The sequence below is a fragment of the Varroa jacobsoni genome, unplaced genomic scaffold (assembly GCF_002532875.2).
Source record: "Varroa jacobsoni isolate VJ856 unplaced genomic scaffold, vjacob_1.0 contig01633, whole genome shotgun sequence".
In the NCBI taxonomy this organism is placed as follows: Eukaryota; Metazoa; Arthropoda; class Arachnida; order Mesostigmata; family Varroidae; genus Varroa; species Varroa jacobsoni.
Window position 1 is genome coordinate 10,035 of NW_019214666.1, and position 67,042 is coordinate 77,076.

The following is a 67,042-nucleotide window of genomic DNA, read 5'->3' on the forward strand; positions in this document are numbered from 1 at the left end:
GAAACACCGGGCCTGTCTGGAAATGGAAAAATAACTTTATTTTGTACAGTAGCATTTTGAAATTTTCTCTCCTCCACTAAACTTGAACTTGATTTAATGCCTCCACGGTTTCGGCATATGGCCAGTTGATGGTTTTCCCTTCGAATGGCATCCCTCTCTGTACGCTTAGAACACTATTCGGGTCGTATCAGCCAGACGAATGATTTCTTGCGACTATCTTGAACTCGGATGACCCGATCTGTTCGATAGTATCTAATGCAATTTTATAGTTAGATAGAGGGTTGAGTAGGACAGTATATCGCAGTTCATCCGAAAAATTTCGTGGGTCGATAGCCATTATTCACCTAATGTCCTTTCAATGTTTTTGATGTTAAGAAGCTTTTTTTAGCAGGGTTTTCTATGTTTCGATCGTTTACCATGGCTAGGTTGTTTGCCAACAGCATTTAATGACCAACTTTAGATAAGCCAAAAACTATACTGATACATGTATGGATAGATATTGTTACAATAAATGTATATCCGGTTTCGGCCGGTTGGTTTTTCCAATCTTCCAGCTGGTCGGTTACTTATAAACGTATTCTTGGGAGACGAGTGGACAACTTCACCAGCGTAAGAAGTTGTTTTGTCCTAACCAACTGCTGCCGCGACTGGTTTTGACAGTTCAGCGCAACACGCATTGGTCGACCATTCTGACTTGCTCGCTCCACCCAGTTCTTCGAACGTGTGACAGCAAAAGAAAAGTTCTGTATTCAATTCAAACTGACTTTATAAACTAACTGGAGCTGTATTACGACTAAGATCAAGAAACATCGTACCCTATGATCTCTGTTAAATATAATGTGCTGTTTTTTTGATTCTACTGTGACCGAGCTCCCTCTTGGTTATCAGAGCCCGTTTGATGTTGGCAAGAAACGCATCCTTTTGTGGCCATACGTTCGAAGCATTTGTTTAAGGGAAGTCTTATCTCAGTTCCTGCTCAAAAACATTCTAATTATCCGCCGCGGGCATTTTCTCTAAATTGTACCCTACAATAACGCGGCTGCGTAGGTGCTACCGCTCCGCCACGTAACTTCCTGCTGGCACTACTGGCCCGTCACCGGATACGCAAGTCCTTCCAACTATTTGGATGGCCGGCTACGGTCAAAATCAGGGGTTCTCGCCTTTCCATGAATCTACCAACAAGCGGCAAGATAGGTCGTTTATTCTCTCGCCTTCGTACCCTCTCGAGATGCCACCAAAAATGTTATGACGACAGGAACCGACTGCCAGCGACTAGCGATTAACTGGGGCTGAAAGGTATTATATGCCCAGTATAGGCTGAAATCGGAAAAACACCTTTTGCAACAATGTGTTTTTCTTAATATATTTACATAAAATTTATTGTCGCTACTGGACTGTGCTGGTTACTTAGTTTGCTCTGTCGTCCCCGCAATGTCGGCGCGTTCCTTCTACTTCTCTGACTAGCTACCCACTACGCAATTGGCTTCATAGCTTTTCGTTCAATTCTAATCTGAAGCCTCTGAGTACGCAGAAGTTTACTTGCAAAACGTCGCCCTTCTAATCTTCTTGCGTAGTTTTCCTTTTACGCGCGTGACAAACACATTAACTTAAAAGCAACCAATAAAATGCATTGCTTCAAAAACAACCCTTTGAGAAGTTGTATGAAAGCTTGCTTTGGAAAATCAATCTGGTGCTAAATGCATTGAATGTGCATTCGCAGATCCTTATTGGCCTCTCGTCTTAACATGTTCGCTGTTTCGAAGGCGATAAGTGGCCTTCACCATTTGTTGCGCGACTATAATCGTCGGGATCTTTTTTCAGATCTTGTCTAATTGCGCTTTTCGGTCCAACATCGCTGATAACGACGGCAACATTGCTTCTCTGCGTCCTCAGGTCTCTAGAAGAGTGCATTTCCGCTCCGCACCTTACGGCGTTCTTAATTTTACCCAACTAACCTCTAGAAATCGGTCGATCGTCCGTTCACCGATTGGCACTTTCACCATAGCAATAGGATCGTCGACTTTCGTCGGAGGGAGATGACAGAGTGCATCACTACGTTTTGTGGATTCCGCCTTTCAACCAAGCTACCATCACCATTTGCGGTTGCAATGCGTCCCTTTGTCGCCCACTCATCGTTCATTTCGGCAGAACCCTTCTTGCCGACCTCGTTGTACGACATGTTGATGGTGCCGGTGTTGCTGTTATCGTTAGTTTAGCACAAATACAAAATATGTCATATAGTTTTTTTAAATATATTGAATTCTATATATACTTCTTTCTACCAGCGGTGCAATAACTTACACCTCTTTCCATCATAATGGATTCTCTCTCTCTGTCTCTCTCTCTCTCTTTCTCTCTCTCTCTCTCTCTCTCTCTCTCTCTCGCTCTGTATGTATATATATATATATATATATATATATTTATTTATTTGTCGCTTGCTCGCTCTCTCGTTAACTCACGTTCTCGCCCTCTATATATATGCGTATATATGCGTGTGTGTATGTGTGTGTACGTGTGTGTGTGTGTGTGTGTATACAGCGTGTGTATTTAGACTACGAACGTCCAGTGCAATATTAATTGCCAACTGGTGATCAGTACAGAGGTGTGATGGCGGTCAACTGCGAAACATTTGTGATTTTTCCACCCTTTTTCGTCAAGAAACTACGCGTCGCCGGTGTGTCCGTTATGTCCGTGTTACGTACTGCTGATGATACTGTTGTGGTTGTTTTTGTTGCTGTTACAGGTTATATATGCTACTGGCGCTTCCGGTTCTGTTTACTCGGTTAACGGGCTGTTATTTTTTTGTTAAGCCATGAAATGGGGCGCTGTTTGTTTGTGTGCATTTCTCGCCTGTTTTCCCCCTTTATGTCTAACACTTGATGGTCATTGTTGGTGACCAGCCATTCTCTCCATCGGTGTTCCCTTAACTGTTTACCGTCCATCACCATTTGTTTCCAATATCGTCAACGCCTGCCGTTGCTATTGTTTATTATGTATTCGTTTAGCTATATATCTTCTGCCGCCCGGTACTGACAACCTTTGCTAATACGATATCTTTCCAGTATGCATATTTATTATCATGTTTGTTTGTGTGTCTATGCGCAAAGTTACAACATGAAGAGCTGCTTTATTCACGCGATTGCTTGTCGCTGCCGCAGAACACGTACCGGCTGATATTGTTCCGTACTGTTTTTTTTTTTTTTCTGAAAGTGAGACGCGTCATCCCTCGCCGTACAGTTAGTCATTGAGAGTCAATAGCTCCAGTTTTGTTATGAGTCCTAATTGATCCTCGTTCAGTCCTATACGGACTGTTCATTCGTTTGTGGTGAATGAGCAAAGCATTGTCAACTGTTGTTGCTTCAATATTAGGACCGTCTACTATTGAACGTCGTAATAAATAACAGGACCCATCGAGTGCTGCTGTTTACGAAGTTCGTTGTTCGCAACGAGCTTTGTCTGCTCCGTCTGCGGCTTACCACAAATGATTATGTTCAAAGAAGGACCACTCCATCACAAAAGTATCCTTTTTGATAGAATGGCGCATAGTGGTTTTGTACCGACGAGTCCGACAATCAGACTGAACAATAAACAGCTATTCGGCGTTGATAATACCGTTTGATTGTACATTGATCGTCCTCAAATATCAAGACTTGATAAAACTTTATCATTTTTGATTGCCTACTTTTGCTTATACGACAATGCGGTCTCTGTTCCCTATGCGCCATGATGTGTAATAAATACATCATCCATCCTGAAATTGCAGTACGTAGCCTTCAACTGCAAACCATCAAGTACTTCTCACCCTGCATCACATTAAAGGATCAAATACTTGTTTACTTCAGAATACTTGTTATCTGAAAAGAGAAAAAGATCAGTCAAACTGTTTTATAATTAAATAATCCGCCAATAATAACATTGCGCCGTGCATATGTCATCTCGTCGTATCGATTGAGGGCGTAATACCATATGATGCAACGGGGCCTATCGACAGGGAAACTCGTTCGGATTTGTATATACAAATTCTTCTGATAAGACAACAATCAGCTTTGCAATCGCCAACGTAGCCTATTTGGCACTGAAGTGCTATTAAGCATATAACAACTGTTTAACGGCTGAAACAGTATGTATAAATGTACGTGTTACATGATAATCAACTGCTAAGGACAAAACCAAACGGGTAGATGCTTCACCGGCAGCTGTACCCAACTGGGTCATCTGTCTATATATGGTATCATCAGGGACAGCTGGTACCCTGAGCCGTTGGCCATATACGAGCTCAATAGTAAAGCAATTAACATTGGGTTCGACGGATAGATCGATTGATAGATAAGTTCCTGCGGTAGTTGTAGTAAAGGAGGTGTAGCGGAATTCGGTTTGTTTAAATATCATACCAAACGTATCACGTTCGAAACGATCACTGATCGGTTCCTGAAGTGTTTGGCTGAGCCATTTTCAATTGTCATACTATTGCGTCTTTACCACGTAAAAGCAAAATGATCTTATAGAGGTACATCTAAGAATGTTACAGTTAGTAGTCTCTGTTTCACTCGCAGAACATAGAACCCTTGTTGTCGACATTAATAGGGTGAATACTATTCATGGCGGACATGATATCATGTAAACTATCTCGCAAAGCAACGTCCTGTGAGTCAATACTGCTGTGAACTTGATAATTGAATACTTGTTATTTTACATGTCTCTGTTGCCTTTGCTTTTGCAGATTTTTTTATACGTGCGTCATAGCCTTGAGTCGCTCTAGTTGTACAGCCTTTGAATCAGAAGCGTTTGACTGGGGCTGAACAGCAGCATCATCCGCATAAGAAACGCCTTATAGCTTCGTGTGTGGTGGTCGTCGTTTTCACCATCGACTGAGCGGGAACAATAGAGAAAGTTGTTGCTAGTGGCGTTTTTTTTGTTTTTCCCAACTGTTGCTACTACAGGTGAACCGGACTAAGGACGCAGGTCCTATACACTAGCGTAACTGCAAAAATAGGACGTCAGAATGTAGATTAGCTTCAATTATCTTGCGAACTATGAATAAATGAATGAATGAAACCCGCATCAAGGTGCCAATAGACGTCCGAGGGCATTGTTTCAACAGTCATTATCAAAACAAAGTCAAACTGCATTTCGTTAAGCTCACCCCAGTACTCCGGAACATTTGTATTAAGAATGTTACACGGTTCAATATGATTCAATGAGCAGGTCTCACTTGAATCTTTGCTGGGCTTCGCTTAGCGTAGCAACACAGATCACTTTGCCAAAGCATTTATAGCAGGGAACACAGATTAGCAGTTTTAACGCAGCGTGTTTGATAAATGCACTGTTACACTTACGAAAATTTAGTTTTAGCTTGTAGCTTAACCTGAATTTTTTTCTCTGCCGTGGACGGTTACCGTAGCTAAGAGGAGCAACAGGAAATCACGAAGGTAGATTGATGCGTCTAATTCCTGCTCATAGAACCTTCTCTGATAAAAGCTTGTATCGCAACTGCCTTAATATTACTGTATTTCACTTGTGTCCCGGCTTCTGATAAGAACTGACAATACCTATACCTTCATTTTAGTTCAATTAGTTTAGTTAGTGTTGTAGTAGCCTGATGGGTTTTCACTGCGAGCACTTCATTGGTCCTTGAAATCATTGTCCTAATGTCCGAGTGTCAGAAACAACATTCTTTGATTAGCAAATCTGGTCGTGAAATCAGACCAGATATAACAACGTGTTCTTACAACATAAGTTATTATTGAACAAGTTATTATTGTTGGTAGCTCTACTGTATTGAATATGAATCAAATGTTAAAAGAGAGAATTAAATGTTTGCTTCATCCATAGCTCGTCGAGCTCGGATACTTTTTGTGCTAGACTATATTGGACAGAAGAAACGTTAGATCGAGAAGCAGTAGCAATTTTGTCTGCTTTATGTTTGCCTCAAGGCAAGACGGTTATATAGAACGAGATTACAAAACAGAACTTTTATATTCGAAATTTGTTAGCATGTGAAACAGTAGCGAAGAGCACTGGACAACTAGAAAAAGAATTATATACAGGTAAGAGGACCAAGATATACCGAAGATGTTTGTTGTTCTTGTTTTAATCCTTATGAGAATATTTCTGCGTTTGTTGTTGGTGTTAGTACAAACGTTTCAGCTGTTGTAGCAGCTGGTGATAAGCTGACACTGTTAACTGGTGGAGTATAATCTGTAGTAGCTGTTACTTGCTCAGCCGAATGCCATCGTCCTCTATATCTTATTTTGCTTAATAATGCGTCTTCAGTAACGTATCAGTCAACAGGTAGTCAATCAATCAATAAGTCAAATATGGATTGTCATCTCTCAACGATACGGGACTCACCGAAATGGCATAACATCTTTCTTTGCACAATGTGTACAAACAGACAGACAAAACCAGTTTGGAAAAGTCGCCTGCGCTGCCACGTTTTTAACAATGTACTATGAATTCCATTGGCGAAACGATGATGTTACTTTAAGCGAGCACTCCCATAGCCTCAAATCTAACCACACACAGATTGAGAATAGAATGAACCCATTTATAGTAAAATAAAACACTTTCTAGTGGTAAATAAACATAAAACAAAGAAGTCACCGTGTCGAAAACGGATAGAGTTGCGCAGATTTCCCAACAAAAAAAAACAACTATACCATTACAGAAGAACAGTTTTCAGGGTATTAAGATAATTAAAACCAGCTTTTTGTTAAGTGGGGAATTTGCGTCCCAGTAAACGAACAATGGTACTGTTATATAAAGAACGCGTCTATAAACGGTACCATTCATAGAGATTGTAGGAGGATAGTAGGCTATTAATACAAAGAAGTCAAATAATAATGAATACCTCTATTAGTATACCATATAACAATCACAATCGTAATTTTAAATTTTGTACAGTTATATATATTATTCGGTTACTCATGAATGAGCCTACGTGTGTCAATATTGTATTTAGCACACACACACACACAAACACATACACACACTCTCAGACACACACGTACACGTACACGCACTCGCACACACACACACACACACACACACACACACACACACACACTCACACCCACACACACACACACACACACACACACATACTCACTCACATACACACTCACACTCAGACCACACACATACTCACAGACACCCACACGTACACACACCACACACACACACACACCCACACACACACACACACACATACTCACAGACACCCACACGTACACACACACACACACACACACACATGCATACATACATACATACAACACGCCTAACTCTTTTCCTCGTCACAGTTCCTGGCAGATCCTGCGTACGAAGGCTCCATTTAGCAGGCAGGATCAATTTGCCGGCTTGGTGTTAGCGACCACCTTTGCTGGCAGAAACTGATAAATTATACTGTTGTAAACGTGTGCGCGTGGGTAGAAAGTAGTGGTACATTGAGTGTGCTACTTCTTTTTCCGCTTATCCTAATTTTTTGCCTATAGAACTAGAGAAACAGCAGCAACACGGCAAAAAAAAAAAAACGGTCATTTAGTGACGTTACTAACTTAAGTACCTGTGACAGCTAAAGGACCGCAAACGTAAATCGAGCGTAGAACCGAAATACGTCTAACCTTTAAAAAGCAATGACGTAAGTGTTCTTACTAAGTACGTAAAGGAGAGCAGATAGCAAATAGTGAGAGCTAGCTAAAATAAATGAATCTTGTTTAGATTCATAAAGGAGCAAAGTGCAAAGTAGCTTTATAAGGAGTCAACTTCAGCGGACAAAAGCAAATAAAAATAGCACTTGATGCTGTTAGTTGATGAACGCATTCTAATTTCAGCCGCTCAAAACTGCTACAGTATAAGGCTAGTAGTCGTATCAAAGCATACTTGAGCTAGACTGTTTAGCTAACTGTTCGAAACTATTTCGCGAGTAATTGTTGAATTACCTTATGATACAGACTAACGTATTATAACTAGGTAGAATGCACAACATCACAAGCAGGTCAGAAAATACGTTCATCGTCAGCCCAACAAAATACCTAAGTTGAGAACGTACTCAAGGCGTTTTCGACTACTACATCAAGTTTTTTTTTTTTTTTTTATAATACGTAATGACGTAACACAATAGCCGTTATTTGTTGTGAAGGGCTTGAAGGCCCAACCCGATTTGATCTGTACATATTTATTTGCATGCAGCCAGTAGAATATCAGAAAATGACGAATTAATTTAAATATAGAATTGAAATCGAATACAGACAAGTCACCGGTACTGGGTAGAGGAAGTCGTCTACATGCCCGTAAAGGAAGACAGGCTATTAAACAATAACAACAATAACAAAAGAAGAAGATCAGAATTAACTGATTATAAACTATTCTAAACAGCTGAACTCAAAAACTTTGATTTGAGCGATGATCTGAGGTTTCCTAGTAACTGTCGCTGCCATTGTAACTTGTCATAGCATCGAGGACTGTCGCCTAACAAGAGCTACTTTTTTCGCCGAGAACTTCGAAAATCACATCAGTGGTATATTGTAGTATATATAGAGCGATATTTCCTCAATTAGTTTGTCTGCTGCTGTTTTCTCATTGCATTTATGATTATCACCGATTACAAATAGGTGGCTCGATTGTGATTTCTACGAAACATGTGTATAAAATACTGGAGTTCTTGTATTTCGATTTGATACGATAGACAATGAGAAGTGAAAGAAGATTGTCAAATTTGCTTCGTTCTAATGGCGTGTTTGTGCTCGTAAGGAAATGAATGATACGCAAAGCTTGTGCTGGTTGTTGAATCACATATTCGGGAAAAAAAAAAAAAAAAAACAGACTTTATAGAGATACACAGTGAAATAACTACACAAGTTATGCCACTTTCCAGCATGTTATATCCTATTTGTATGGATATTCTAGTAGGAGTTGAACAACCGTCAATGGGGATTATAGAAGCGTGCTTGATTTAGGTAAAGTTGCTTTGGCTCTAAAAACGGAAGTTGTCGATCGCAATACGAACGGACTTTTCACAAGGCCTCAGTTGTTTATCGTAGAGTCGCATAAATAAACAAAAACATTGAATATATCGCAGTAAAAGCATTCAAATCGTGCGGTATTAAAGTCACTCGGCCTTTGTGACTTGAATATGAATTTCCTTAGAATACTGACTAAACCGAGATAAGTACACGGAATAATGCGGACAAGGTAAAATCCTGCTTGCGTCTTAGCCCGACTTATAGCGCGGCCGTTTTTGACACAGCGATGATTGATTTCTGTTATTACGAACTAAAGAACCCAGTTGATTGCTATGAGAAGACTTTTTTGCGAGATCGAGGATTGTCAAAACAAAGTTAGTTAGTTAGTTAGTTAGTTTGTTAAAGGCTTTGAGCGTGGCGCTCCTGCACAGTCCTCCACGTCCAGACTTAATAAAGAAAATCGAGTGCTATAGGAGGTTTCTGATACAGATTAAAAATAGTATTCGTAATAGCTCCGTTGTCACTTTTTTTCCGGTCTCCGTTTGTTACGTAACGATCTTTGCTTTGTTTCTGCTTGTTTCCAAGCTATCCTGAATCTCTCAGCAATAATAGTAGGATGATGATGTTGATGTTGCTGCTGCTGATAATCATAAATATATTATTGATAATAATAAATGAATAGCTTCCTTTCTGCCCCCTCCGTTTTTTCTATTTCTCACGTTTGTCGTCAAAGTTATCTCGCGTCCACCACCAGCCACGTCATCATCACCATCATCATCGCCACGGTTGTAACCGTCTACGAAATGGTACTATCAGTCTTACGTTATGTTTCCATCCACAGCCAGATGATATTTCAACTGTCTTGTCGTCAGTTACCCATTTTCTTTTCCTCCTTTTACTACTTGTAACAACATAGTTTGTGTTTGTCGCTTCAGTATATAATATATCTATTCTCTACTGCTATCACAACGATAACATTCAAAATGTATATATAACTGCCGGCGTCGGATTAGCGGTCGGTCGGCCGGTCGGCCATTTCGCCAACAACTTTATCACCGCATCATCGTTTAGACAAACATCGTTCAGTCGCTTTAGTCTCAAGGACCAGCTGACTTTCAACTGCTAGTTATTACTTCATAATAATACTAATGCTACTACTATATAACAGTAGATATATCTATATAGCGCGTGACGCTTTCTAACACATTTCTACCCGTGGTGACCGCTAGCGCTGGGGTGATCGCCTGTCTTCATTTTGATGAGTCTGTATTCGGTCGAATCGAATTCAACTCAAATGATGTTGACTGATTAACCTCATCCTTGTTTGTTTTATCCTTCTTGATTACTTCTCTCAATATGTACTCCACCATTACTCGCAAGTTTTGTTCCGCATTTGACTGAATTCTGACAGTATCATTTTTTGTCCCTGTCATAACGGCTTACCCATAACCCAACTCTAATTGGCCACCCTCGGCATACTAGTTACCGGTGCGATATCCACGGATTCATCCCGACGATCACTGTACCCATAAGCATCTTGATTATTATTATCCCAGAACATCCCTCTTATTGTTATATCGATTTAATTGGCTATCCGGTGTTGTTTTTCATTATGCTGATACCTGTAGGGCTTTTGCTGGTATCGGCTGTTGCAGATGTTTTTTTCAACTGATTGAATAAATGAACGAATGATTGATTGATGACTAGATGAGTAGGATCGTCTGCTGCTCTCGACGTGACCTGCTCATGTGGTAGAAACTGCGTCGAAGTAGTGCTTCGATTACCGCATTTATTTTCTTTGCTGGCCATTTTCCACACTGCCGTACTGTTCCGCGCATCACATACCCTACCGTTTCCCAAATTAGCCTTGCCCATAATAACTTCCAACGAGAACAGCGCGGGCTACTGGCGTATTGTCATTGCTGATCGTCTTTCTCCCGGCTGGCGCCTACGGAAATCAACTAGCCAATTTTCATTATATATATATATTAGTCATGTCTTTTTTAGCTCATACCTTTTGTGCTGGTTGATAGTGTTGCTCTTAGCGTTGTTCGTTGTTGTTAAAAACAACTATTACTGTGTTGTTGGAATCGTTTTTAAGTGACTGAAATGGGGTGTTATTTCTCCTTTTATCGAAGTGTGTGAGTGACCATGTGACGCCACCTTCGGCCACCTTTCCCGTATCCATACCATCAACATCACCACATCGTATTCTAAACATCAACGAAATTCAAATACGCGCATAGGTATCAGTCATTTTATAGTTATATAATAATAATAGTTTTACACGGATAATATAAATAATAATAGTTATCGTTAGTATCAAGTAATAACGGCTGAAGTACGGTGTGATTGTGGAGCTGCTGCTGCACCTTAACAACTACTGCAACACTGCGCCGTGCAGTAAACGGTGTCTTTCCTCGTTTTATTTTTTGTCACATCACGAGCCGGAGGCTAACGTACCCACAGTATGTCCTGGCCGACGCGTAAATCTTAGTAAAGTAGTTATCACGCCCGAAATTGCCATGCAACACCAGCAGCTCATCTCTCAGTCCCGACATTGCGGTGCTCGCGTTATCAGAATAGCGGAAACCATTATCCATAAGGGCTTGCTTGGCTTTTTGAAGAGTTTCCGCTGCTGACGATGCTCTAGAAGAATCCCCACGCTTCAAGTGACTTGATGACGAAATCGTTGGTTTTTGAGAGCACTTCATTGCTGAAGGTTTTGCACGGTGCTGAACGGCCATAGTAAAGATCTCCATCAAGGTACAGACCGAACTCACCGTCGCCAGAACCAAACACTAGTGAGTCCTGGTTCCCCTTAATAAAATACTGGTTGTCGCCGGACCACGCGTACTTAGTAAACTCAGGCTGGAACGACCAAAGAAACATTTCGCCCGTCCCATAGAAATGATCGCTAGGATGAATACTCTGTGGTACAAAGGCACCGAACAAGGCGCCTTCGGTGTCGGTAATAGCCAGTAAGACGGGTCCATCATGACGTGCCATTTCCCGGTAGAAAGTCTTTAGGCTAAACCCGTGCCGCGTAGTTGAATATACCAGCCTCCAGGCATAGCCTTCAGCGCGAGCCGGAATTTCTTTGTACAACATCTTACGGTGCTCCTCTTCAAGAATCTCGGATTCTCCAACCATCTCGGGCAGCAGAACCTCGTCAGGTGTGAGTGGGTTGAGCAGCTTTGAACACGTGTTGGACGGTGTTTGATTGGAATCGTCTTTAAGTGCAATGACTTCCCACTCACAGGAGGAAAATGACGTGTGCGGCGTGTTAGGACCTTCAAAAAATCGGGGTAATTTAAATGGATTCTTGAATGAACCAACCCGATTGAGAACTCCGGTGAGTGCGCCATCAACGGCGCTTTTCGGCGTGTCAGGCGCCTTCGAGTCGTCGCCCTGTGTGCCATCATCTTTACCCTGATAACCTTGTCGATTTCCTCCGGATCCATCTGGATCGTCCGATTCATCATCGGACTCAATATCTTCGAAACCTCGCTCCTTCAGGTCGAGCTCAATGACATCCCCATACTTTTCCGGATAGTTGCGCTGGAAGAATTTGTACACTTCATCGATCTGATTCCGTGGAATGCCAAACCAGTATTCGCATTTGAGCTTTCGGCGGCCGACCGCGACGGCTGACATCTTGACTACTTTGTTGAGGGGCTTCCCCATTCGGAGACAGAGATACAACATGCCATTGTCTTGAGGCTGGGCTGGCTTCGGTAACAACTTCTCAAGAGCGGCAAAAACTTCCGGTTCCTCAATGTCTCGCACAGAATCAGTCAGTATTGTCTCTGCTCGATCGCCTTCTGAGCGACGTCCGCCAACAATCGGACTTGATGGTGGCGTTTTCGTAGGTCGAGGCGATACAGGTTCCGAGCCAGAATCGGATGATCTTTCGTCGCGTTTCGTGCATTCAGCAGCCAATCTGTTTGGGCTGCTTGGTGGTGTTGAAGGTTTTGGCTCGTTTTCCAAATAATACACTTGCACTGGAATATTACAAACAACTCCCTGTTGTTGCTGTTTATATGGCTGCTGTTGATGATGCTTCGTTCGCATGATCGCAATATCAGTGTATAGAGCAGCGCCCGCAATCATGTCAATCGGAGCAGTCACTTCGTAATGTTCAATGCCATGCTCGATCACGATTAAATCCGACACATTCGGACTGAACATGATATTGTTTGGCGTGATGAGTAGCGTTCCTGTCACAACGCCCTGACCGTCAGTTATGTGACGCGCGTTGATTTTCAGCACGTGCGATGGACGGGCGCGTATTGCTACCGCGCCACCAGTAGTCGTTGGCCCAACAGAGCCGCTTTTACCACTACTACCGCCAGCACCCCCAGATGACGCGACCGCTAATCCGACGCCGCCGCCGGCCCCGCCGCCGCCGCTGCCGTCTAATCGTGGAGGCATCATAAGATTTGATAGAATGTCGTTGCTCATGTTATTTGGTTGCGCCGCTGAACCCTGGCCACTTAGCACCTGGGTGGCGTCCACCGAAACTGAGTGCTGCTGCTGCAGCTGATCAGACCCTTCAACTACGGCTTCCGTAGCGAAATCTGATCCTGCTGTTGACTTTACATCAGGGGTATCAGGAAATATAGATACACCACGGCTAGGTGATGCTGGAGCACCCGTTGCGCATGAAGTGCTATCATGCGCTTTGCGTTTTTTAACAGGTATAGAAAGCTTTCTTCCTGGGAAGAGCATGCTGTTCGTAGGAATGCGATTGAGTCGCGCAAGCTCTGAGGGCGTAAGGTCGAACTTGGCCGCGATGGCATTCATTGTCTCACCCGATTGAACCACGTAGCAGATCTTCTCTTCGCTGCTCGCATCGCCCTGGCTCGCGTTGAGGGAGGCATTGCCCGTGGCTTGCGCTGGCGATGGGCTGTTAGCCGTAGCCTGTGAAATCTCGGCGGGTTCGGGCATCCCTAGGGGCATGCCGCGCTGCTCACATAGAGACACCTCTGAACTCCGGACACTACCCCCGTTGACGACAATCTCGACACTTCACTCGCCACTAGCACGCGGCCCACTGGCAAGCAGGCAGATAGATCGACAGTGCGACACTCTCTCGTCAGACACTTTTCCGGACACAATCACAACTACTCACTGGTGCTCCAATTATTCTATCTCACAGCGCCAATGATGATTTCTAACTGTTTGTTGTTGCCATTTTTAGTTCTCTCCTGGCAGCTGATTTCGGCAGCGTAGGTTTACTGGCCGCCTGCACCCGGAACTGGTAGCAACGAAAAACTCCGCGCAGGCTGGTTCGCTTTTCAAAGTCAATTGTGACTCCGAACTTGTTCAAATAAGCATTACATAAGTCAACATACTGTTTGATAAATTAATGAACACGTAACAATAAAACCAAATATTAACAGAAGTAAATATATCAAATACTTGCAAAAGGTTTTACGAAGTCATTTAGTAGACTGGGTCTATTCAGAAATGTAATCAACTTCAAATTACAGCATTTTATCCGTCCAATCAATGTGGCCAATAACTGGCTATTTATCCATGATGAATCAACAACCAGCGGACCATGCTAGTGTTTACCACGTCGCCGGGAAGCACTTCCGGGTGCACATGTGCAGCCGCAACAGCAACACCACCTAGCGAGCTCTTTTTTTTCCTCTCCCGTTTTTTCGCTCCGCTGTTGGAGGAGGCGCGCATTGAAGTTTCTTTGAATAAATGCAAGCGATGAGCCGTGATGGACTGAGCAGCGTCTCCACACTGCGCTGCAATATTCTAAGCTAATTTTGCTTCTTAACCAACCAACCAGTCATCCCTCTGACTGTCCGACTAATTCTGGTTGCCTTAGCTTAAATGAACGTAAACTACACGTCGTACATCCTTCCCCTTCGAAAATCAGCGGCGCCAACGATAGCACCATACGACCGACGCACACGACAGTAACCCCACCAGTGACATCGCTGTTTCGTCTCTGCTTGTCCAGCCTTTTTTCCCGGAGAAGCTGCTTCCAGGAGATCGGCGGCGTCTGCTTTTCACTGCTGGAATGAAGCAGCAGCAGCAGCAGCACGCTTTAACTGAGCGCTGGCAGCTGGGCGATATTAAAAAAGAAAAAAACAATAATCTATTTCCTTGAGTTTTTGGGAAAGTATCCCCATTTTTATTGTCAATATGGATTAGGAATTTAATATATAATAATAATATATAATAATAACAGAGCCATTCAAAACAGGCTATTCACAGGTAAGTCTCCATATGTAAGAAGAATGACAAAAAAATATCCATGTCAAACGTTATTATATATACAAACTTTAAATGAATGTATATATATATATATATATATATATATATATATATATATATATGTATGTATGTACGCAGTTGAAACAACTTTTTGTGCATTTACGACTCTTTCAATGGACATGATAATTACGAGTAACGGTTTTTATGTGTGTATATGCGTTCTTGGTATATTTTTTTCTCTTAAATGTATTTTTCAATGATTTCTACCCTCACAGAGTGTGTGTGTGTATATGGTTTATTGCGACTGCATACAGCCATCTAAGGGTAAAGAGGAAACATTCGTTATTTTTTTCCCTTTTTCAGGCAATAATCGCAGGTATCGATGTTGTGGTATTTGTTTGAACGTTTTCATTAGATTGACTGGTTAGTTCAACAGGACCGCCCGACGTTTGCTCGCTCTCGGTTCGACATGAAGCACCGCTGTGAGACGTCGGCGCTGTTCCCTTTCTCTCTTCCCTTAACGCTTATTGATGCATCGGCTCAGCGATCGGATCGAATCGTTGGCTCTCAGCTACGAAGGGCTGAGGGGCAAGGTCACGCGACTGGACAAGGATCACGAAAAGAAATACTACATGTTCTCGCCGCCAGTAGCAAAATCGATCTATGTGTTTCTACTAGTCGGAAATAGCGTTCGTTTCAGAGACGGCCGCTACTGTATCTGATGGGAGAAACATCGCTTTTCCGAGCATTATTGTTTGTCCAGTCAGTGCGGCGTCGTTTTAAAAGAGGAAAGGGCGCAGTATGGTGATCCCGTGTAGAGAAAAGCTCAATGGCGACTTATGGCTTCTCCCGCAAAAAAAGAGATCTAGCTACTTCTAGTGATGTATGTTTGCGCTTGCGCAAAAGGCCAATGGTATAGAAGTGATGAAAGGGAGGTACGGATGAGAGCACTTCAGCTGCTAGTGTGGGGGGCAGAAAAGCCATAAAAGCCATACTGAACCTCACCACCCTCGACCACTTTCTAACACCTTCTCTTCTCTAGTGACTTCGGTTCTATAAAAACAGAAAGGAAAAAAAGACGGAAGTACGGCACTCAAATAGGCAGGTAGAAACAAACCCTTTCTAGTTGTTCTGCTGCTGTTGCTTTGAGCAACCACTGATGAGTACTACAGCTGTAAAAAGAGTCACCAGATGAGAGGAGGGAGTTACAAAGTGGGCGGCGGTGAGATTCAATTTGGCTGTAACTGCCCCATTTCTCCTCCCCAGCAGCAGTAGTCAAAACGCGTCTGTTCGTAGCTGCCGTTCGTCGCCTTTATACCATAGATTTCTTGTCTGTCAGTCTATTATGTCTTCTTCAGTAAGGTGGTCAGCACACAGGAAACCTAAATAGATTACGTGTTTAATCCTTCATTTTGGAGTTGCGAGTAGGCCTTCTTCCATTTGTCTCGATCGTAATAATTGGTCGAATTAACTGCTCCATTCGAGCTGAGTAATAGTGTTATAACAGTTTTGACCTTCTCTTATGATATATATAACAATTCTTTCATATAATATTGACTTTCTGCATTATGTTGACCCGAAGTTACGATATCCTTGAGGGCAGAGGAGTCATAAAGCGGCGTGTCTAAATTAAGAATTATTTTTCTACCCTTTCTAAGACAGTATCAAAGAAAAAAGAACAGATATTCCAACGAATTTTTTTGCATGCGCTAGAAGTGTCATTTCTGATGATTACTGCGATTAAAACTTCGGCTAAGGACAAACTAATCATTTCAAAGTATTCTTTCTTTGACCCGCGAATAACGTCATAGTAGTAAACGTACGCTGAACGTCATCGAGGGGTGTCAGCTTGGTACAGTGTCGCTCAAAGACGCTACATACTTAAAATTACAACGTAATTCATTTTCGGATGAACTTAAAACCGCCAAAAGGTCAAAAGATGCAATAAGTCTCAAAAATACTAAATGTTAAAGCTTATCTAGACGATGCGATTGGCGACTGACAATCACCTTTCTTAAATGGCCGTTAATTTCTGGTAACTTATAATTAATTTCTTATAACCTTGATATATTAAACATAACTATGGACTTTGTTGATAAATTTTCCAACCATTTGAATATAAACTTTATTGAGTATTTTACAGTTCATATCGTGAAGGTTTTTTGGAATTTATCAGAAGTCGCATGAGAGGTGCCCATAACGCAGCCTGTCGGTTTCAGGCAAAAATTAAGTTTCTTTTCGGTTAGCGCGGAACGATTAAATAATAGCTGAACATCATCCAAATTTCCAACAGGACGCACTGTTGTTTACCATGACGAGTTTGTTGTTTTGTTCTAATTGCCTCTTGGCGGCTATTACGAGTAGCGGATGAACGCATGCCCGTTACGACGAACGGCCTCCAAATCCTTCCCAATTTTTTACCCACTACCTTATGCACCGCTAGAATCAGGCAGGAGAACTCTCTACATACAAACAGACACAGCGAAGGCGCAAGAGAGCGAGATGAAAACGGGGGCTGGTGGCAAACAGGTCGGGAAAATTGGCCGTGGGAGCGAACGCGACGCGTTGCGAACACTGCGCGCTGCACGTACGGGGAACTATTCCGGTCTGTCTTTCTTCCTTCAAGTCAGAATTACCACTGCTGCTGGTTACTGGCGCTTGTAGTTAGTCGGTTGTGGCATGGCTGTGGATCGGGCTAAGGCGCAAGCCAATCAGTTAGGCACCACTGCCATACAGGAGATTGTTTCTGACGCAGCAGCTGGGCGGCGATGAAGACTGGCAGGCCCCATCAGGTGTGTTGTTGCCACCTGTCTATGTACCCAAGCGCTTAGATCAGCAACTATTAAGGAATGACAGCGAGCTAGGCAAATGATGATTTCGAGGCTCCTGCACGGAGCCCGCGTGTGATCTGAAGCAAAATGTCTGAGGGCGGCTTAATGAAGTGGTGGTAGTCGTCGTTTATGTATGTGGTACATGAAATTCATATATAACAGCAGCTTCTGACGGTGCGTATGCTTCGCAGGCTGCTTCCCAGCAGCTGCTTCATTCATGTTCAAACTTGCACAGATCAGAAACCCCCCTGCTGACTTCTTGAATATACATAAGGCTTAACTCTTATAAATAAGGAAACGAGGTGCGATATAATATATCGTTTAACTTCTACGGCCAATAGTCTATGATTTAATCTAGACTTGCTACGCAATAATCTCGTCGCACGGTATTACAAGTCGTTCGCAAATTCTGCCAGAATGATTGATTCGATTTCTTGAGGCTCTGTAGATAAAGCACTAGAAATGAGGTGCGAACCGTTCTATATGGACCGTTATTAACTTCATTGCCCCATCGGTTTTCTTACTTAAGAAGATTTTCCGCAAGCAATATGCTTTATCATTTATCTCTTAACGTATAACAACATGTACTGTGTGTAGTATCGTGGGTTATCAATTTACGAGATGACAGAGGCTTGATGGAATTCTAGACGCGAACTAGGCTAACGGTTATTGGCTGAATTGTCAATGAATGCTCAGACACGCTAAGGCTCACGGACCCTTTAGATACAGGCCCGAACGCTATAGTATAATGCTTGCTTGTCATTTTATGGAAGTGTCTTCAGAAGTTAACCGTCGCGAGCCGACGGCCAGCCCACATTGCTTTGCTGGGGTTAACGAGCTGGGATTATTGTTTGTAACGGATAGAGGTAGAATTAGTTGAGTCGCTCAGTGTGAGCACCACTGCAGTAGTACAATATGGAGCGCGCTAGATAGTCAGCGGTCACGATCCTTATGCGAACACATATATAGCCATATACGAGTGTCAAATGCAATTATAAATCATCTGGCCCTTAATTACAGCACTATATTGTATCCAGTTGTTTGCTTTACAAAAATGTATTGGTGTGCATATGTAATTTCATAACGGTACCCACAGCACATTGTCCGGATGTATAAGGACTCTGATATAGGTCCACGTGGAAAATTCGCAACGCCCACTTTACTCAGATCCGATATGCGTAAATGGTACTCTGTGAAATCTCTATTCAAACATCAATTTTATATTCATCTTGAGAATATACATGTTTATCTATGCAGAAATTTGTGAAAACGTCTGTCTATATGGACGATATTTCTATTTCTTACATTTTTTAGTTAAAATCTAGAAGGTTGATATTGAATCCTGGTGGTAATGGAGTAAGGATATTATATGATCTACACATATCATATATTTGTGGACCAAACGCCAGATAGCGGCTATAAATATTAATCAAACTCTTATATTTAGGGAATCACCAGTTGTTTACAGAGCAAGCATTGGACGCAGGCTACCTAGTCCGAAAGGATGAAACCCTGCTTATGAGCAAAAGCATTCTATAAATTTATTTATATTTACTAGTTTGTTTTTGGTATACTCATTTAATTGTTTGTTGTTGTTGTCGTCGTTTGTTGTTGCTGTCGTTATTATCTGTTGCTGTCGTTGTTACCTAACGAATCGATGAATAGTCGGGATGCAACAACAATTAGTGACGATTCTACTTCGTGTAACATGGTGCCTCTTCTCGCAGCAGAGGTTTTCTTAGTGATGCATAAGGCCCACAACAATAAACAGTGGCATTGTGCATATACTAGTGACAAAATTACTACTATATACTATAAGGTAGACTCGATCAGTTCTTTTACGTCTATTGATGACACAGCAGAAGAGGTAAATGATCACTCGCTGTAAAATATGGACATTGCCCTACTTGACGTTCAAGTAGTTCAGGGCCATTTGTAATGGAGGCGACTGAACTTCAAATGTTAAGAGCTAACCGATTTATCGCATATACGATCTAGAATCCCTCGACAAAAACCGAGTGACTGAGTCCATGAAGGGTACTGTATGCAAAGTCTGCCCTACTTATAATTCGTAAGGCGCTTATTATCTACTTGATCGAAACGCTTGACTATGTACGTTTCGACTTCGATGGGAAGGAAACTTGCTAATATTGACCACTTAGTGAATCAGTACAATAGATCAGAGATCGAATAATGATAATAACAAGCACGGCATGAGACTTGAAGCCAGACACTAAACGACCCATTATCTCACAATGGTGAGGATAAAGACAATGATATTGGTAATATTGTTCGTTTAAATATGATTTAGAAAAAAAAGACGCGCATTCTTAATGAAAGGGTAATACTTCGCTAGCATCTATTCCTTTAGCAACAAGAATATTGTAAATATATATATTTTTTTCACTGTTGTTTGTTCGTATTGGAACCCGTGCTGATAGACGCTATTTTTCCAATTCTATTTGCTGAGCTCACATCAATGGCTTATCAAAGTACACAGACATCATAATTTAGCACATTCGCAGTTTCTGCTGTCCATTAGGTCACTAAACAACTAGCAGTAAAGGTCAAAGCAAATAATTGGATTCTCCTATAGATTCTCCTATAGGTGAGCCTATAGGATTAATTTCGATCGGGCCAATAGAAAAATCGACTTGAATAAATTGTGTTTAGGTCTAACATTGTTTTTTCAATTGTAGCTTGATTCTGAGGTTCACATGACCAAGTTTTTAATCCCAAACAACCCAGAGATAACCAGTCACTACACGTTTCATTTGGTTAAATCTGGCCCTTAACAGCAATCGCCGCAGTTTACTAACATATCGCTGCATGTACGAGATGGCTCGTTTTTAGCCATTAAATCGACTATACAAAGCAATTTTGTACCATAAGCGTTAAGAAAGGTCTGCTTCTGTTCACAGTATAACTAGTTGCTTACCCGTATACGTCCTGGGTATCTTGACTTCGTCCCTGGCCCTCAATCGGTTACGGCCCAAAAATGCATGTCTTCTTTTCTGATGACGGTCAATGCTGCGCTTAATCATTCGTTAGTGACCGAAAGGACTGCGTGAGCTCTACAACGACACTCTGCGGCTTCACGCAGCTGCTTACTTTTTTAACTCCCTTCAGTGCTCAGATGCACCTAGTGATAGCGTGGACCATATGGCAAATTCATTTGTGACCATATTGTATGGTTGGCGATGAGAATTATTAATAACAGTGTCTCGTTCTTTTTAGAACAAGAGTGTTAATGCCAATAACCAATGTCACCATACATTTTGTTTGTCTCGTTCATGCCCGCTTTTTCTTTGATTTTATATATATATACACAGCGCCAAAACACACTGCACGTACGTTCACAGAGCTTTCAGGTCGTTAGAATCCAACATGTCTATATGTGTATGTATAGAATAGTTGTATGTATGTATGTGTGTCAGTATGCTAAAGCGATGATGGTATGAATCAGTGTTCAGAACCTGCGCCTCTATACTCGGTTATTTTTCTGCCAGCCTATCTTGTTTCTATTTGCTTTTGCGTCCGGAACAATTTATGCTGTTATTTTTCTGATACTGTTTACTCAGAAGAACAACTATAATGCTAGATAGCGCAGCAATAGACACAAGTCAGACTGTGCGCTTGGGGATATGAGAATTTGTTTGTCCATCGTGTTGTTGACCGGCTCTACGTAGTTGCTCTTTTGTGGCTGCTCATTTCATTTGCTTCGTCATGTGCTTCGTGGCAGCTTCTTTTTTGATTTATCTAATAGTAGAAGCACTTGTGTTATACTTCATGGCTATAAACTTCGTTTCGTACTGAGAGCCAGCCCTCTGAGAATACCTAACGGCGTAAACTCCAAAAAATTAGTATTTTGTAGCTGCCTGTGCTTTGGCACAAAACGACGTCTCATCGCCCACGAGTACGAAGAATGAAAAACAGGATAAAAAGGTTGCGTCATTTAGGCGCAGATCAGCAACAACCTCATTACCTCACAGTTTGCGGCGGATGACTTGTTCAAGCTCGAAATCCTACAGCTTCTTAATTCAATTAGTCACGCGCACAGCAGGGGTACCTCCGTCATTTCTATATGCGCACAACAACTTTGGTGCGCACGATTCGCTTGCAGAACACCCCTGGTCTGCTAAGCATGTCGTGACATAATAAATTAGCTGCTACCTATCTAGAATAGAATAGATCTATAATCTCCCTTGACATATTTGCTAAGTCAGCACGTAGGCGTAACAGGCTATAGATGTTGGAAGAAGACACACGATCCGAGTTTGGCGATGCGCATATGGCAATAATGATTTTCATCTCGTTTGTTTTAAGATGATAGCCTCAAGATTGAAGCTGCTCACCCCCTGGCAAAACCTACATACAAACAAAGTCAATCAGAGCTGCTACTCCGTCACTGCTGTTGTCGCTTCAGTTTCTGGGGCAGTTAACCTTAGGGGTTCCTCGCTTTGCCCAGATCATGTCGCAAGTAGAAACACTGTACAAAAAATATCGATGGGGAGAAGGCAGTTGATCCGAAATGTCAACAAATGAGGAGGCACAAAAGTAACGTAGCGTCTACTGAATTTATAATCCATTCATCAATAGTCCGTTTCAACCATCAAATCAGCTATAATGAATATGTTCTTTCATTTCTTTGGTCGGCATCATCAGTATTAGTGTTGCTGCTGCTGCTGCTGCTGCTGCCATAACTGTGTACCTACCTATGCAATCTCCGCATCCTCATGTACCCTAAAAATGCTATTAAGATAAGAATTTTACCAGCTGTTACCAGGGGTTGTCTCACTGGTAACAGATAGTCCTCAACAACAGTAATGAGGTTCATTCACCTCAACTCGAGCAAGATAAACGTTTAGCTTTGTCAATATGAAGTGTGATGCACTTTATAACTCATCTCGTACGTTGCCGGTTCATCACGCTGCGTCTCATACAAATATGCCCACAGAAAACACCAAAACAGTTCTTTTTTCGCAACCCGTGTCGATGACGACGACAGCAATAGCAACAAGCAAATATAAACCTCTAGGTATAAACGCTTTCCACTGTAACAATTTCAAATAAAAACCATTTTAATCAAATGACAAAGCAAAAACAGAATAGTCATAGCACAATCACAAAGGTTACTTTACGCTTTTTCGACTGAGCCCACCACACATACATCCGCCCACATCTACTCCATGCGATTGCTACTGCGCGTCATACATCATCATAATTACCGACACCGCGGCCGCCATTACTTCACCTAGTTTTAAGACAAACCTAACACTATGTGGTAGAGCAAACCTAAGGTACATTCACTCCGTCGCTTAAAAAAATTCAAATCATCAAACACTCGTTGCTTAAATACAACATCAGCACTCATTTACTTTTCATTTAGATCAAATATAGCCATGAGAATAGTTCCACTAGTTGTAAAAAGCGTTTGAATAAATAAAACATAAGTAGAGCAAACTATATCGTTCAAAATATTCTTATTTATCTCATAATACAGAAATGGTTACTGCAGATAATGACATCATAAAAAATGGTGCTTATATACTTTACGAATTATGGTTTCATCTTTATATAATATCTAGAAATAAAAAGAACACTATCGAAACGTATATGAGTATATATAAGTTACGCTCATACAGCGAGTTGACTTTGGTACATTTTGTAAGTTTTTGCAGTTGCCACCTTCTGTTAAGCCACTCAAGACCAAGGTCCTGTATTTTGTTATCGTAAACACCATCCTAAGCACTTTTGCATGGTTCATGGAATTTAACGAATTAATTTTTCGTAAATATTGGGCTAAATGAAAGCGATACTACCATTAGCACGGATTAGTTACTAAATAAACATAACATTATATCCGCAAGCACAAAATTTGAGCAAAGGAAACTGACTCAAAAAATAAGTAATCGTTCTTATTTGTCATTTGTGCTCGCTACTTACTTTTATCACTTCGACTATAAAAATGAGCGGCGGCGGCGGCGGCGGCGGTGGCGGCGGCGGCGGCGACGGCGGCGGCGGCGGCGAATGAAGTTTAAATGACTCTAGTTTACATTATGATGGTGATGATGACGATGATCATTATTAAAATTATTACCAAATTAACAACGAAACCTGAATTAACGTCGTCTGGCCTACCTCTCACTCTTTCGTTCTTTTTCTCTCTCTCGCGCGCGCGCGCGCGCGCACCTGCTCCCGTTAGCCGTTTCTAATTACTACTATTATATTATTCTTTCGTTGCTCTCGCAGACGAATTTCTCACTTGTTTTCCTATGTTAAAATGTCATCATCCTGTCGCGTGCACTGCATCTCTTTTTCGATTTGTGTCTTTATGTTAGCTGATACTTTATTGACGTTCTCATTTATAGATAGGACAGATAAATAAGGAAATGTAAGAATTTTAGCAGAGCAACTATCTGTTATTATAATGCTGTGTTATCAATTACTATACACGAGCTGGAGCTTAAGACGACCAGTGTGGCTATTACTATTACTTCTTCTACATAATGCTGGAAGGAATTAGTTTTGTGTAGAAATTCACTCCCGTTTGAGAACCATTTGCGAATGATCTGGCTACTGTTGTTTACTTTCACACGATCGCAAACAGATACATAGCGCGTAATCTATTCAGACGCGGTCCGATTTTAGCTCAGCGGAGCGTCTCAGTTCAGTGAAAACCTCTGCCATTCGATTTTACTCCCTTTTTTGGGAAATCTTTCTTTGATGGCATTTGAACTGGCAGGGCCGCTGGTAAGAGCACCTAGCAACTGCGACTTCTATCGCTAAAAGCAACTTCTATCAATGTTACTAGTATTGCCCATTAGAATTAGTTCGGGTACATAACAGATTGAATGCCAAGGACGTAGTTCTTTCTTCCGAGTAAATTAAGGCGGTTGACTATCCGTTCAGGCTAATTGCGTCATAACAGTAGCTGTTTCGTTTTCACCATCGGTCTGCGTGATGATATATATGCGGTGTATGTGTTTATCAACTAGTGGGCGGCTGCTGATGCACGCCATGTTCATTGCTGCTGCTGCTGCTGCTGCTCGAAGTGTGTCCGCTTAGCAGAAGGGTTCTTTCGTTTACATCGCGAGGCTCTAATGGTTCACGAGCTGTGCCTGAGCCTGGTGGAAGATACTGTTGTGGCTGTTGTCCAGATGAGGCCCTGCTGTTATTTGCAGATGAAGAAGTGACCGCCGATAGGCCGGGAAGGCCTGCGGGCGGCCTGGCTCCCTTACTACCGTTGCCGGTGCCCGTACTTAACGGTAGGCCTTGTCCTTTGGCTGCGGTACCGGCAGCACTGCCGACGACATCGATTATTACCGATTTATTCGATTCCGGAGATCTGTGACAAATTTAGTAACACATTTGATATGGAGCCGACAGAAACACAAACACGAGACTCACTTAATCATATACGCATTGCTTAGAGATTAATTACGATATGTGATTAGTGCATACGTAGTAAAACACTACTGAGTTTTCATGAGCTCTCAGTCGCTAATATCGCCAATCGGCGAAAAGAATCGATCTTTAAGGCCGGATTGCTATCACTAATGTATGCTCAGGTAAATGTATACGCTACTAGGCCACTCACAGAGAAATTGGCGAATAAAAGTGGTTTTCCGTCTAGTTTTCAAGAGGTTGCCAATCATAATAAGCTGTTTTGATACCTACTGAGCTACTCGGATCTAGGTTCACGGTTTGCTTTAAATAAAGCGAACCGGACAAATTCGCATGTGCGGTACAATAGAAAAATGCCATTTACTAATTAGGTCTGTCCACAAGCGTACACATCTCGCGACTATTTACATTACTTTTTATGATCATATAAGTTGCAAAGTGGAACGTTTTCGTAATATCAGGTTTGTCTAGTGAACTTACAGACATGAGGTAATATCTAAGTTCAAAACTCGTAGCTGGTTTCGTGCAGTATGAAACTGTGTATGTAGGACAAGATGGCGCTACTGATATTCCGTTCGTCAATATTGTTGCTAATGTAGTTTGGATGAGTCGAGGTGGTAACGATGAACTTTTGGTCTACATAGCTGTGGCATAGCTTTACAGAGGTCTGCCTCAGAGGCTGTGTCGTCGACTAACTAGGTGGAAACGGAGAACAGAACAGAGCTGAGCTCGTTGAAATCAGTCGCCATAAAATGAGAATCGCATACGCACAGATACGTATAGGCTGAACGCACGATAATACGACTAGTCCCTATTGCTTGCTAAATAGTTTGCCAACGTATAACGACGGAAAAGTATATAAAGTACCTTATAACTTGTTGTTGGGTAGTGCTAGATGGCTGTACAGCCATAGTGGTGTGTAGTTCATGTAACGGTATCGAGGCGATCGAGGCATCGGAACTCCGTGTAAGCGGAGCTGCTAGCACTGGAGGTCCCGAAAAACTCGCTGAACTCAAACAAGGCGTGCCTATTACATGTGAATAATTGCACAAAAAAATGGCAAACATAAATAATTTGTTAGAACTAACATCCATCCTAAAACGATGTCATTTTGTGTAACGCGTTAATTATAAACTAAAGTTAGTGGGCGTTGTCAATACGTTGTAGTTAGGTTAAGCTAGTCCACAACTGGCACTTCAGTCCGGATCAGACAACAGGCCATCAACAAAAGCATCTCCCTCCGAGTTCAATTATAATATAACAGAGCACAAGTTACGGGCACAGGCTGAAAGCAGTGTCACACTACTAGAAATACCATCATATGTCTGTTATGAACACGTTATATACTCAGCTAGACGTTGCTAGTTGCTAAAAAAAAAAAAGACGAACAAATCAATCAACCGTAATTATTTGCTTTTCGATAAAAAGTAAGAGCTGGATGACGGACTGACGTAATGATGCAGGCATCATACACAATACATTTACAGAGAAACAGATAGCATAGCCGTCTTCGTTTTGTTTGTTTACGCAGCCAACAATAGGGCAGTACGTACAGGTTGAAGGGCATTTTCTAACAGGTGTATTTCGGCATACGGACCTAAGAGATAAGAAAGTGGTGATATACGACAGTAAGCGTGGGTTACAACAGTGGTCTTCGAAGTAAAAGCATCGAGATATTTGTTCAACGACGACACTATCGCTCGCAGACAACACAGTAAACGTTGCACAGTCAGGCGTAGAAACGCACGCACGCACGCACACAAACGTATATATATATATATATATATATATATATGGTCATGAACAGGTGCAAGCAAAGCTTATTATGCTTCGGCTGTGACACGATGTTGAGTGAACGGCACACGACAGTATAGGGGCATTTATCTCTTTGCAATGGAGGGACACAGTGGAGAGTCATCGGCAGAAAACGGTATCGTTTGTCTACACAAGTTTAATCAAATGATGCGGGTTGTGGTGTCAAAAATAGCATGGTTAATTTCTTTGCGTATCCTGATCACCCGACTGGTTGCATCACCCGAGACCTGCTAAAACTAAGGAGATAGGTAACAGCACACAGCTTGTCTAGGGACCTCCGAATCTTTAGCTCTGGCATGGCTGAAACATTGCATGCGGATACATTAATCACATGTATCTTAGTGGTACTTGATTAAAGGTGGCTGTGCCGCTTCAGCTAGACCTAGTCTGCCCTCTTGCCTGCTGTGTTGTTGTTGTTGTTGTTGTTGTTGCTGTTGCTGTTGTTGTTGTTGTTGCTGTTGTTGTATGCGTGTTGTTGGGTGTGCTTTTGGGGAACGATGCCTCCGCTCATCTGCGTCATAACAGACGATGAGTGCCGCTTTGCTCCGAGTTGCTCCAGCCGCAACTCTCCTAGCCCTCCGTATGTGCTACTTCTGAATCCGAAATTAGCGGGGGGAGCATTAGCCGAGTATGCAGCAGCTAACAGGGGTGCTTTTTCACTCATGTCCTTGTCCTTGGCCGTGCCTTTGCCTGAATCACTATCTCTGTCCATGCAGCCACCACCTGGTGCACAATCGTACTTCTGCTGCTGTTGCTGATGGTGGCCAGTGCCATGATCATTATCTTCAGTCGACTTTTCGTGAAGTGCTTCCAAGTTCGAAGTTCGCGCCCTTGGCGATGTTGGGGGTGTAGCCGAAATGTGGCACTTACCGGCCCCTGAGGTCAATCCAGCCTTGGCGGTCGTCGCCGCTGGTGTCGTTGGTGTTGATGTGTTGTTGCCGCAGGTCAGCGATCCGTGTGCGGAAAACGCCTCGGCCGGTGCTGCTGTTGTCGTCGTGGCCGCCTGACCAACGTGTCCTACATTATGGTTCACGCTGGCCGTAGGACCACCGCCGCCTGTCGTATTCCGGTGGCGATTACTGGTGTTGAGAGCATTTAGCACGTTAGCCCACTCCGTCTCGAGGCTAGCAGCGGTTGATCGGTTAGACCGATCAAGTCGGGACGTCTTGTACGCGGCCGCATAGACGCTGCGGTGGACACGCATGTAAAGCACGTTCGTAACCGCCTCGACCGAATAGTCGGGCGTAAAGGCGCGTTCTGCTAAATGTATGCATTCACTCGCCGGCGACGCAAGTGACAACTGTGAGGCGCTGTTATCCGCTGTCCCCGGAAATTTGCCCTCTGAAGACCACAATAAATAAATTGCAGAGGTCGCAACGTTAGAAGGTACTAATAAATAGTCTATCATCCATGCACTCCTGCAAAATCAGTTACAAGTTCAAAACATTTAAAATATGTACGTATAATAGAGCATAGCATACATAAGCGCCGCTTGTTCTGTGTTATAGAAAACATAACAGTTGAAAAATGCACGTGAAGTTCTCCAAAGTAGGATGAAGGAAAAGTTAACAACCATTCATGGAAATATTATTAACTTATCGGAGTAATGTGTCGATATTGTCGATCGGATTACGATCTTTTTATTCTAGTGCGTTCCCTTACTGTACTTACCACCGGCCTGACCAGCTACGGGCAAAAGAAATATCGCAGGCACTCCAAAATAGGAAAACGGTCCTGCTTCGTGCTGAAGCTCCTCGTTAGCGCTTGTGTGGAGAGTCACTTTAGCGCGGCCTTCGAGTAGAAGAGCGAAATAATCGGTCGCTTTACCCGCCCGGTAGATAAACTTTCTCGAATCGTCCGCCAGCTCATCCGCTTTAATGTGGATGAAGATGTTCTGCACCATCAGACGCCGAAGGACATTTTCCGAGACATACTCTCGCTTAAACGGCTCAACAGCTATAATTGTACACAACGTTGGAAACATACGACTTGTTCATATAGGTGCAGCTTTTTCTTTATTTTAGCTACATGGACGTATGTGCTTAGCACATAGTTGCCGAACAGCGCACAACTTAAATTCAACGATGTCTGCTGCTGAAGTTATAGAAAGGCAGCTAATATCGAATTCGCTCGTTGACTTACCCGTTGAGAGAAACTGGAAGGTAGCAAGCGCTAGTGGAGCTGGAATAACACTTCTGGCGTTAATTTTCGCAAAGTCAGTAAAGTCCTGCTTGGAGAGTTGTACTTCTTTACGCTTCTTGCGTTCACGATTATCCGCTGCAAAACAGAATCAACAAACAAATCATATTCCTTTTGCATTAAACGATAGTAGTGATGATGGCAGGTACTGATGGATAGAATTGACGTTTTGCCATGAGTTCTGCTAATATATTTCTGCTAGGCCACTCGCATAACACTACCACATCGTTTACGTGAAAGAAGCCAACAAAAGTAAAACGACGCTAGTGCCGACAGTCTTACACTTCGTAAATAGCCCTGTTTCATTAGTCTGTATCAGGAGAATTAAGTAAACCGGAAAGGAGCTAAAACGGTAACGGAACAAGTTAGAGGGCATTGGCCTTCGCTTATTCTTGTTCGAAAGCCATTGCTTATACAATTATACGTATGACATACGAACAACATATAACTAGAGTCCTCTTCTTAAAATTTCAATGGAACTTCCTTTTTTTGGAACTCTATTTTGTGTAAAACTTTCATGGATGATTTAACTTTTTTAATGTTTTCTCTAAAGTACGTAGTGTTATATAGGTGTATATTTGTAGAATAACGAAAGAAATGTACGAAAGTGTACGAAAGCTCTCCTTTCAAACCACCAAACCGTGTAGCCTTTCAAAGATCGTGTGGGCGAAAACTTACTGAGAACATCGGTTTCATCGACGATCTCGATTTTTAGGATCTCCTCAATGACGTCCTCTAAGGTGACAATACCAACTACGGAATAAACGGGGTCGGCGCCCTCTCCCATACGGATAGATTGCACAATCGACATATGACTTTTGCCCTTCTTGAACTCGTCCAATAGCTCATCCAAGCACTGGTCCTCAAAGCAGTACGTGAGCGGGTGCTTATAAAAGTCACATACTGTCTTCAATGGGAATGCATCTCCCGGATCAATGAATGCTAGATCTGAAGCGTCAACCGTCGCAGAGTTAGTAAAATCAGCTACACATGTTACCAAACCCGTATGGGCTTCGAGCCTAAGTCGTGATGATGATGATGATGATGATGATGATGATGATCAGCATGGCGCTGCAATTGCTGCCATCAGCAGTTAGCGATGATAGTTTACGTTTAGTTTGCCTTTACTATGTATTCATACTTTCCAACTTGTATTTCTGTTGACATGATTATTACGCGACGACATATTATAGGGTTATGTTCATGTACGGGACATCTGTGTTAGGCAATGAACGCCTGTAATAACAAACGCCTATTTCATCGAACCTAGGCATACTTTATTTGGTGCTTTACCTTTGATATTGAGCAAACCGACGATAGTATCTCGGTTGCCCTCGTAAATGGGTATACGGGTATAGCCTTGTCGGATGATGTTTGAGACGGTCTCGAAGTCGAGAACGGTGTTGTATGGCAGCATGAAGACGTCGTCGATACGCGTCATAATATGTCCCGCTTGTTTTGTTTTCAGCTCTAGCGCTCCCGAGATTATATTTACCTCTTCATTTGCCAGCTGTTATTTGCGAGTTGGTACAGATATCAATTGTAATTAACAACAATTTACTAAATAGGTATTATATGGATTTGCTAGCAATATTTGTAGTCATAGCGTAATAATAACCAGGATTCGAAGTTTTTTGAGTGAAAATAAAGTTTGGATTATTTTTTATTTATTCTGGGCGCCAAAACAGTAGAAATCGTATCTCAGTTGCCTACCTGTGTGTAATCCATTGTAAGTTTGATGTACTGGATGAGTTTTTCTCGATCGTAAACATGGCCAATTTCCTCACCGAGTACATAATCTAATGCTCGTGAGATGGGGTATGACGCAAGAAATGTCAGTACCATGAAGATTTTCGTAATAATAAGAGTGCGTGCTCCAACTTCAAGGCCATGGCGGGAACAGATCGCCTGCGGAATGATTTCTCCAAAAACGACGATAGCCATCGTCGAGCCCAAGATTGCGATCAAGCCTATTTCAGAGTATTAGAACATGAATAAAACAAAATATGAGTACGTAAAATGGCTGTTTTGTAGCACAGAGCGGACAATTCGTTACTTAAAATTGGACAACTCAATGTACGCTACTTCAGTGATCTTTTGTTGCTTCTCGTTATCGCGTATGGATACGTTGAACTAAGTTTTAAGTGAAACCTTTGTCAATCACATGTGTTCAGAAGGACCAAATGCGGGTACGCCTGCTTTAGCTAGTTAGCTAGCTAGTTGCGTTCAAAACGTATGATTTCAACGCAATGCTTTCATTACTAAAAGTTGGAATACTTTATTTCTCGGCTGTCACGTACACAAAAGCTAGAATGCTTATACCTATATATGTACTTACCATAATATTTTAACAATATTATGGTAAGTACATATATAGGTTAATCGTACGTACCTGAAGTAAGGTCATCTAACAGGATTGTCAGCGTACTGTTAACAAGAACGTTTCCAAGTAGTAACGAGCAAAGTAGATAATTTCCGTTCTTGCGTAATGGGGCAATCGCCTTTGCGCACTTCTGTTCTGATGGGGTGCCACAAGACTCAATGACCTGTCGAAAAAATACGGATAATAATTCAGGACGATAGCATGACGACAAATGGTCGACAGATTGAACACAGTTAGCATTGACACCCGGTTTCGTAGTGGCTTTCGTTGTCGTCAACACTCGTCACTGTGTGTATTGAACAATCGATGGTAACGCATTGTATCATCGGTTATGACACGCGCGCGCATTGATGTCGCTCAGTATTACCTTTACTCGAACTGCTGTTGCTGCTTCGCAAGCACACGCACCACAAGCTACTACTACCTGTTCGGAAATTTTTTTTTGCTATTTTAATAATGTTTTTTCTAAGACAATAATTTTTCAAGAAAGATTTTCCCTTGCCAGGCCCACCCTAATTGACCACCGAAAGTGGTCAATCGATTCTAGTGTTTCGCAGTCCGTTGGCAAAGAAAGTGAAGATCTGTGCCTGTATGAGATCGTGTCCTTTTACGTGAAGTATAGGCTTTACTAAGGTGATTTTAATTAAGTGATAATCACTTGACGAACATAGATTTTTTCAATATTCCCGTATGACAAAAGTAATTCAAGGCTTTTCATTGGGGTCGGTCATCTAGGGACATCTGCGTTGGGCTGAAATTCTGCTCTTCGATTCGATACCATCCAAACGAAAATAATACTAAAACAGTTCTAAAATGTCAAGGCATGTGGTTTCGATACAATTCGACGTCTAGGCAAGATTCGAAATTAAGTATAGTTTTTAGCTAGAACAAGTGTTTGAGGTATTTACCGTTTACAGCACAAGCTTGACAGCGGCAAGAAAAACACATTTTTTTTGTAAAGTGTAGAGTATTTTTAAGTGTAAATTTTCGATCGGATCTACCAAACAGGGTTTTGCGTTGAGTGTTTGAAAGTACGTTAACTGATTCAGGAAGACGTTGTTTGATTACGCCGATAATTCGAGGATTTTTTTGCTAAAAAAAACAAAAAACTTCTATTTTTTGAATTGCTCTCAATAATAATTTCGTCTACTGCGACAGCCTTCACTTTTCTTAGAAACGTTTTAAAGGGGTGAGTCATGAACAAAGGTCGCTACTTAAGGCGATTGTTGTGATATTAGTACATACATAGGCTAACTGAAAAATTAGCCGCTCGCCTGATCTGTTTCAGTATTTCGCCTCTTTACTGCAGCCCTGTCAGGGTATGGGTAGTCCTAAGCGACAGAATAGGCCTCCAAATGATCCAGCTATAGAGATTTTTTAGTAATTTTATGATCAGCTGCAGAATCAGTTGGGACTATTTCGAAATATTCAGTGTTTGAGTTATTACCTCAAGTTTATAAGGCACTGCACGAAAAAAGCAGACCCTATATCCATATGTTCATACTTTCTTCTATGCAGTGTATTTCTCATACATCAATCACATATTCTCTTAAGTGGTATTGACTATCGGAAAGGTAGAGAGAGACCGTTTTTCTAGCTAGATGGTTTTAAAGGCACCCATTACCAGGCGGTGTGAGTCGCGTCAGATCGGTGTTATTCGGTCGGTGTCGAAAAGTTATGAAAAGTTTGGCTGTAGCAAAAACTATTGAGACGCCTTTATTCAGACAAGATAGAACCGCTTGAATATCCGTAAAATTTCTTCTAAATATTTGATATATTTTTTGTTTATTAATTTGTTACGACAAAGGCAGAAACTCTGTCCAGGTTTATAAAAAAGTTGTGCCGTTTATAGTCAACATCGACTAGCGGAGGAAACGGCCTAAAGATAATTCTGTCGCTTTTGTTCTGGAAATTTCGATGGAAAAGATGCCTCTTATAGCGATCAACAAATCATGGAAAAACTAGATGAAATTATTGTGAGAAATAAGAAAGACCGATCCGTGACTGACCATAACATCGGCAAGGAACAATCATCATTAAACCACATAAAATAGAGAAAGCTAGTTTCAAAAAAGAGCTCGATGTTAAGGTATCGTACGAATTGATGCAAGAGAATTTGGTCGATCGTATTTTCATCGGCGTCACTCGACAGAAACGTAACGAAATCAACCTACTTCTAAAGCGGTTGATCACGGCCGATGAAGGGTGGGTCACGTGTAGTGTACATCGAAGAAAAAATACAACAAGTATGCTGTACAATCTGTAGCAAAGTCTAAACTGACATTAAAAAAGGTGATGCCATGTGTTTGTGAGATTGGAAACAAATCGTCCGTTGTGACTTATTGCTACATATAAAAATAACTAATCTGAGCCTCTACTGCCAGCAACTAATAAGACTGTAACAAGCTATTGACAACAATCTACCGGATCTAGTGAACAGAACAGGCGTCGTCTGCTACCTACGACTAATTATAGCTTTAGGTACCCGGTAAAAATTGAAAGGACTTCGATTGAAATCTTAATGTGTTCGCTGCATAGCCCAGATTTCACACCATCAGGCTATTATCTGTTTCAGTTTCAGCAAAAATATGCAAGCGTCATTTGGCAAGATTTTTTGCCCTGAAGCCTATAGTGATGGGATTATGGTTTTAACAGAAAAATAACAGAAAATCACGATCAAAATAGCGCAGATTTAGTTTAGTGATATAATTTAGAAAAAAAAAATAGTCTACAAAAATTAATGCTTTTTCTCCAAGCTAGTATTTAGCAAGTAATTTTCTCAAAATCTTAATTTTCAAGACTAAAGCGATACGTCGGCATCACATGGTGGTAAAGAAGAATAATTTCTTTAGTGAAATGGTGTATACATATAGTATAGCAAATAATAATAATAGGTTATGGAGTACGTTTATATGATGTACTCTGGATATGTGCATAAAAGTTCTCTGATGCCGAGTAAGACAGGACCAACGTGGATTGGATTACACTGTGAGCTGTGCGGATGTACGAGGCCAAAGTCAAATGCACCATGCTCGTCTCATAAATCTTTTGTGGGCCAACACGGTCATCTTTCAGGCAGGTGGGCGAACTCGCCCACAGTGACACTATCCATCCCACAATACAGACCGGCGATTCACTACCGACCCACTTTTAGTAACGACAAGCTGCATTCGCAAAGAGGTAATTCAAAGAGGATAAAAATTAGTTGTGCTACGCAGCAGCATTATCGAACGCTTATCCAGCGCGCGAAAGACCACATGCCAACAAATTTGTGACTCTTTCGTTTTGTTAGGGACATCCCCGCAAAGATGGCTTGCGCATAGCCAAACCCAAAGATGCGATCTTTGCGAATCTGATTTATGGTACTAGTCTTGTTAACGCCTCAGCCAATACAGAGACACCCGCAGAAAGTATCGGCAACCAACACCTACGCCGGCCTGTTTTTAAAAACCAGAAAATGCATTTTCACGTCCAAGGAGACCATATATCTAAGCCAAAAAACCACGCCACAATGGATCTTCTCTGGAGCACCGACCGCAGCTGGGCCTATATTGGCTCTTGAGATCCAAGATAATAGAAGATCTCGAAACGACCTTACAGCCGGGAGCCAACGGAATCGGACTAAGGCGCCCCAGGTATAAAATGCGTTGGAAGTATCCGTAGAATTTTGAGACCCCTGGAATGGCAAAAAGGTTTCTAGGCGTATTTTATTTCTACTTTAGCCTAGCCCAAAGGTTGATTTTTTTCCTAGAATCCGCTTATACAATTCGACCTGTTTCATTTAACGTTGAGTTACATAATTTAGCATCAGTTTCACCAATAACTTCAGGAAGAGATCGTTTTCGACATTATTCCATAAACACTGTCCTTCACATAGTCACATAGAAAAAATTCGCGAGGATCGAGACAATCACCTGATACCATCGCCGCGCAATGTGATCAGCCGACTTTTTTTATACTGCTTATTGTTTGTTTCCTGCAAATTGCTTTGTCTTTTTACCACCAAAGGATAGACAGGTAGAGCTTGCCATTGACTGTTCCCGCGATTTCATCGTAGAAGAAAAAGGGCCCAGTGATACGTTCACTCCACAACCCGCCTCACGTAACGATTCGAAATCGCTACTCGACACTCACCCTTGAATTCTTTGAGTCCAAGATATAACAGTTTCATCTATTCCCATAGCTAAAATGTAACTGAAAATGAACTTCATCAGAGGCGATGATTTGATCAACGAAATTGTTAGAACGAGCCTTGCGCTTCAATATGGGATTAGCAAACAAACGACGCCTTCGTGGCTTTACCTTATTTGAGAGCGAGTCAGTTTCTTGATTAATCACGCAACGTTTCCTGCTTCAACGAGAACTATCGTCGGTACATTTACGACATAAGCGACAATTATGAAACATTACCGTGATAAACTTTGCATTCCGACAGTAATTTTTCAAGAAGAGTAAACGCTGCTACAAACTGTAGGCTTCCGTCATCATAAACGACACTTCGAGGTTATTACCAACAGCACAGTACTAATGTGCCTGTAAGAGAAGGTAAACCCATTTGTATAAAAATGTGTATGTGTGGAAACGAGCTCTTCTTTATAGGGAGAGGCCTTAGGTCATAGAACGTGATGGTCCGGTATGAGGTTTGCCAATGGCGAAGTCGGGATTTTGCGACACGCAACACACTTAGTACCAACGTCAGAACGTCGTGTCGGGACGATAAACTTAGACTTCAGGGGCTCGTTTAAGTTCGTCGACAGCAAAGTTCTTCGTATCTCGCTGCAGCATGATTATCGTACTCATTTGGTTGACCTTATGCCGGTTTCGAGGGCGATGTCGGGTGGCATGATTCAGGCAATAGAGGCTTCGCAGTAGTCCTTCGACGAAGTCGTGGTAGACATCGCGACGTGTTTCACATCTCGGCAGGGGGTAAACTACCTCCGGCAAGAACTACACAAGGTACATCAGCACTGGTGTCAGACACGCACGGACACCCGTATGCAGTAGTCTGGTCGAGCGCGTGATCCTGACGGCCAAAAGAAGCCTAGCTTCCCTTGATGACCAATTGCGCGGCTTGTCCCCGGAATCGGCGCCCCATGTAGTAACGTCTACAAACAAGGACTTAGGAAAGTCATCGCTGGAACTGGTTTTCAAATACTAGGCGTACCACCGAAATGAGCTTCTGGCTATAAATACGTCGAGAGGCGGGATGCCGCGGAGCTGCAAAACGCTCGTCTACAGCTCCGAAGTCTTCGAACTCTACAAGCATGGTAGGAGCGGGAAAAGACGTGCAGGGATGCGAACACAATGGCACCTCACAGCTGTCAGGTCGGCACACCCCTCGATCGACAGCTCATCGTGAACGCGGCGGATCTACGACAATATGTTCGAAAATATACCTCGGTAGCGCGGCACAACGTAAAGATACTTGCAGCAATAATGTAACACTATTTGTCTTAGGTAAGGATGGTTCGGATATGGATAAAAGGGCTCTTTAAAGCGGGAAAAAAATTGCAGTGTTCCTCTAGCAGCTTTGTTTATATATATGAGGTGAGAACTCTTTTTCGGATTTTTCAGAAGTTGCATGAAAATGTCAATAATACCTGTCGTCGATTTCGGGCCAGAAAGGAAAAATAAATCTCATTGGATGATAGCTGAATAGAAATAATAGCCTTCACTTAAATTGTAAAGCTCGTTTTTCGTTATAGCGAATTTATTGTTGTATTTTCGGCTTTTTTTTTTCTAGACGTAACAACAGCAGGTGAATGCGTGCGTGTCACGATAAACAATTCGGCGAAGCTTCACCCAGTTTTACTCTGTATATATCAGTGTCGGAAAAATTGACTTTTTTTTAACAAACAGTCATAGCAATAGGGTTATTAGTGGTAGACCTGAACCGCGTTTTTGGCAAAAGAACAAGATTTGGCAAATCTCGTTCCACTTGAAACTTTTATACGAGAAGCTCTTTTGTACGCTCAGAATATTAATAGTGTCAATATTCAGAGACGTGTAATCGAAAAATATTAAAAGTGTTCAAATTATACAAATAATAATTAAAAAATTGCAGCAATAAAAATCTAGCAAAAGTCTTAAACCTATATCCTTGCGTAGCTGTTTCCGCCGTTCAGCCAACTTTTAAAATGCTTTTGTAAATTTTCTCAAGACCTTGTGTCAGATCGTCAGGGGCATTCAGAAGATAAATACAATCAGAAGGATAAAAGAATTACTTAGCCTGTTTTACATCAAGCTTCTTCATATACAATAGTTTTGCTTGTAGACGGTAACAGCAAATTTCAAATGATCACGTGGAGCATATTATAATTGCAATGTAAGCGAATAGCTATTAATTACCTTGAGCTCTGTGTTGTCGAGCGACATGAGACCAAGATTAAGGCCGGAGAAGAGGCCGGAAAGTATAAGGAGCGTAATAACGATACAGGCCTGTACCCAAATCGGAAGTAGTCGACCCACCGATCGAAATGTGACGCATCGTGCCGAGCCTTGATGAATCCACCTGTTATGTGTAGAAAAAAGCAACAAACACGTTAGCGAACAGCAACAATGAGAGGTGAACGGTCCTTTATCGATCGTATCTATGAAAACGATAAGAAGATTAGTTTAGAGAAAATTACTAACGGGAATCTATGAGTTTACCATTTCTAGTTTATACCACTTCGTTCTGGCAGTAAGAACTAGATGATCATATTAAACGTTGATTTTGTTATCTATTTACTTTATTACAGACTGTTTGTTGCTTTCCACTGAGAAGAAACTTACAAAGCAACCATAATAACGATCATCCACATTTCATCGCCTATGGATTGGTTCATTATATCTCTCATTTAATTGTTACTGTTATCATAACGAGACACTTCAACGTCCATATCTTAAGCCAGAAGTACAGTCATTGCGTTTGCGTAAAAAGTACGTATATTGTGCATTCCTGCTCTAAAATTGCCTTTGCCCCTATTGATGGCCCACATGATTTTACTCTATCTTCCCTACTTTCTGCTGATTATATTAAGTCACTTTAGCATTTGAAGATGTCGCTTTCGCATGCCTAATAATCTAGCTCGTATATCCACTTGGGTAACAATCTAACTCCTGCCGTTAACTTATTAGCCGTTCAAAATGTCTGCTTATTGTACGATTGAGGAATATTAACTTCTGAAATTCAGAGGTCCAGGTCGCAGCCTTCAGTACACATATTTTAACCCATTACTAAATATATCTGAACACTAGATGATCTACTATATTTACCTATTTATTTATATTGCGGCAGTAGTTCAGAGTAAGATATGACACATACTTAAATGTTATGTCTAGAAGAACTCTCCACACCATACAGTTGTGCCAATATAAAAATGTTTGGTGGAATCATTTGTGCTATATTTGTACTTATTACATTTTGCAGGATCACGAGTTGCTCAGAGCTAAGGTCCTATAAAACAAAATGGCGACCAGTCGGTTTCATTAAAACGCACACAATAATCTTTACCTTTATTCCCACTTATTTTGCAATCATCTCTTAGTATAGCGAAGTAAGTATAGTAAATAAAATTCTCTGAAAAACACCAAAACTGAGGATGGAAACAAATGATCATTCCTAAGAACTTCTCGACGCAACATAAATTATCTTCGTAATAGCAACGGGACAATGACTATATTAACAATATTGGCGTGCTACGGCAATCTGGAAGAGAACTAACGAGATAAGACAACATTGATAGAAACGTATCTTCTACTGACAATGATTTCAATCAAAGAATAACCACTTCTCAACTCTAACTTCCATAGTGTTACAACACAAAAAAATAAGAAAAGTTTTGGCCATTGCTTTATTACAGTACTATTTACTTAGTTGCCGCGGATCCTGAGCCACGTTTAAGTCGAGAGAAAATCCGATATTAAACGTTGTTTCTTTACTGCTGTTACTCTCAGTATTATTCCTGAGCTTAACGTTCGACTATTTGTAGTACAAATTTATTGGTTCTACAAAATACACTAAAACAATATTTTACTGGATCATCAGTAGACATTGATTTAGTTGGTGTAGCTAACTTTTTGTTCAAAAGTCATGGTCGATAGTCTTGTAAAAAAACATCTTCGAAAAAAACACGGATACCTTTTTTGGGACTACCGTTGGTAACCATGGGTTGACTGAAAAACGTCGGTAAGTCTGGGAAAAATCTGACGTGCATGATTAAGGTATGAAAAGCTAAAAAATATACCGCTGAGTTTCGTGACCCCATATGTCGCCAGACGGATCCCACTCAATATCGATGTATTAGTAATGAAAATAAAAAGTTTTAATTATGTTTAGGAGCGATAAGTAGATATATGTCCAATATATGCAGCCGAAGTTATTTCTACTCGTTTATATCCTATAGGTATTGACCAGTTGAATAGTGAAATAGTACACACCCAGTGTGCTCTCCATTCTCAGTCATGTACTTCACGCAGAGGTAGATCTGTGTATCGGCTGGCGAAGCGGGAAATTGCATTCGAAGAACGGCAACGTTTCCATCCAGCTGGACCGTTGGAGAATTGAAGTTGATTACCTGGGACAAGGCCATATCGGCGCACGACACGCCGCGATCGGCTGAAACCGAAAGGTAATCTACTGAATTAATAAATATTGTATGCACACCCATTACGTAGATTGATATTACATGTTTTCTAACAATACTATGGTATATGAATGTAAGCACAAGGAATATACGTATAGCAAACGGGTATTTTTCTAAAGTTTTCGAGCAATGTAGTGACTTTCAGAATTGTGGTACTAACCTTTGCATCTTAGCAAATTCCACTAGGACATCATTGCAGTTAAATATTGTTTACGCGATCATTATCTACAAGCATTTTTCAAGCAGATTTATTGCGCATAGGCGGTCTTTAGCATAACGTTTATACAGATATCTCTGGGTAGGACCATTCTACTCGGCAAATTTCCCTCATTGGGACTTTTTGTCTGTAAATGTAATGTACATGTAGTACCGATGCTGTATCTACGAAGCATCAAATTCAGAATTTCTCTAATGCGTTGTCTTTGAGACTTTTGTCACTCAGCACTTAGTATTTTCACAATTTTTTTAGCAGTAACAGCGCGTCAAGCGGTATAGATAATTCTCAGAACTCAGAACTGAAAGTGTCACTCAAACATATTCCACACGAAAAGACCCGGAATTAAATTTTAGCCTTGTAGTAAATAAACACACTATATGAAATCAGACGACTGGCGATTAAGTCTAAAGGGCACAGGAAGCCCGAAGAAGGCGAATTGTTGTAGCTTACCTAGACGAGCTAGTTAGCAAGAGGGGCTCTCTTTGAAAATTTTCTTCGAATTTTTTGCAAAGTGATAATAACTATGGACTGTCACTCTCAGTGGCAAAGGAAGTTTAAGTAATTTAGGTGGGAGTTCGTCCCGTGTGAATGGATTTGCTAATAGCTCTAACGTCGCTCAAACTACAAAAACGACGCACTATTTTCCACTACGATTGATTTCTGACTTTGTCCTATAGCAGGCTGAGCGGATTAGCAGATGCATATTACAACGAATAGCTCCATAAGGTTTGTCCAAATTTCGACGGGACGCTCCATATATTTATGTTGAAGGAATTTAATGCACCCAGAAGAAAAGGTTCAATGGGCCGTAAAACATGGAGCATATCAGTTGGCGAATCGCGAAGGCAAAGACCTTGGTGAATCGGAAACATAGTAGGACTCATGAGTACAAATTTACTTACAGGCACCTAATACAGACCTGAAGAAATGAACATAAATATATAAAGTATCTGACAAAATATATAGTATGCGTAAACAAACAATGTCACCAAATTTGTGAGAATTTATGCGACTGTGTATGATGTCACCAATACTGTAAAAGACATACTAATAATAATAATGCACATTCAGTTGTTATATTATTTATTTGGAATTTCTAATTCAAGTAAAGGTCTTTTTTAATTTTAAGTGCGCTGTTGTTCTTGCTTTTTTAGCCAAACCGACAAGTCACATTTAGACTAAAATATCCACTAACCTGCGACATGAGTAAACGCTAAAATGGTTGAATTGCTGAAGCTGCTTCCGAAGACCTCGACGGTGACGACGGTGTCCGCTGGCAACTCAATCATTCCTGTGTCGTCGTCTGTAGAAATTCGACTCGATCCATAGGCACGAAGGCCACTCACTTCGGGGGCCATTCCCGTTTCACTAAATTTCATGTTGCCAAATATTCGATAGCCCAGTATGAGTACATAAGCTACAAGCTACTGCGGCAATGAAGATTATTTTTAACAACAACCGGAAATGGGTTCTAAGAATAACATCGCTATTTGCCTTAGGCAAAATGATTCTAAGCTCTGACTGGGGAGAATGACAACAAAAGTTACATGTCACCGATCTGAATTCCGTGTACAGACCGTTGCTTCTGGAAAAACCGTAACATGGGCGGCCTGCATCGGCTGCGTTTTAATGCGTTGTTGATAATGTCAGAGTGTAATAGCGGGTCAGTCTACTCTTTCCGAAAACGTAGACATGAAGACTGATACGAAGGTCAACCACGTCTCGTATATTTTCAGTATATTTAGCTTGATTTAGATTACTGAAATGAAAATCTAACGTTGCGATTCCGTCAACGACGCGTATGTATGACCTGCTCGTTAGCGCGGATTACCGTTTAGAAAAGAAAATTGTTACATATGAAATCGAAACTTAAGCCCACTAACGACTCACATTAACTTAAAATTCTAACGAATTCACTGAAAGTATGTATCCGACAAATGATCTCGGAAAATGAAACAGGCAGTGATATGTAACAACGGAAGGTACATGGTAAAGATTATGGTCAGAGGGGTGCAGAGCCGACAACCTTGGCTTACTTAGAGCTTACTCCTCAAAAGCAGTTAACAACACTTTTGAAAAACGTCGACATGTCTGAAAATTCACTGTCAGGTTGCGCATCCTGCAGAACGGTTAGAATCTTATCAAATTTGATTTTTATGTAATCATCTTCACAAAAATTAAAATCGAGTCAATTAGGACGCAACCGTGGATCTGGCTGGATGTTGCTAGCACTTTGTTCGCTCATATTAGCTAGTGTTCAATGGGGAGCGAGGCAGCTGCTGGTGTTTTTGGTGAAAACCGATCGGGCAAATCTGCACTAAGACCATGGATCACGCCAAAACGGTCGGGCCGCCAAATGATAACAGATGACATAATAAGCCCCTAGTGTGCGAGTAGTTTGCAGAATTTAGGACAACGTTCGGATAGGTTAATCAAAACAAGGAGACGTCGTTGTGAATATTGATGGCTTTTTTGCCAGTGCTTGCCTTAACGATCAATCACTAAAGCGTTAACGTGACTCAGAAACAAAGCCTACTCCAGATGTATAGGTATAGTTGAAGTTTAACACAGTTGGCGACCACCTTACCGGGGACTGTCGTATTTATTCGAAGCGGTTGTAGGCCACGATTTTGCATCAATATTCAGCTGTCGTAATGTTTCAGGAAGGATGGAAACGAAACAAAATTAATAAAACTATATTTTTGAATTCCACAACGAATTTTGTGCGTCAACGCTATCTGTCATTAAAAAAAATCTAGGAAAAATCAAAAAGAAAAATAGAAGTAGTGTTGCTCCATGTCTTGATTCTGAATAAGCCCATATATAAGGCCTACAATTATGTGAGGCTAGAGTAAAAGGTGCGCTACTGACTTACAAAAGCTCTTAATCTACTGTCTGCGACGATTAACTATGTGTTATCATAGATTTAAACATATACGAGTGCGAACATAATGAGCTACACAGCTGGCAGATATCATTCGAAGTTAAGTTGTACGGTTGACCTAGCGTGGAGTAGAATATAAGTGTTTAAAATTAGCTAGACTCGTTCTCGCGACGCTCCGACAGAAAGACGCAATACAACTGATTGTATGCGTCGTTTCCTGTTACGTTAGCATGCGGTTGAAGAACTGTGATTTGGTAGAGCAATGAGCAAAAATAGATCCTGTCCACTTATTTAACTCCAGACGCGAACGTCGTATGACAAGGTTTCCGGCCTATGTGTATCGTGCGTAGCGTACCTCAGCGATACTTTATAATAACTTCGGACGACTGTGAGAGTTCTCGGACCATTGCCTGATGGAGCGTCCGCGCGACAAACACCGCAGCTGCAAATGTATCATTAGACCCCTGTTTTTCTATCCCGAAAAAACTATGGCATCATCATCAGAATTTTCCATGCCACGAATGGTCTTGATGGCTGACACCAGAAATCGAAGTTCACTATCTTCAACCGCAATCCCATCGATATTCTAGCCGCTGCGCAGCACGGTTCATAATGCCAACCATCTTAAACGGCACTACGGGTAAATAATGTGTCATTAAAGACGCTGTGCGAATGGCGGCCGTTTTAGCTCGGCGGTCCACCGATAGGGAAGAGTGGCATCATATGGGCCAAAATTCACTCTTCTATCGTTTGAAGTCGTCCAGTGCCACGGTTAAAGATAGCAAAACGTTTATACTGCTATATTCACCACGAGCTATTCTATTGCGTGGTCAAAATAGGCTCAGCACAATTTATTTTCGAAAAAATCTGTACTGTCGGCCCATATAGACCCTCCAGGCGGAGTGAAATGAGCCAACAAATATACCGTACCCTATTATTTTCTGATGCGAGGAAATTATTTAATAGGACTAAATGAAAGCGCCTGTTTCTCTGAAAAGACGGTACTTCATAATAATTTATTGCCAACTTCAGCATCTTAAACAGTCGTCGTGTGAAAAAGGCAAAGAATGAAGAGCACACGCAGCTCTCCAAACCAGCTTGATTTCGGTATATATAATCAATTCCAATCTACGATCATGACGTAGTGCATATATCGATAACATTGCTTTTCTTTAATATCAATGAAGTTGTCAGGATTTCTTTCAGAAGCAACCACACATTGTTGACAATAGCGATATATGGCGTGTCGGCTGCGAAGCACCGATCTCTTATTTTAACTCGACGTATACGTAATCTTACCAAGCTAAGTTATACTTTAAGGCGTTTTAGCTATTCTTCTGTCGGCAGCATCCAATTTCATATACACTCGGAATGTAGGAGTCTATATATATTACATATATATACACCCCCATAGATAAATATATAGCGTTCGGAGTAATGATGTAATAGACTTTTATAGACCGAAATTTTGCTTTCAGTTTGTTTTCGAAAATGTAGTTTTGAGAGAAGAGGAACGCTGAAAAACGAGGCGCCTTACAAAAAATTTGAAAAAAATACTTAACTACTCTAGCATATTTTATAATTTCGTTAAAAGGAAAAATATAATAACGTACGTTGAGCTAAATCTCTGACCTGTGTGTATCTCATTCATTTTGTTGGATAATAGTAAGAACTAAAATCAATCAGTCCCCTTGTGTAAGAAAAACGGAATAACCCATATTGCACCTACCACTACCTCCTACTAGAGCTAGATACCCAATGTTGCGCACAGATTCGCCTTGATATGGACCTGAAATTCAAATCTAGGTGCTGGCAGTGCGCTTTGTTTGTTGCGGATAGAATACATGTATAGGTTGTATTCTGCCCGCACGTGTTTTGAAAGTTCTCACAGATATGATTTTATGAAGAGATCAGCCAAAAATTCTACTGATGATATATATATATATATATATATATAGAAATAAAATGCTTTTGTTCGCTATGCGTATAGCGGCGTGCTATAGATAGCCTTGTGCAAAATGCGTAGAATCACCAGTGGCTCTTAGAGATAGGTGAGGTGAGCATAACATAATGACATTGATGATATACCATAGCTCTTAGCACAAGGAGGGGTTTTGCAGATCAAACTCTTTACATCTATGACACGGACCGCCACTCTTAAGGCAGACTCTATAAATGCGTTAGGTTTTTATTTGTACTGAAAAGAATAGCATTTCAATATGGCGTCCTCTATAATTTACCTCACTAAGACTTGGGCATAGCTTTAAGGTGCCGTAAGGTACGAGTCTGCCTTAAACCTAAAATCTATTATTTTTATTTTATACAAAAATTCACCAAAGGACACTTTAACCCTTGAAGCCGTATGTTGAAAATAACTACATAATAACAAATACAGTCGTAGTGGAAAAATGGTATCTTTTAAGTGACAACAAGTAGCAAACGTGCTTACGGCTATGCTTATTTATCGATAATTCTATTTCAGCGATTGGTTTAATTAAGTTGCAGGAGCCGCAATTTGAACAAGAACTGAATCTTGACTGAGGATCACAGATACGTTACCATTTTCTGTTTAGTCGTAAATGTGGGGTGACGGCCGCTAATAGTCCTATCTTTTATCTATCTACCTACCTATAAATAGAATACAATGAGCAATAACAACATGCGTATTTATTTACCTATAACTATATATATAGATATATATATTGTAAGAACTTAACTCAGGTGGATGCAAAATCTCAAGCGAACTCGGTTCACGATCTCGTAATTGCCTCTGTTATAACCAAAGATCTAACGTCGCCCCCGTCGCGTCGCGGACCCAGTAATAATGGGAACAGTCCAGCACGTCAAGACCCGCTGTTGCATTTCGCCTGCGGCTCTTGGGCCAACCACAAACTTTAACCGGCACTAATACCTGTCTCTTGGTGTTCCGTTATGAAGTGCGGGTTTTATCCGTTTCCGTTTAGCACGTTGACTTCGCCCAGAATACGATGTGATTTAATGTATCTATATATTTTTGTCTAGATTATAGAAAAGCTGTCCATAATTGAGTAAACCCACTTGAGAATGCGTCGTCTCTGGTGCCTTACGTCAATTGCCTACTTGATCGATCGCCTGAGCGTACGGCACGTACATATGGGAGTGTACTTTTGAAAGGGTAAGATTTTTTGCACATAACAGAATATTATTTACGTAAGATGCCGTCGTGGCAACCGCATGAATTTGGGTATCAGGGTGTAGTTTTCAGTTTTCTTACCGACGGATAATTTACAGACTGTCAAAAAGCTTTGTTAATAACTAGCGCTGTTATACATGCGTACAATACTAACAAAGCAAACAAATTTAAGTAGTTCAATTTGAGCCTTTTAAGTGCTAAAATGATACTAGATATAAATTCGAATGGCAGGAGATGTTTTTACGTATCGGTGATTTACAACGCAAATCAGCTTAAGTAACAACAGTAACGCTACGCTACGTTTCCGAAGCTTGAAATTACAATAGTTGTTACGCTTAATATTCGTGTATTTATTTGTGTGAAATAAACAAAATCTATGTTTAAATGGGCCAGTTTAGAAATTAGGGTGCGTTTGCTTGCTCATCTATATGACACTTACAGATTACGGGTGTGAGATAACTAATTGTCTATGATTATCTTGTTCAAATACACTCGTGAAGCTTTTGTCTTGTTCTAGTTTTTCTCCGTCTATTTCTCGTAAGGGCAACGTTTCCGTAATCGACAATACCACCCGTAGCGCGACGAGAGAGTTAGAGTAACGAGTGTAATTATATTCATTCCGGTTAAATCAACTGGACACGGAACCCGAGGCCTGATGGTTTTCGATTCTTCACCCCCGTCATCTTCGGGTCGAAATAGGCCAGCAGGCTCCGGTTTTCAGCTCGAATACGTACCTTCCAGTCATACTATGTTTATGAGACAGCCTTAATCAATAAAGTCAAACTGTACGACAAGTCGTAGGTTCTGGCATCATTGAACATCTGAAATTTCATGGAGATTAAGTGGCTGCCGGAGTGCAAGGGAGATCCCTTCAATCCCTATTCTAACATGAGGTCTGCATGAGATGACTCTTTAGTGAATAGGATCGAAATGCAAACAGGAAAAACAATGCCAAAAGCACGAAGTACAGTAACGACCCTACTTTTCAATCAGAGCAACCATCACCGATCAATAAAGAGCAAACTCACAACAATTTAACCTTCAGCATGTAGAGAGCAATATTGCTATTCCAATTATTCAAAGATGTCTGTTTAGATCGCTTAGCTGCCTGGAGACGTGCTTTTTGGTACCCGCAGCTTGGGCCAGCATGAATCTGTTGCTCTACGTTGATATCGGCGCAGAATTCGAAAAACGACAAAAAAGTTTCACTGAAAATTAAGATCTTACTATTGAAAGGTGCGCACTAATGTAACATTCACAGAGGGAGAAATATCGAGATATCCTTGGCTCCGATGTACGAAACGACCGTCGCTGTGGACGAGCAGCAGTGCCTAATATAAAGGAAAACTCTTCTAGATCCTTTTAGATAAATCCTTCTATATTTACTCAAAGAGACTAGCAGCGTTTCAGTTCTCATTGTTTGCGTAGACGACAATTGTATGTGTGCGGTTCGTATGGTTCCGGTGACGACTGCAGTGTGGTCCACATGGAGACGGTGTCGGGAAACAATGACCTTCATATGATACGTTATTCCATTCTTTCAACTGCATGCTTTGCCCTATAAACCGTACCTTCGCCGCCAAAAATACTTTTTCTTCAAAACCGACGAGATTGTCCAGAAAGCAATTTATTCCCACGTTGGCAAAAACCCTAAAGCCGTCTCTAACAAACGATTCTAACGGTTTCTTTTGAAACTCTGCCGACATACGCACTATCGTAATTTAATAACTAAACATACAAGCCTGAATTAAACCGGTTCTAAAAACGTATTGCTAAGCTTCCTTTGAAGAAAGAAGAACGCTATTTTTAAATAACGCCTAAATACTAACTTGTGACAACTGTGTCCTTTTATTGGCACGAAGGCGACTTTGTTAGGATGCATTGAGCCTATAGGTCAACAAGAAGCTCGTCATCTTACTAGGGATGTATATTTAAAATAGAGAAAATATTTTTTTCAAATAAATCGCACGTACCTGAAATTTGAAGTAGCTTCCTCTCTAGCATTAGCGTCGACTTATATAACTGGTGTAAAGCATTTAAAAGAAAGCATTAAGAGAAAGATCTCTAAAATTTAAGAAGAACTGTACTCGGGTAAGGGTGAATGGCCTTTTGGGCGACTATAGATTGATATCATTCTACAAAAATGGGTTAAATATTCGCAGAATGCTCTCGTAGTAAATTTAATGAGTGTTTGTGAAGACATGGGGGTCCTGACGATTACGGGACGAAAAACTTCGATTCATCTTACATATTCATACAGTAAAAAGCTAAGCGTATGAGTGAGTGCTGTCGTTTCGTCATGGCGAAGCTTATTGTGGTCTCGAATTCAATCATAATCCAATCAAAAGCTTGGTAAAGATGCCAGCTACTTCCGACAAATGCTCGTGATCCCTAACAAATCTCTATTTTGGATTTCACTAGCCACAGATATATCTGAGCATGACAACACATCACCAACCACAGTCAAAAGGGTTGTTCTCCTTTTTAGAGTGTGCGTCATATATATATATATATATATATATATATATATATATATATATATATATATAATGTTGGTGAGAAGATATAAATTTGGCTGGTTTTTTTTTACTTAAAGCTGTGCTATTATATTGAACAGATGATTCATACGAAGAATGCTATAGCGAAGTCGATTTCATTCCAAGATTGCACTGATAAATGATTTTAATAAATAGATCATTCATAAAAGCGACCATTTCATGTGTAACCAATGTTTTTTGTTTGAGAACGATCCAAACATGGCACTGAAGTGATACATGTCGTATTACTGGGGCTTTGGTCAAAGCTGGTTTGATTGCTGTTATCACTATTGCTAGTTATACTCAAGCTGCATTTGTTACGCCTAATAACATAGTTTTATAATAGCTCTAGTTTTCTACACGTATATTATTGTCATAAATTGAAAAAAATAAAGCGTAAAGAAACGAGTAAATATCTAGGGGAAAAATTCATGTATACGAAATGAATACATCTTTTATTTGTTTTTATTTATATTTGGAAAGTCATAATTTATAAAATTTCTTTGAAAATGGCTGTTGGACACTACGGAGCGGTAGTGATATGGTCATGGAGAACCTTCACCGGTACTGCACTGTGAAATTTATAAGCATGGTGCATTTTTTGGACGATGGGTAACATACGGCAAAATTTCAACCTTTTAGTGCGTATTCGATGAATGGACACGTAATATTTGCTTCAGCTAGCATGTCCACACTTTAAAAGAAACAACACAGAAGAATACTTCAAACGCTGTTGCTAAATATGCATAGAGGTACGTCTGTTAGTTTAGAAGGACCTTCACCATTCCGTTAGCGCAGGAAAGAAAAAGAAGGGCAAAAGCAAACAACGAGACGCTTTCGTAAAGACGGTACTACGGTGACCCGACAGATGTGGTCTGCCACGAAAAAGGAGGACAACAAGGCGGGCATAGAGCTGTCACGGCTAGGGCAACCAACGTCTTACGACATAATCCTCGGCGCTATCAGGTGGCTACAACGCCGAACAGTCCAGCCTCGGAGATCATGCAAAACACCAACAACGGACAGCATGGCAGGTCAGCGTGTCCACATTACAACAACTTTGAAAGCTTCCGTCACAATACGAACGGACTAATCGTAAAGGATTATTTTTTTGTCGCACGAAAGATGATCGTACGACTACTACTTGGCTGCTTGGGAACCGCCGTGTTATCCACTCATACCAGCCCTCTCCAGGCCTCTCTCCGCTCTTTGCGTTGCTGCTGCCACCGCCGCCGGCGTGACTATCATCACCAAATCATCAACATCATCAAGTAACCGTGGTGACTTGTAAAGATTTTACAAGAAATAGCTCTTTTCTTTTTATCCATAGCAGAACGTCTTGTTCTAGATTTGCCGACCCCTGAACCACAGCCCGTTATCATTGCAGCGACAGGAATTACGGGAACAGGAGTGCGCAATGCATAGGCGCAGTAGCAGCTTCCTATTTCTATTCCCTTTTCGTACAGGCTACCCAGAACCATCCGCATCATCATCATCATCATCGGTACCATGGCAATGGTCAATATCATCAACCCTCCAATCAACAGCATCAACGACACCACACAGATTCATTTTTATCCACCATCCTGTCGTTCCTACTTGTCCATAGCCAAAGGCAGACACAGACAGTCACCCGGCCATTTCCACCCAGACAGTTCCAGTAGCTCACCAATGGTAAAAGATTCACAACTCAACTCAAAAGTGTTCCCAAAGACATCAAAACCATTTTGCTTTTCTAAACTTCTCACACCGCTCCGAACGTTCGGCTCAGTTTCTCAAACAAGTCAATGACGACGAAGCCTATACATTAACACTTGTCTTGAGCTTCACATGAAGAAAACACTGTTCCCGTATTGAACAGAATACTCGTACCCTTCGACTAATAAAAGAAAACGCACCATACTACGATCCAGTATATGTAGCATACTATACACAGACATAAGATTTTTACAATCTGAAAAATTTTCCTGCGGTTTGGTTACACTATCATTACCATCAGCGCTAACGGGAAGCTAAACGGGAAGTGTTGTTATCGCAACTGTATATTGTCACCACTGAAGTGATACTACCTGAAACCGCGTGACGACATAACAAATAATTCTAGAGATAATTCGCAACCTCGAAGGTACACGGTTATGTTGGACTTCAGTCGGTTCTTTGGCAAAAATCGACCCTGTAATCAACTTGAGTTCCAGTAATCCCCATGAGCGCCCGGAGGTACGAAAGTCACCGCCCAACTGCAAGCAGCTTTCTGATTGAAAAAAAAAAATTAGGAAATCGAGTCCGTCAGCTCCGCACCGGTCGTCCATTTAATAGCAGCCGTTGGAGCTGCTTTCAGTCCTTTGAGTGTTAAGCTAACCTAGACCTTGGCATTACTAGACTACCGGACATGATTCAATACAAAATGCATCAAATCAAAAACTCATCACAAATACGAATCGGTAAATTCTTCCGGAGTCCGTCAACGCTGTTGAAGCCGTAAATCTAAAAGGAACAGCTTTTTCTATTCATTGATGGTTAGTTAGTGAATTGGATCATTATACGACACCTTCACAAGTAGCGTGCATAAAAATACCAGTGCCAAAATTCGATTGAAGAAAACTATGGTCCAGTAGGGTGTCGCTAAGCTCGGTGCTTCTACTCGAGTAATACGGTGTATCGTCTTCGTATCATGTTGAATCTGTCTATTCGGACCCTCATAACTGTTAATTTTCTACAGGAATAGAACTTTATAGATTTTCATGTGTCCCGCGTAGTTGGAGCCGATAAAGCAATCAGAGTAATCATCCGGACGGAGACCCTCGATAACCCAATCGACTGGCTTGCTTCCGTAATCATTTGTAATAAATGAAAACAATTTAAGTAGGTAATAAAACTTGATAAGAAATATGTGTAGTTGATTTAGGCAATCTAACGGCAGAATAGACGGTGTTAGTGGTTATTACCAGCTGCTATTGTGACAGTATATCGATAACCAGTAGCAAAATGGCTAAGAACACCCCTGTGAGCTATATGAACACGACGTCACCAAGTGAAGTTCGGAAAGATCGCTATCTTCCCGTTGAGTGGTTGCTGGCGATTGAGGCTATAGGGTGATCATAACGGGTACACTTGAACCAACGCGCGAGGCTCTACGGATAACTGCGGAGGCAGTCACAGGAACGAAAGTAACTCCTGGTTCAGTTGGTCAGCTAGTGCCTTCGACATCTATGTAGCAACTTGTCGAAAATGTTATAATGCTATCTAACGCGAACAACTAGAATAACTTGAAAAACGCGTATTCATAGGTAGCGTAAGCCATCCGTTCACTTCTTGTGGAATTAACTAGCTGAGTGTTATTACTAAATGGTGAAAAAATTAGAAAAGTTAATATATTAAATGGTCTCTCTATATATAATATAAAGAATGGCACTCTTCTTGCAAATGGTTATATTCCGAATGTAAATATGCCAGTAATAAGCAAATATAAGAACCAACGTTCAGCGACAATACCGGATGTAGAACTCGAGACATTTAGATATCCCTGCATAAGTTTTCTCGAGTAATAAAGAAGTTCAAAGGATGCTTGAACATCACTGACAGGACCCACACAAGAAAAAAAAGCGACATTTTTCCACAGCGGTAGGTCGGCAAAAGTCAAATCAATCCAGATTAATTGTTCGATTTATTTGTGTTTCTTTAACATGGACATTTTAAGTTTTACGTTCGGATCTACGTTAATATTGCATCAGACGATTAAACTCTCTACTCTCTAAATTTCATTCTTCTTGCCTACGGTGGCGGTGATGTTATTTTCCGTTTATTTTTATAATAATTTGTTACCAGTACGATGTTTTTAACGATTAAATTATGTATAGACTTGTGACAAACATATAATGAATACCTGTTACTCAATAAATATTGAACGTAAAATTGCAATTAATATTGAAAATATAGCGTGCCTCGGTCGGCAGGCCCTCAGCTACTTTCTTTAAACGAAGTGCTAAATAATATAGGTAGAGATAATAGCTCATCTCGAACTTTTTTGCTTTGTCTAATCTAATCTATACGAAAAACAAGTCTATCTGCTAAAATAGCTATCAATTATTGAGTAATCCGGTCATGTTGACCGTTTGGGCGACTCGGTCTCGAATCATACCGTTCGTCTTCAACAATAAGGTTTTGGTCTGCCGAAGATACGCCTCGCGACCAGCTTGTCGCTACGTTACCTCAATCAAAGGACGCTTCTTCTTCGCTAACTTATTTCCGCTCTATTGCAAACCATATTCCCAGCTGGCCTACTGTCCTGCGGCTACAATGACTCACAGTCCGTTACATTATGGTTAGTTAAAAAGTCGCAGCGAAGATCTAACAGGGCAAGGGTCTGACAAACCAGTCACACACTGCTAAATTTTTCATGTGTCAAAATAATTAAGAGGCACATTGTGGATACCTTTGAATTTATTTCAATAAATTTATAGTGGTAACAACTCAAACGCAAGGCAAAGTCTAAACAAAACGTAACAGAAATACTCCCCGAAATACAAAATTTAGCTAGGCAGTATGGAAATGAAACTTTGTTTCAGTGTTTTCATCAGGTATGAATAGCGTCAAGTTTCTCTTGAGCAAACGAAAACGACGTTTGAAAGTTCTCAGAGAATGTGAGGTCTGCACGTTTTTACCCGATTTTACTGAGGCGAAAAAAGACTTAGTAAAAATAAATTTAGCACTCGGTGCTTTATTTATTAATATCAAACCCACTGGTTCCCAGTTCTGCGGGGGCTTATGTCTTAGCACGGATTCAGACCAAAGGCCTCCTGGTTTGCAGTCAAAAACCTTCTCGTTCAAACCACCGAGGTAAACAAGCAGTTATCAGCTGCCGGGCACCAAAACATCTCTATGTGACACTTACATAAGCAGATCAGAACCAGTCTCGAGGAAGCGATTTTAATTCAACCTTATGTGTACGTAGAGAGGCGTTGAAGGTTCGAACCGCGAAAATAACTGCCAGAAGCTTAAATTGATAAATCCTTCCGGGGGAGCGTGGGTCAAGAACCCATATATATATATATATATATATATATATATATATGTGCAAGGATCTGTCGCTGCTAAAACCTCTTTTAAGCAATGTACACTCATTTTGCTCGTCGAGCAAGCTGGCGCTAACAGTTTTGTTTGTTTACGAAAATTTTCGAGTTCTCATGCTTCAGTGGCTTCGTATGTGAGTGTGTAATCCATTCGTCCGTTCAAGAAAATGTAAACGTGCCGTCGTCCATTTATGCAGCGCATCACTCAGTCTGCTGCTGCTCATCACGGCGTATAGTCCATATGTGGTAAAGTGAATATGATCCCGTCAACACGCAGACCTATAAGCTTACTTGAGTGCAGCTGGTTGACGAATCGCAAGAATCAAATAGATCACAGTTAGGGTCAGGAGTGCGACAATCAAACAAATTCACTACGACATCACATACTACCGATCGGTCAGAGCATGCGGCGCGCAATTTCACCATTGAGAAGAGAGAAGCTGAAGCTTTTTTTCATCGACGAGTATTCTTTGTACGTAGACCTTACAAAAAGAGTTCCATACGTGTACTATTACTAGGCCAATGTATTTTGAAACCTGTTGATTAATAGACGACCAGCACCGTTTATCTGTTGGCGACTACCTGGCACAGTTTGTTTTTGAAGTCAGCCTGATGAACTTTTTCTTATTTTTCTGATATTTCTTTTCCTGTCCTTCGAAGGAGGAGAATCAATAGTTGACGGTCAAAAAGCGACAGTATATATCTCCTAGAGCGAACGACTCGGCATTCAGTTTTCAAATAGATTTAACAACTAGGTCAGCTGCTCTAAATATTGGCCTGCCGGATCGATAATGCATCCAAGCCGATGGTATATAAATAGATATATATATGGAAATCGTTCAATCAGCAATACTGGTAACGAACCAAATATACTTTTATTATATAGTAAAAATGTCTACCGAAAAAAAGTACCACTAATGTCTCAGTAGGCTCAGTGCCTGCCACGAGACAGTCCTTTCTATTTACACAGGTTTATTACACGAGTCTCTCTATTGTGAAATACCGAAAGATCGTGATCTGCTGTAGCATTTCGTATTACGTCTAATCTAAGAATTTTTTTCATTTTTGTCATAGTTTAAAATAATCCTTTGCTTTGCAAGATAGTCGCGAGCATTTTGCTGATCGCAGCAAACATAGAGCGTACGAGTAGACCATAACTCTCTTATTCACTGTAACGGGTGCTTACCTATCAATGTATCTGAACTTATATTCGGTTCCGAGATGCTGCAGTGTTTCATTTCTTTCTTTCCCGACACAAACGTAGAGAGTCGATCCGCGTTGTATTGGGTCACCCGCTTTCGACTGAGGCGACAACTCACCCTGGATCTATCACAAGCAACAGAGAGAGGAGAGCGACGTGTGTCAGCGAAACTCTCATAGTCAGTTGAATATGTTAACTAACCACCCCCTGTGCAGTATATTATGATACTAGAAACACCGCGGTATTTTTGCTCGTCTAACATTTACTCTCCATATGACCCTCTAAAACAATGAAGAAACTATCTTAAACATTGTGTTTCAACATGATTAAAAAGCATAGCATGTTAGGTCACACTGGTGCACTAGCGTGACCTTTTGTCCCTTACATCAATGACAGTCTCTTTGTTGAGCGTACGAATCCAGTGGAACGCGATCGTATGGTCCGGATGGCAGACGTCTCCTGGGTTTCCGACACTTTGAGTCAGGGAAATCTGTGTGATCTGGAAGAAGAAAATAAGCGCCGAATTAATTTAACATTGTTAGAACACTTCTAGCAGGTTGCCTTTTTATAGCCACGAATAGGATGAGGCAGCACACGATGTGTAATAGGCAATTTAAATTGTTTCTAGTAATCCGCTTCTATCCCATATGCGACGACTGCAGGTTTCTCCATGAAAGAAGAGGTCATTGCCTGTGGCTGGTCATGCATAAATCAAAACAAATAAGCCATGACAGGATCTCGAATATTAGATACATGTTCTTTTAAACTTCATAGGTTCGTGTTGCATATTCGTTAACTGGTAGTTAAGGGACTATTAAGCGAATTTATCCTGTCAATCTAGCCCTTCTACATGTACAAATCAAGGGTTTACAAGCGACCTTCTCCACAAAATAATAGTAGGCTGTAGTAGTTTGTTCGCAGACTACCGGAAGCTTAAAATCTGCGGCTCCATCTCCCACAGGCCTGCCTACCCGATCACAGCCGGTAGACATAGACACTGAGGGAATAACAGAAAGCGACCAAACGCCCCTACTAGGCAAACATCTGGGAAGTGTTTTTTAAGTCCAATAAGTCGAGATTCGCTATCTTAAATATACGTATATAGAAAGTTTGATGGCTGCTGCTAGATCTGCCGCACGTTTATCAAAAAGCGTGCTGATTTTTAACAAATATGCTGTGACAACTTTGATCGCTTTTACACAGATTGCACAAATCTGTAAAATTTAGTTTATGGTTACAGACTAACATGAATGCCATAATTTACACAACACAAGATATGTGTATATAAGAAAAATATGTGTATATTTGCCAAGATAGTAAACATAGAATATTTGCTTAAGACCACACAAGCCTATGGAAAGTTCTAAACCATGCCGCAACCCTATTCCCCTAGATGTGAAAATGCTTTACGTGCTAGTCAAAGATACTTGAAACCACTTGAAGTTGTGTATATAGTGGTGATTAAAAGATTTAAACAAAGCAAAGCTGAGTAATACACATAAACAACTAGGTGACCAAAGCATCGCAGCAGATTGGAACGTCGTAAGTTTATATCTTAGGGATTTCTGCTTCGGCCGGAACCACTGTGCTGGGTCACGATCACCGCAAATTTCCGTAGAAACCCGCTTTGAACTAAGCGCGTCTCCTGCAACAGTGTTCTTGTTTGGGCTTATTGAGCTTCAGAACATTTGAGACACGAGTACGCCAACTGTTGTGTTTATTGTATCTAGCGGTATAAGCAATCCGTTAAGAACTATCGACTATCAAGCATTTTCCCGCAAGAGCTTAATTAATACGATAAAAAAAACGTACCAATAATTGTGTGGAGCAACCTACACTATATGAAACCACAATCAAAGCGTTTTCTCTCGTGGAAAAATTTGTCGGCGCTGGTTACCCAGGAAACGCAATCTATGTTGAAGCTATGTTATGCAGCATATGTGAGAATGTGTTTGGCTTATTCGCCAAAAACAACCGATTCGTGAGACCTGTTCTATGAATTTTTTTTAAATATATGCAAAAATCGTTTTGTATTTGACTAAAAAGTTTTCAGCTAAGATTCAATTTCAAGCTTTTGCACTACCCATTTGCGAGGATAGCTTTGCCGTTTTTTGTATATTACAAACAAAGATCATAATTCAAGAGGATTCCATCGACTCTATAAGGTGCACTTTCGCGAATTAGTACTAGCACCACTGACATATCGTCAAAGTCTTCTGTACCCTAAATATCACACTCAAAGCTCATTGAAATCAACCGTGACACTGTTATCGAAATTATCGACTGCTGCTTTTGCCGCGATGATCCTTTATAAACCGACGCGAGCACTAGTATGAAAAAAAAACCAACTGGATCTGACTGATTACCACTCGGGAGACGTAGTTTGTCTCGCGTGTTTGGTAAACGCATTATGATACCGATCTCTGCCTAATGCCATAAATATGCAAACAAATTCGCACTATTTTGTCGAAAAAAATAGGTTACTCTTAATATATTTGATGTCTAAGACAACATAGACGTATGGCTGTAGATAAAGTGCATAGTTGTTTACCAAAGACTGATTCAAATTCTCGCGCTATTTTTTTTGTTTTAAAAAATGCAATAGCACGTTTGCATCGCTCCAAATGGAGTACAAGCAAGAAAGATTTAAAATACAGCAAAACAAAAAAAATGCGCATAGCTTGCTAAATGAGTTTTCAATAAATAATATTGTATATAAAAAGGGTATATTTTTCCTGCTGTTGCTGCGCCTGCATATAACAAATGTCCGTGTGGTGTTCTGAGGTGCTGCAGTATTCTTTGGGATATATTTTTTCATACTTCGCTAATAGAAAAAGCATTCTTTCAACTAGCGCTCACACACTTAATAGTTCGTCCTTTTCTAGACGGGTATTCGGAGCGAGATTTTTACAAATTTGGTCTCTCTTTCTTCCTCTCTCGTCAACCAGCCGCAGACATACGATATAATAAACACGACTTATAGTGGACTTTTGAACATCTGTGGGAACATTAAAGCATCTCTACAATTCGATCTAAGTAACGGTCGTTGTCGAACTCCGTATTTTTTAGTCTTTCAGCACTACATTGTCACTCCGTTTTATATATTAATTTGTATTAATACAGGTGCTATTCTCTTTTTTAGACACGACGCATCGAGTGCATTTAACATGAACTCAACTCAACTCAATCGTATCCACTGAAATGATCGCTGATTTAAATGAAATTGCAAAGGTCACCGGTCGGCATAGTTGACGCTCAAAAATCGCACAGAAATCCAGAGGTTTCATTCAACAAGTCATTGTTGTTCATTTTTTGTTGTGCTTCGGTAACCGATTTTGCTTTCTCAGTGCTCGACTGAGTTTGTCAAACGTGTCCCGTTTTAGAACAAAGCGCCCAGAGTTGTAATATGTATATGACGCGCTATATAGCATGTCGAAATTTTTTCTTGTCCTACAGTCGGATCAGATGAAACCAGTTTGAGCCAGGCTTTACTTGGTGAGAGCACGAATGTACTAGCAAGATGCAATCTTAAAATCCGTTATTGTATAATTTACAGAATAGATATATGTACAGGATACGTTGACAACACGGGGTCTTTTGGACCGGTCGCTTGCGGCTTCACGGATGCATTTATCCGACACCACTTTTAGATAGAGAAAAAAAAATCAGTAGGCGAAACAGTTGTAGCGGAAAACTGCTCCGTTGTCGAAATTTCGGCCGTCACTTGATCTTTTCAAACGTTCTTCCACTGCGATAATACATCTCCGCTGAATGTTTTCACCTACTCTTACGCCAACTTGGAAAAACCCAGAGCAGGTTTTCATAAAGCAAAGCAAAAAATCCGCAACAGGATTTATATTTAAAAAGGCTTGGAATTTAATTACAATAGCGCAGAAGCTATTTTCAGTTACCCGGAATTTTTTGCATAGAAATTAGCGACAGTTTTTGAAAAAACCCCGTACTTCTAGATAAGCTCACACGCTTTACTTTGGGCGCCTATAACCTGCCATCAACCCAAACGTTGGTTTTTGCACAACGAGGGAAGTTTTTACGGATATTCTTTAGTCAGCATCGCTTGACGCACGGTTACCATTAAAAAGCCAGTTGCGAATTGGAACAGGAATGACTAGTAAACGTTTTAGGTCCCGACTGAAAGCTGTAATCAAGGTGGACAAAAGTTAAACCAAATAATCACACTTTTCATCTATGATAATAAACAAAGTTCAATTTACCTTCTGCACTTCGTGAACGAACGAATAACCTGACGGTTATCGTTTTGGCCCACTATGAAAGCATTAAAGAACGGTGATAAAAAGGGGGAGGATGGTATTTAAATAAAGGGGAAGATATTTAAGGTATTACTACCTAGCACCTAAGGTAAACCGTAGTGACTGGTGGGAAAATTTTTCATTACTCTAGGCATGTACGTTTGCGATTCGTCGTCTTGTTCGGTAAATTCAGACACGGATCAAAAAATTTTACAACAGCATTGATACCGATATCAGTACTCACACAGTCCCCCATCAGACAACGTCAGACACGCTATAGAGCTGTCGTCGTGACACAATCCGCTGACAAACTTCGTTGGATATCGGTCGACTATCTGCTAATAAGCTTATTACGGGTTCCGTCGATTCGAGTGGTATACGGGGCTAAACGCGCACCCAGTCAACGAAGTATTCGGTCTGGAGATTTATGCATTAGAATACCTAATATCGTATTAGACCAATGCCATTTTAACTAATTAGAGGTAGCGGATTTCATGAATTCAGGATTCAGTACGAAGCCGATATCCATGGATATTTTTGCCAATGGCAATTTTGTTACAGACTGTACCTTTCTGATGCTTTCGTAATAAGTGTCATATGCCAAACCGTGGTTAATATGTATATATAAAGAGATCATGAGCAACAATATCCCATAGTAGGATAGCTATAGAATCTTCTAACATACGTACAGGCGCACTATGCTCTTAAGCTCATATAGAAATAACTAGCACTTTCATCGGAGTGCAAACTACATAGTAGAAAATGAAAGAAAGTGAAGTATTTTATGACGCTGTTTGTCGCGAATCCACGTGCAGCTGGACATGATTTCGAAAAAAAAAAGAAAAAGCTTTAAGAACCACTATACTAGTAGACTAGATCGTTCGGAACAAACGTTATTCCAAGATGAATCGAGTTCGATTAGGCTGGATTGAAAAGATATGTTTTATGTGTAACAGCACAATATCTGCTAACGTTGCTCTAGATATAATTCAGGGTACTGAACACGCCGTTCACGTACGAGTTTGTGCTTGCGTCTGTGTCTGTGTCGCGTGTGCCAGGACATAGACACATTGAGCCCATAGTGACAAAAGGGACCATTCCATTACAGCACCGCAAAAAAGGCACTTTAGTCGCACGAGGTTACTGTAAGAATAAAATACATACAGCGTTGTTTTGGGAACGCGAAATTTCAATAACATAATAATGCCGTCCTGGTTACTATCATCAAAAATAACTTCCATCAATACAATGAGATATACGAATTGCTAGTTCTTACACTGCACAACTGCAAAAAGCTGATTTTGATATTCGGATTCTGCTTCTAACAAATTGCCGCTTTGACACCCTAGGAAAGTATAAGGCCATATACAGGCATAATAGGGTAAGATGCCAAACGAATTCATTAGCAATTCGAAAAATCACACTCGTTTTTATCCGCATACCAATATCCAGTCTGTAGTGAACGAGTAAAGTTTACGGCTTCTGCGAATATATCCGTGAGTACGGTAACAGGCCGAGTCAGTGGGAAACACTCGTCCCTGTCAGCCGCCGACACAACTAAACATGCTTTATTTTGATGATATGGGTGGAGATATGGCCAAAGTCATGAAGGACTTCCTCGACTTCTGGTGGCTAGTTACGAATCATCCCCCAGTGACGTTCGACGAGAAATGGCTTAAGCGAGGAGTTGGGAAATATGGGCGATTCGCGAAGAAATGAACCCGGTCGTCAGGCGAGCTTGCAGGCGTTTGCAAGGCACAGCTTGAGCTTAGTTCAGTTCCAAGATTGGCGCATGCATCGCGGTTTCTGCTGGATAACTGGGTAAGAAACTGGTAAGTTTTCTTGGGAAGCATTCAAAGAACGACGGCATCGGCAGCTTTGGCCTTTCTGACCACTGCAAGGTAACTCCGAACGCCAATTTAGTTTCGAGTAATTGCGCGTTAGAGAAGCCCGCTACGCGGTTGCAGAAGCGCGCGAGTAAAAAACAAACCATTGTCGTTGCTTTGAGAATGAGAACACATCAGTGCGCAGGCATCGCTTGAATGGGTTGCGTCAGTCAAACGAAAGTAACAGGTCCTAACTTTGTAAGGCACCGTAAGGCTCCAAGGCAGTGTTGCGGCTACTTGACCTATACACCCAGCATTTTCTGTGCATCGACCACAGGTTCCAAGTAGAAAAAATGCATTTTTGACACCTACTATGTACTTCGTCGAGGCGAGAAAAAATTCAGAACATTTGAATTATACACAATAATGACGCTATCACTGAAAAAGTTACTTAAGAGTTTTAAGTGTCCAAGCTCCATGACGCAACCAAACCTTTTTCCAGAACAGATTGTTTTGCATTTGATACGACTGAAGGTACTTGATTCACTGGGAATTACCTTTTACGAACCGGACAGTTGGTTGGCATGTTTATTTGGCTCAGCTGCATCGAGTGAATCAGGCTATCGACAACAAACAAGGTCAGATCCTGCTTTTTTATGGCAACGCAAGCTTACAAACGGCAAACATCGTCAAGGCTGCCCCCGCGGACGAAAATGTAAGATTTTGTTGTTCATATTCTCCGGACCCTTCCCCTAATGGACGTTATGTTTTGTCATAGCAACGAACGATGTGGGTGGAATGAAAGAAATGTTAATATGTGAGCACTATAATGATTTATAAATATATACATATACTTTTTTCTTTCGTAATGTTCTCAAGATACTGTGAAGTGTATAGAGTAGATAATTTCTAGTGGAATCTCACTTTTCAGTGGGTCATTCTTCTATTAATTTTCTAAGGCCTAGTAAGCAAAGACAAATCTCCCTATAATTTCGGAGCATATGCGCACAGAGACTAGAGCCAACCTAACATTGAAAAAAGTGACAAGTGACATATGAAAAAAATGCTCTGTGTGTAGTTAACATCTAATGCCTGGCCTGCCTTAATAGACTATACCAGAACAATACGACCCTTTTTGACCACCTCGGGCATACATTGAGTTTGAATGAACACAAGAAGGATGTGTTCGTTAGGCGCACGCAAATGGAAAATTCCATGCCAGTTGACCTTTGAAATAATTATAATCAATATGAGAAGTAACTGACGCTTAAGCTAATTGCAGAAATGAAGTAAGCAGTTTCTATCTGCAAATAGATTGCAAATAAGGCAAGACCAAACTTTTCTATGGCCTCAAAAGTTTACCGACTCAATTGCTCCAGACTTCATCTCTACTTAAGCGCGTAATGATGAATAGAAACTATCATGCTGTGCTTGTTGGTGTTATTTTCGAGAACTTCTGTAGTTTTTACAAATCAGCGTTAAAATAAGAAGAGACTCACAAATACGTTTGGTCACGTTTGGATCGATGAGTAAAGGACAGATACTTGAAAGCACGAACCTCACTCTCTCGACAAATTACCATACAACAAAGTCAAACGCGAAGCGTTTCAGCTTGTGTTTAAATTATAAAACAGACCTAAGAGACAACACGAAACTCGAATAATAGGCACCTGGTGGTACTGTACAAAACGATCGCAGAAAGGGCACAACAGACAGGTTCTTTGTTGTTATGTCGATTGCTCATATGCTCACTAATAATGCAATGGCATAATGGCGATAACTCATTAGGAAAGCGGATGAGAGCAAAGCGTCTTTGCTGACGTTTTCTGTTTCCGTCGTACATTGGCACATGGCAGTTGCGTGCCCCTAATTTTTTACAAGCATTTCTACGGGCAGGTCCGATATGAAAGTGTTCAAAGGTTATCTTGGCACACCTGGCTCTGGATAAATGCACGCATTCTGCATCCATAGTACACTAGTGAACGTGCAGATACGAAATGTTTTCTTTCGTGAATTTTCCTCGTGAATTATCCTGATTATTTGCACTGTGATTTTATTCATACTTGCGACGCTACGGGAGGAATGGACTATTACCATCATGCGCAACGTCATGACGTTTGCATTCAAAACCCTTAACCTAGGAGAGAAAAGCCAGAAAGAGCTCGTTGCTAAAGACGCCGTTCAATTAGTAGTGCTATACAAAGATTCTCATTATTTCATGAACGTGAACCTTTAACAGTGAAGTGAGAAAGGTCTGATTTAATAAAGAGTTCTTTTTTCTTACAGACGATGCCCCCGTTCAATCTTCAAATATTGTGACAACTTCTAAGATGGAACAATAATAATCGAATCTCATTTTTCCCCCCCCCTTACATTATGCACTCAGCCCATGCGTCTCTCCACGTTTCTCACTGTTCACCGGTTATGTGACACATGAAATTGCATTTTGTTTAACCACTTGCCCCCATTACCTTTAATTAGGCCATATTCTTGTTGTGATATAATTACAATATCTATCGTTCACTTTGCAGGAGTAGCCGTGAGCTAGCGACTTGGTTGAGACGATCACCAGTCGTCATTCATTACTACTGCTATGTGGCTCATAGCAGGCGAATTTGACTAAATATATGATTTATCAGCTGTTGGCCATTTCGATATCTATCCAAATTGGTTCTTTCTCTTTAGATTATTCGGTGCCCACTAAGATAAGGTTTCGACAACACGATCCTCCATTGGCATATGGTCAAATCCTCTACTGGAAGTTATCGAACAGCCGTATCTGTTGAACTCGCTAAGCGATCAAACGTCAACAATGCACTTTTATCTCTTCGTCTTTGATACCTGAAAATCCACTTAGCGATCACATGAAACTGAGAAAATGCACAAAATGAACAGTTCCATTTTTGTGTTGCACTCATTAGTTGAAATTCATCTCATTCTATTCTTCTTCCTTCGAAGAGTTTCAAGTATCAGCTTTTCTCTAGCCTCATTAGCTCAATATGCTTGCATTACATGCGTAGCACGTTTGGCGCTATTCTACTTATCCTTTGAAGTTTCTAGCGCTCATTAGCCGCTAGCAAAACCCACTGCTGAGGTTCAGAGCTACTGAAGCATTTCAAACAAATATTACCAAACTGCTTAATTGTTTCCCTTGCACCGTATCAAAAACCTAACCGCTATTTTGCTAAGGCTTTTAAAGTACTCAACGATCCGATTCGTTCAGTCGTACGAATTGTGTGACAATTGTATGTCGCTGGTGGGGCCTACACCACGTATACATGAGCTAGCTCATCACTAATATTTAGATCAATAACCATCATACACTTTGTTAACTGAATCTATTATGTTAAAGTCCAGGACATACCATTTTCTCTCTAAAATTTGCTCTAAGCGGTTTGTGATAGTTTTTTGCATTTGTCCGATTTCCGGTACGACTCATCAGGGACTGCGAGAAATCGTGGAGGTTAACTCTTCCAAATATTTTGCTAGCTAATTACGGTATATTTGTAGATTGCGTACACATGGAATCACTATCTGAAGATGATATTTTACATGATTTTTGCCAATACGTAATTGCATAAGGTAGTAATTGCCTTACAAAATGAAACCTACTTATTCTGTACCGTATTGTGAAGTATTACGGTGATGTAGAACAGACAAGAGAAGCTATTGTGAATTTTCGAAGCTACCCACATAAGTTATACAGTGACCACTAGCACAGCCCCACTGGACGACAAATTCTAACCCAATGCAAGTAACGATCCTTTTTCATTGACAGTATAATCTCGCATCTTGCAGTGCTCTAAATGCCCGTGTATGGGCGTACGCGAGAAACTTCGTTACTTTCACGTTGCAATTTTTAGCACCGCCGTCATGATATCATAGTAGCGGCGGTAACCTCTGTTATCTCAGCATACCCCTCAGTCCTCAGCTTGAAATGCCTCTTAAAACAATAGACTTCTATTGTAACATCAGTAACGCTACGGATAACCGATCCGACGCTCACTTGACTTAATTGATACCGAGAGAGTCAATAAATGTTATAGAGATATATGTATACTCAACATTTGTCCTTAACCGCGACAAACGTCCGTACACGACAGCGATAGTCTGAACGACTCGTTAGGGAACGATATTTTCTCACCGGACTGATATTGCGCAGAAAGACAAAGATTCAACACAAAGTAAAGTAAAGGAAAGGAAGAAAACGTTTCAACGAGAATTCAGCTGTTCCAAAAACACTTTATATAATCATAGGATCTAGAAATGGGGACATTAGAACTCTGGTACCATTTCCATAGCATACATTCAAAGATGCGGCATTAACTGGGTCCTGAAAAAATAGAGCGCGTCTTCTTTTTTAAGGGTATTTTTTTTACCAGTTTCGTTTTTGCACCGAAAGCAAAAAACGATGCGTGAACCGATCGAATCACGGGTCAACTCTATGATTAATGTATACGTAAACAAGAAAGTTAACTTCAACAAATTGATTTTTTAAACGTTCTGAAGACTAAAGACGATACTTAGCCAGCTAAATCTATCCATGAGAAAACCTATATTAGTCCAACTTCCGCTTCTATTTTAAGTTTTCCCATTTTCTAAAATCGAAGAGTTATAGAGTACTCGAAATAGAAAAATACCTATTAACGCTAGCTAAGACAACGGCATTTACTTACAACAGCCACGACGAGTCGTTCATCATGTGCAAAGAATTCCATAATATGTTTACTCGTTAACCAATAATAGCAGAGTAAGGCATATGATTTGCAAATACGATATAATGACTAGTTGTTTTTAAACCTTGTCTTTCAATTTTGTGCATTGTCCTTTCGAAAAGCTTCACTGTATATTGATAGAAAAACCCAATCGATGCAAACAGAATAGGAATAAACCTGTCGCAGACAGTGCTTTGCTATATTATAAGCCAAATATTCCCCGGCAGGTAATCTTCAAGGGCTTTTGTAATGAACACCGCGAATGAATCGGCTGTCCAGATCAAATTCAACGGTAAGCACCTTTGATACTTCTCGGAATTCTGGCCGCTTTTGAACCTTTCCATTTTTTGGGAGTTCTGCTTTGCTATCAGCTTAAAATTCAGTCTTCCTCTTATCTGAGCGATATATCAACCTATCTAAAAATATCCTTTGACAGACGGTTACTATTAAAAAAGATTAAAAAAGAGATAATTTCAAATGGGCAGTAAATGATTTTGTTTCCAAAGCTGCAATCATAATAAATAATAGTTGTATTGAATGAACATAACGAATTAGGAGTGAAATTTTCAGTCTTAGGGAGGATTTTATCTAAATTCGGAATTTATATATATATATATATATATATATATATATATATATATATATATATATATATATATATATATATATATACATATATATATATATATAT

At 40.8% G+C, this 67,042-nt stretch overlaps 2 protein-coding genes across 2 annotated transcripts in view; both read right to left on the reverse strand.

The window, feature by feature from the left end:
• The window catches only part of LOC111272126 (oxidation resistance protein 1A), an 18,117-nt gene extending 3,816 nt beyond the window's left edge, over positions 1-14,301 (reverse strand). Inside the window, exons 1-2 of the mRNA XM_022853371.2 lie at positions 10,978-14,301; positions 1-3,854 (exon numbers count right to left, since the gene is read on the reverse strand). The exon at positions 1-3,854 is cut by the window's left edge and continues 3,816 nt beyond it. Coding sequence (XP_022709106.1) covers positions 11,613-13,925 — 2,313 coding nt within the window. The 5' untranslated portion in view covers positions 13,926-14,301 and the 3' untranslated portion in view covers positions 1-3,854; positions 10,978-11,612. The remainder of the gene's footprint in view (positions 3,855-10,977) is intronic.
• A 5,246-nt stretch (positions 14,302-19,547) lies between these two features.
• Positions 19,548-56,065, reverse strand: uex (metal transporter uex). The gene is made up of 14 exons (XM_022853368.2): positions 55,928-56,065; positions 55,528-55,667; positions 41,875-42,047; positions 40,257-40,434; positions 38,184-38,346; positions 31,845-31,998; positions 31,166-31,422; positions 30,746-30,962; positions 30,131-30,400; positions 29,396-29,530; positions 28,925-29,209; positions 27,653-28,594; positions 26,306-26,465; positions 19,548-25,379 (listed from the first exon to the last, which is right to left on the reverse strand). Exons 3-14 carry the CDS (start codon positions 42,035-42,037, stop codon positions 25,022-25,024), a joined length of 3,282 nt encoding a protein of 1,093 aa, XP_022709103.1. The 5' UTR covers positions 42,038-42,047; positions 55,528-55,667; positions 55,928-56,065; the 3' UTR covers positions 19,548-25,021.
• Positions 56,066-67,042: the final 10,977 nt, after the last annotated feature.

Excerpts from the sequence above, each read along its gene's own strand:
- uex (XM_022853368.2), bottom strand. The coding sequence starts at position 42,037 with ATGGCCCCCGAAGTGAGTGGCCTTCGTGCCTATGGATCGAGTCGAATT. Across the intron at positions 29,210-29,395 it reads CTTCCAGTTTCTCTCAACGG|CTGTTGAGCCGTTTAAGCGA; the intron begins GTAAGTCAACGA and ends GTACAATTATAG. Across the intron at positions 25,380-26,305 it reads ACCCAACAACAAGTTATAAG|ATCTCCGGAATCGAATAAAT; the intron begins GTACTTTATATA and ends AATTTGTCACAG.